Below are 71,782 nucleotides of genomic sequence, written 5' to 3' on the forward strand. Positions count from 1 at the left end.
GTGTTTTTTTTTTTTTTTTTTATGTGACCGGTAAGGGGATCGGAACCCTTGGCTTGGTGTCGTCCGCACAGCGCTCAGCCAGTGAGCACACCAGCCATCCCTATATAGGATCCGAACCCGTGGCCTCGGCGCTCCCACGCTCCCAGCGCCGCACTCTCCCAAGTGAGCCACGGGGTTGGCCCCAGAGTGTTTGTTTTTACATAGGGTCCCTGCTCCCTTCATCATTCTGTTTGTCTTAAAGGGGACATGCCTTTCCTTGGGTAGCTACGTTCGTCAGGGGTAGTCTCCCAGGGGGAGGGGGAACTCCGGTATGCACAGGGAGGTGGGGATAGGGCTATGTCCAACATTTACCCTACAAATGTGAATAAAAAGACCCATTCCTGTCTTGGTTGAGACATCCTCTTGTATCTCAAACTTTTTTTTTTTTTTTTTTTACCACAACCCACAGTAAGAAATAACTTTACATCGAACATGGTATATACATTCCTAAATGTATATAAACATGAAACAAAATCTTCATGAAACATCAGTACCACATGTGATATTTTCTAATCTATTTCATTAAAAAGAAAAGCTGGTCATAATTTATTAAACTGATTTTACAACCAACTGCAGTTTGAAAAGCTCTACCTTACTACAGTGCTTCTCCAGGACCAGAATATACCCAAGGCTGAGACATGTTAATACAAGCAGTTTCCAAATAAGGATCAGAATCTTTCCTAACAACGCTCATGTATTACTTAGTTATTTGAAACTTGAAACATTTCCCATAAAACAATCTGAAAGGTAGTTGGGAAGGGAAGTAAAATTTACTGAGTGCTATGGTTTGAACATGTCCCCTCAAAGTCCATGTGTTAGATAGAAATTTAATCCCCAATGCAACAGTGTTGAGAGGTAGAGTGCTCTGCCCTCATGGATGGATTAATGCCATTATCTTGGGAGTAGGTTCCTAATAAAAGGATAAGTTTGTCCCCTTACTCCCCCCTCCCTCCCCCCCATGCAAGGGCAATTGGCTCTTTTGCCCTTCCACCTTCAGCCATTGGATGACACTGCAGTAAAGGCCTCATCAGATGCTGGCCCCTCAATCTAGGACTTCTCACTCAGGCTCTAGAACTGTAATAAATAAATATCTGTTCTTTATAAATTACCCAGTCTTGGGTATTCAGTTAGAGCTGCACAAAACAGACTAAGACACTGAGTATCTATTACATACATTATTTCTCAACAATGATCCTGGGAAGAAGAAAATATTATTCCATTATGTAGATAGAAAATGGGAAGCTCAGAGAAGTTAACTGGCACTTAAACCCAGGTCTTTGGCTCTAAAACTGTGCTCTTTCTAGCATACCGCAGCATTTCCTTGTGTTTATAAGGATAGCTTCCTCCAACCGTCTACTCCAACAAAATAAAACAAAAAACTCTATTCATCCCAAATTTAGCAGGATGCTATAGACCTAATTACCATTTCTGGGGATAATCTATGTAAAGATTATCCTTAATTATAACTTGGGTCTCAAAAACACATTTTCCACAGTGATAACAAGTTTCTTAACAATGAATTAACTCCACAGTTTACCCCTAAAATAAGCCATAGCAATGGGAACAGTATTCTCAGTGACTTCAGAGGCAGTAAGGAGACAGAGGAGATGGGGATAGTTTGAGATGTCCCAGCAGTAGCAGAGAAAATATAGGCATTTCCAGTTTAAAGGAGGTGGCAGTGTTTGGCTCTTTTGCCCTGAGTGATCTGCCTTATTTCTACATTTATTCAGCTCTCTTAAATCCTTCTCCCACTACTCCCAAGGAAAATTTGGAAATGAAATATCCTGAAAGAACAATCTCTCCTTTTGCTCAGCGAAAATAACTTCACTGCTAAAACTCAGGTATGAACTACCATTTCTGATACAAATGTCTGCAGCAGAAACCGCCATACATTTCTACACCTAAAAATGGCAGTTAAATGGGTGTGTGACCGCTTTCTGAGGGACCAGTCTGAACATTGCCGTCACAAACCCATTTCTAGGCCTGATAAAGTAGCCCGCCAAAAAGAACAGCAAAAAGCACATGCAGTCCCTCTCCCTGTTGGGGCAGCTTGCTGCTAGCTCTCCACAGGTGAGGGGAATCCCAGCTTCAAGCTTCCAACCCTGACTAGTGGCTCATCTGGGAGTAAAGGGTCATGTACTTACATCTGTGTGCCTAAAAACTTATGATCAGCAGTGTCTGCAGAGCTTTGGCCCCAGGAAGAATGAAAACTGGAAGCAATCATGCTTTCTCCTCTCTTTTCTACCCTGCTCCTAAAGGAGATAAGGGTGACTTTTGCTCTCCTCAACTTTTCTTACCTATTTATTACATTTTTTCTGACTCTATTTTCTAAGTCTCAGCACTCTCATGCTATAAAGTACAAGCAAACAAACATTTTGTTAATGAAACCCCAAAAGTCTGTTTGCTCGCAGCTCAATAGCCAATAATTGAGAGACAAGTGTTGGTGTAAGGAAAGGTAGCCTTCAATCAGGAAGCCAGCAGCCTGGGGGAAATGGTGGACTCATGTCTCAAAGACCATCTCCACTTTTCCCAGACTTGCCAAAGGGCTTTATAGGGATAGTTGATAGGGGGCTGATTCATGGTAATCTAAGCACAGATGTGCAGGCATAATCATCAAATTGCAGATAAACAAAGAACTTCTTGGGTGGGAGCTGATTCATGGTGACCATCCTCCATGAAGTCAAGTCATGGATTCAGTTCCTGTTAACTTCAAAAAGACCTAGTTAAGTAAGCGAGTAAAGAATGGCCACCTGGGTTAATAATTTCTTCTATAATTATTCTGTGTACAGTGTGAGCAATCATGTGAACAAGAATCATTGTATTCTAATGTCCAGCTGCAAGCTATGCAGTTCAGGTTATAAGACTAAGAAAAAAACTTTTTAATTTAGAAGTTTAACAAAATGGAGTTACTTCTGTTCAGGCTGTTACAATTTTATTAGTGTTTTATTTGCATTTTTGGAGAAGATATACAGTTTCAGAAGAAACACTGATTTTTCTCAAACAATAGAAAAAGGTTTTTTTAAAAAAAGAATCTATTATCATAGAAGAAGAAAACAAGTCTCTTCAGCAAGCACTGGGCCAATTCAGATTGAAGGAACCAGTGAGGCAGAAGTTACTTGTAGGACTTAAGTTCAGATTAATCCACAAATGTCTTCTTTTCTAGTTCTGTAACACTCCAAATGGACCATCTCAGCTTAAAACTGGTAACAAGCTCACAAGCAGCCTCCAGGGTCCCATCCAGTTTGAACACGATAGCTCACTCTCCAGGAGGCTGCATCTGCTTACAGAACTCATCAAACTGCTGCTGCTCCAGTTCTGTCATGACTCTGTTAAGGGCATATATCTGAATGGGAGAAAGAGATATGTTAGCAACAGAAGCAGCTGCTCAATGTCTCTCTCCACACACAATGGGCTGTGTCATCTGTAAATGCAGAACTGCACCAGTAATGGTGATGCTGGAATAGTGATTTGGGAACAGGAAAGGTGGATATTAATTCCACTGGGGAATCAGGAAAGAAGCACTGAGGCAGGTGGCTTGGTTTGGTCTTTAAGAGATCATAGGATTTCAACAGGTAGAGATTGGGGATGGGACATGATAGGTGATGGGGGGGAAAGTATGCCTAAATAAATATGATGGAAAAGTATAGGATCAGTTCTGGAAGCTGTAAACATGCCAATATGAAGAATATTATAGACCGGGGACTGGGTAGCTGGAGAAAGCAAGAAAAGAATGTTGGGCCCTTAACCACCATGCCAAGGAATCTGGACTTTATCTGTTGGACTCTGGAGAGCCAGCAAAGATAAGTGTGCAGGGGAGCAACTTGATTATATCTGTACTTTGGGAAAGATAACTGGAGGTTATGTGAGTGATGGAGTGTGGAGAGGAGAGATTATAAACCACTTAGGAGGCATCTGTTACAACAGTCCAGGGAGGAGATAGGGGGAATATGGCCTAGGGCAGGCAGTGGGGATGGGAAGAAGACTGCAAGAGACATTCTAAGGTGAAAGGCAGGGTATCTACACTTCATTCCTCACCTTTATCCTCACAGTAATTAATCTATCCATTAAAGAACAGAAACAGAACGTACAACGTACCAATTTGTAGGGAAAAAATGAAGGGGTGTGTGCGTGCACTCACGCGTGTGTGTAGAAGATATAACTTGATTAACTGAAAAGAAGACAAGAAAGGGGAAGAAATGAAACTGAGTAGTGGAACAAAGAGAAAATACAAAATAAGAGCAGAAATTAATAGCAATAGCAACCAAACATACCATAGAGAGGATCATCAAAACTGCAAGATGGTTCTTTGGAAATACTAAAAAAAAACCCTGCAAACCTCTGACATGACTGATCAAGAAAAGGGAGTAGGGACAAACAAGCATTACTAGGAACCAGAAAGAACGCATAACTACTGACATAACGGAGATGAAAACAAAACAGTATGAACTCTGTGCCAATACATTTGAAAATTTAAATTCCTAGAAAAAAGTAAAATGATCAAAACAAATTAAAAAGCTTGAATGATCCTATTGTCTTTAAGGAAAATGGAATTCCATACTAAGGAAAACAGTTGCAAACACCACCACAAAGGATTCTCGAACAACATAAAGCTGATGGTGAAAATGGTAAATTTTATGTTATATATATTTTAAAATAAAATATTTTAAATAAAAATAATAAATGTGAATGGTTAAGAAAATGCTGAGGACAGCCAGTCACAGAATACAGTAACATATAAAAGCTCAGACACAGGCAAAACTAGACAATATACTGTTATGCTACAAAATACTATTTAGGGGTATACACAGAGGTAGAAAATTAATATAGAACAGCAAAGGAATTATTAGCATAAAATTAAGCAAAGGGGGTACTGCAAGTGGGAAAGATCAGGTGTATGACCAGAATGGGACATGGAGATTCCCAAGTTATAGCTCATGTTCTATTTCTTCATTTGGGTAGTAGATACAAGGGTGTTTGTTTTAGTTATCTTCTTTAAGTTGTACACACACATTATATATACTTTAAACACATACACGTTTTTTAAAAAACCTTTCCTTTATTCATTCAATAACTAATGAGCATTTGTAATCTGCACATAACTGTGCTAGGGACTGAGAGTGACATTAAATAGCTTCTTGGAGACTTCCAGATCAAGGAGGGAGGATGGTAGGAGAAAGGAGAAAATAAAATAAGCAGAGAAAGAAGAAACTCAAAATGGGCGTCCAAGTCAAGGAATGAAATTCTTTCAGTCAAGACAGAAAGGGTTCCTGGCATTGCCAAGTGCTGCTTCAACTGCCAAATGTGCCTTCCATTCCCATTCATCCCTCACATCTCTCCTTCATATCTAACTTTCTGGAACGTGGCATCTTCGCAGACATGGAAACTGTGTCTCTTCCTCCCCCCAAGGGGTCTGGTCCCATTCCCATGTTAGGAGATTACATTCCTGGCGATACAGATAAGGAAAACAACAAGGTGGCTGTAGGGCAAAGCAAAAAGCAGCAAAGGTCAGAAGATCTGTCAGACCACAGTCCTGCCCCTCACCAAATAGTAACGTTACTTCATTTCAAAGTGAGGATAATACCTCCTACCTCACAGGGTCATATATTTCTTATATTCCTACCTTATTCCAGGAAGAGTTTACAAAGGTTAAAATGGGAATAACAGTAACACCTGCTCGAAGCCTGGTGTGAGGATTACATGTAGTCATGCATGTGCAGACTTGGCCCGGGCCTGGCACATCTTAAGAGCTCAACAGGTGCCAGCTGCCGCTAGAGTGCAAATCCAGCATCACATCTTGGCAAATCAACATGAACAGGATCAGTTCAATTCAGAGTCCACACAAGAAAAGCAAGCCAACTGTTAGAAGCACAAAGATTCCTGATCATAATTGCTGCTGTTTATCCTATGCTATCTCTGTGCCAGGCACTGTGCTAAGGTACTTTACATATAATATTTTTATCCCTTAAAACAGTCTCATGTGGTAGATGTTATCATCCTCATTTTCCCAAGAAGGAATTAAGGAACTGAGGTTCAGAGAGGTTAAGTATCTTGTCCAAGTACACATGAGGAGAACTGGGATTTAAGGAGGAGCTGGGATTTGAAGTCAGACAAATAAATTTAACCTGTGGACCCGCATAGGCAGGTTGTCAATAGGACATGAACAATGTCCTCAACATCTATCTTGATAGTATGCACAGAGGACAGTTTCATAGGGCCTTTTTTTTTTAATACTATCAATATTCATATTAGGTTGAGCCATACATAGGGCTACTTTTTATAGCAACCCTCAAACTGTACACCAAAGCACAACGTAGTAAAATCATCTGGGGGCCTGGATCCAGGTGGGGATAGGAAGGTAAAGGAAAGGGGAGAGCCACTTGTTAGAACTCAGAACCACAGCTCTCAGATGAACTTCCTTAATCCAAAGGTAATTTCAGTTTTCTGATTAACTTCAAACACTTTATTAAGTTTACTTATGTTTACTGTCTGCCACCCTCCACTGGAATGCAAGCTCCATGAAAGAAGGGACTCTGCTTTGTCCAATCATATGTCTCCAGTTCCTAGAACAATGCCTGGCAGGTAGGAGCAGCTCAATATTTGTTTAACAAATGGATCAAATTAAGAACAAATGAAAGTCTGATAACATCAGGTGTTAGAAAAGATATGAGGAATGAGAACTCTCTTACACTGCTAGTGGGGGTGCAAATTTGTACAATCCCTTTGAAGGTAATTTGGCAATGTCTAGTAAACTTGAAAATGTACCCAGTAATTCTTCTAAACACCCTACAGAAATTCTAGCACAGCTGCCAAAGGAGATATCTAAAAGTTTTTCACTACAGCAGTGTTTGCAATAGAGGAGGGAAAAAAAAACCCCACAAAGATATAACTTAAGGGTCCATCACTGGAGGAATGAGCATATACACTAAAGTGCATTCATAAGTCAGACTACTGCAAATGATGAGAATAAACTAGACTCTTATATTAACATAAATAGCTCTGAAAACAATGTAAAACAAATGCAAAACAAAACATGAAATTTTATTAATGTAAAAATTAAAAACAAAAGAATACTGTATATTATTTAAGGGTATCTATTAATATATTTGAATGTAAAGTTACAAAAAAATAATGGTTGCCTATAGAGAGGGGAAAAGGTTGTAAGAGAGGAAATGAACAAAGGGGACTTCAAATTTATATTTGATTTTTATTTACCTTATTTTAAAAAGACTTCAGGCATATATGACAAAATGCTAGCCACTACCAATCTGGAGTGCTGAGTACCCAGGTGTTTGTTATAATAGTCCTTTTTTTTTTTTTTTTTTTTTTAAAGATGACCAGTAAGGGGATCTTAACCCTTGACTTGGTGTTGTCAGCACCACACTCTCCCAAGTGAGCCAACCAGCCATCCCTATATGGGATCCGAACCCGTGGCCTTGTTGTTACCAGCACCACACTCTCCCAAGTGAGCCACAGGCCAGCCCTTAATTTTCTGTATTTTTAAATTTCTCAAAAAACAAACAAAACAAACAGAAAGAGGAAAAAGAGACCAGCAAGTGTTTTTTCTGATATTACATGCTAAAATAATATACGTCTGGATGTGGTTCAACAACGGCAGTGTAAACAATTTAAAGCTTTTTATTCTCAAATTGATTTTAGGTGTTGAGAGAACAAAGGAACACACCGGTGGGTTTAAGGCTTGGGCCTTTACCTGACTACCAGTAGAGTAGCTATTTTCCGCACCAAAACCAGAACGCCTGTGCTGGGGTGTCTGACCCCTCCCCTTACATATCACTTCTTTTTCTCCCTTCTATCTTCCCTCAGGTCCCTACCACCAAAGCTCTGCGCCAGGAGTCATCTGAAGACGTGGTACTTGGGGTTCTGACACTAACCTGGCATGTGCCTCTGGGCTGCCCGCTTCACCCTTCAGGACTCGATGACCTCTCTAAACCTGGGAGAACACCTCTTGACTGGAGGCAAGTGGGGCTCCCCCTCACAGCTCTCCTTTCTAGTCCGGGCATTTCTCTATTGCAGATCATCTCCAGCCGACTACAGATAAACAGAGCCCCCCTCCTTAATCTCACCTCGGCTCTCTGTCTTTGCTTCAGCTCCTGCTGGGCTGATTTCTGCTTAGCTTTCTCAACTCTGCTGACAGGTTCTTTAACTTTGGATTTTTCTTTACGTGCAGGTGGATCCATGGCTTGGCTTCTGAATACTTCTTAGCTCTGACTTGGATGGTACAGAAAGAGGCAGATCTTTCATTTAAAAAAAAGAACGGCCAGTCATTCGCCTAACTCATCCTTTAGCTCCGCCTCTTCTTTGACAGGCGAGGCAGAAAGAGTGGCCAGGGAGCTGGCTTTGAAGTGAGACCTAAGTCTCACCGCCACGACCTCGCTGGGCGTCCCTCGGCAAGTCTCCCCAACCCCTCTGAGTGCCAGTTTACTGTCTGCAAAATGCACAACAGTCCCTCCCCCGGCCTCCCTCCAAGAGCTGCTGTGTGAGGATCGAACGAGAAGGCCCATGTGAAGCCGCTTCACACACCGCAGCGCGCCATACCCGGCGTGGGACCGTTATCATCAGGACACTGCGGCCCCGAGGGGCAGGACAGCCGACGTCTCCGGCCTCCGAGCCAGGGCTTCCCACCACTGCCCGGCCCGACAGCTTCCGAGCCAACCCTGCCGCGGGGTACCCCGCCCGCTGCCGCCCCTCCCGAGGCCAGCTGGCCGGTCCCCACGGCCGGCCCTCCGCCTCCCGACCCCGCCCCGGCCCGCCCGGCCCTGGGGACGGCTCCCACCTCCCGCCTTCTCCGCTCTCCCCGAGCAAAATGGCGACGGGAGGCCCAGAGCCGCCGACCCAGAGGCTGGGGAGTCGGCGCCTTTCCCTACCCGGCCTCGGGACTGTGGGGCCTCCGCCGCGTCGCAGACAAGACCCCACGCGGGAGAAAATCCTCGCCTCTTCCCCGGGGATGGACGAGAGCTCGAGCCCGCCGCCCCTCGAGCGGGGCGGGGCGGGGCGGGGCGGGGCCAGGCCGGAGGGGGGGGCGGGGCACGGAGGGGTCGCGCGTGCGCACAGAGGAGGGCTGGACCGATGGTTCGGGGGCGGGGCCGGAGCCGGGGAGGGGTCACGGCTAACAAAAAGCTTTTCCCGGGAATATTTTCTGGGACAGCTGCTAGGGTTTGAAGGATGAGATCTGAATCCTGGGATTAAAATTGCTCAGAATTGGAATTCTGAGCCTCAATTTCTTAACCCGAAAAGTGGGGATTGGGGATTGCCACCTTAATTCACAAGCTTGAGGAGGATGAAGTGAGATCCTGTTTGCCACGGTGCTCTGATAAAGGAAATCTTGACAGAAGTACAAATAGCCAGTTTAAACATAGAGAAACGTTCAAATTCCACTGATAATCGAGGAGATGTAAATTAAAATAGCTGCTGTCATCTTCCATTTATTAGATTAGCAAGAACTGACAAAAAAGAGAAATAATAATAATGATAGCTCCCTCTCTTTGGGGTTTATATTCCAGGCAACGTTCTCAGAGCTTCACATTTATTAACACTTATTTCTCATAGTAAGTACTTATAATATATACATGTACAGTAGTAAACTATTATCTTCTTTTTACGGATAAGGGAACAGAGGCACTGAAAAGATAAGTGACTTGTCCAAGGTCACGCAGCTAGTAAGTACCGGCGCAAGTATTTCAGTCAGAATTCGCAGGACAGTGATCTATCCAAAGGAAAACATGTTCAGGACCACTACCTTTGTTCCTCCGTCACATTGGCAAGAAGTGAAACAAATGATAGTTGCGAAGCAAAACAGTGAACACGTAGACCGGATGGACACTGGTACACTTCCAAAGTACAAATTGTTACATTTCTGGAGGCCCATTAGCACTGGATATCGAAAGCCTTACAAATGAGCAGAACCACACAAAAAGGCAAATACTGGATGATTCCATTCAAATGAGGCATCTAGAGTATCAAACTCTAAGGAACAGAATGTAGAATGGTGGTTACCAAGATCTGGAAGGAGGGGAAAAAGTGGAGTTGTTCAGTGAGTATAGAGTTTCAGTTTTGCAAGATGAAAAAGTTCTGGAGAGCTGTTGCACAACAATGTTAATACCATACTGTATACTTAAAAATAGTTAGATGGTAAATTTTATGGTTTTTACCATGATAAATAAAAACGAGTAAAATTTTTGTCTAAGCAACTCCACTTCTAAGAAGCTATCCTAAGTTAATAATCAGAGATAGCACTATTTCTAAGAGGAAAAAAGTGGAAACAACCGAAATTTTTATAATAGAGGTTGATTAAATAAATGATGGAATAGTTACAATGGAATTCTCTGTAGCCATTAAAATGACAAAAATATTTATTGACATAATAAAATGTTTTTAGTATGTTAAATGAAAATGAAAAGAGGTATGTACAGTCTAATCAAATGTTTGTTTTATAGTTGAAAAAATGTTATATTCACATGGAAAAGAGAGAAGATGAAAACACACCAAATGTTAATCCAGATAACTTTAAGAGTAGGGGTTATTTTTATCTTCTTTGTGCTTTTCTGTATTTTCCAAAATTTCTACAGTGAATATTTATACTTTAGCAATCAGAAGAAACTACAATAAATGTTATTTTAAAAATTCTATATAAATGCTAATAGGATTATTATTAATAAAAGTAATGAGTCTATTTCAGAAATCTTGTCTTAATATTGGCATTTTACATTTGTGTCATATTGTACAATTTATAAAATTTAAAGGCTGGTCAGAGTGTGGTGTTGATAACAAGGTCAAGGGTTTGGGTCCCTTTACCAGCCAGCCACCTCAAAAAAAAAAAAAAAAAAAGTTCATATAAGCTCTGGACTAGATTACAGCTGGAGACATGGCAGGGCCTTTGGAAAGCTTCAAAAAGCCAGCTAAAACAGACCAGATACTGGACAGGGAATGAAAAAGTGCAAAAGCCAAACTGGAAGATGGAACACAGTGGTGCTACTGAGCCACTGATAAAAGCGCAGAAGGTGTGATGAGTTGGCTTAGGAAAGGGTGAAGAAGAAAGTAAGTTAGGGGTGTGTGTGTGTGTGTGTGTGTGTGTGTGAGAGAGAGAGAGAGAGAGAGAGAGAGAGAGAGAGAGAGAGAGAGAGAGAGATTATTGTTAGAGAGATTACAGGACTGGAGATATTGGTTTCTCCATCAGGAAGGTGCAGGTTGGAGCCAGGAGGGTTGAACATTGAGGCTGGACACCACCTATTAAAGTCCCTTCACTATTCTTCCTTGGTGAGTCTATGATTTCCCTCTCTGTTGTGGCCATCAGTGGACTCTTGGCCAGGCTCACAGAATTCTCTGCTTGGTTGAATTACTAGTCAGAGTTTACAGTAATAGAACTATGGAATGTTTTGGCAGTTGAAGTATATACTGTACTAAAATTATATTCACTGTATTGAATGACTTTTTTCTTGCGTCAAAAATTGTTTTTTATTTGCTTGATTATCTACGCATCTATTGTTAATTCTTTCAGAAACTCTGCATGAGAACTATAAAATACCTCTTGATCTGCTCCCATCAGCCAGGTAATCTATCAGTGTCTTTTTAAACCTTTCTTGGTGACATCCCTCCTTAGACCCATCCTCCTCTTGCTCCGAATCGTCTTAGCCTTGGTGCACAGCTCTTGTCCTGGGATTTCCCCTAACCACATTCTGGGGATTTTCTTCCAGCTCTCCTATGCCAAATTACCTGCACCCTAAATCGTATGTCTTTCCTTTTTTAGTTTATTCTCTCATTTTGGAGAAGTACATGCTCCAGTAACTCACCAGAAGGAGTTTATGGAAAGGAAATTTTTGAGTCCTTGCTTGTTTGAAAATGGCTTTATTTTCTCTCACATTTGACTGACCGATTTCCAGGTTGGAAATCATTTTCTTTTTTTCTTCTGGTGGTTGGCCAGTGTGGAGATCTGAACCCTTCACCTTGGTGTTACCAGCCAGCATCACAGTCTCCCAAGTGGGGAAATCATTTTCACTCAGAATTTTAAAGGTAATGACCTATTGTCATATAGCTTCTCATGTGCCTAGATTCTTCAGAAGTCTGATTATTCTGATTTCTGTTTCTTCCTATGTAAATTTCATTTGTTCTTTTGTTTCTGAAAGCTTTTAAGTTATTTTCCCCCTTTATCATTGATGTTCTGAACTTTCATAATGTGTCCTGTAAGCCTTTTTCATTCATTGTGCTAGGTACTTGGTGGCCCCTTTAAATCAGGAAACATGGTCTTCATTTCTGGGAAATATTCTCTGTGATCAATTTCCTTATTTTTTAACTTTTTCTCTCTCATTTTTCATTTCTTGGTTTTGTTTATTCTACTTATAAGAGATTTTCCTGAACTGTATTCTCTGGTTCTACTAACGACTTTAAAAATTTCTACTGTAAAAATTTTAATTTCCAAGAGTTTTTCCTTGTTTCCAAACTTTCCTTTTTGCTAGCTTCTTGCTCTTCTGTTGTCGATTCAGGATCTCTTACTTCATATTTCTCAGGGTAGTAATTGTAATTTTCTGCTATTTTCTTCTGCTTCCTAGATTGTCTCTATTGTTTATTTTGGTCTCTGGCTTTCAAGTTGGAACCTTTTCTCAGATAATATCTACCATTTACTGGGTGTCAACCACTGTTCTAAACATTTTGCATATTTTAACTAATTTAATCCTTACAACAACCCAACGAGGTAGAGCCATACCCTGGTCTCAGCCATCCCAAGCCTGGATTAGATTTCTGTTTTTATTCTTCCATTTGCTTTCCTTCATTCAAAAATGTACTGACATCTTCATTTTACAGTTATTTCCTGTCCCTTCTCCTTGTCCCTATAGGCTTTTCCTTTTTTATTCCAAGATTATCATTTTAGGGGGATTTCGGGATGTAGCAGAGATGAGTATTTGTGTTTAATGAACTTTGTTTAAAAACTGGAAGTCCAGTGCTCTGTCTCCCTTTTAAAAGCAGAGCATAGTTTGATATTTATATTTTGATCTGTGGTTAATAAATAAAAGATTATAGGCTTCTCCGTACTGTTTTCCATAATGGCTATATTGATTTACAGTCCCACCCACAGTGAGTAAGTTCCCCTTTCTCTGCATCCTTGCCAGCATTTGTTATTTTCTGTCTTTTTGATAATAGCCAGGCTAACTGGGGTGAGATATGTCATTGTGGTTTTGATTTGTATTTTTCTGATGATTAGTGATATTGAGCATTTTTTCATATACCTGTTGGCCATTTGTATGTCTTCTTTTGAAAACTGTCTATTCAGTTCCTTTGCCCATTTTTAAATCAGATTATTGGGTTTTTTTTACTATTGTTTGCATTCTTTGTATATTCTGGATATTAATCCCTTAAGAAGAGTCTCTCATTATTGGGAAGCTATCAAGCTCACTGTAGCAGATAAAAGTTTTCCAGTATTCTAATTTTCACTCAAAAGAATGAATTTTCTCTTTGGCAACAAATACTATCAGTTTGGGTTTTTTTTGTTGTCATTTTTTTTGAAATGACAGGTGCATTTCATTCATTTTGGTAAAACAGCCTAGCAAATCCCAAAGTCTGAGAAATCATAGTTTATCTGCTATACTTTCAGGTAAGAACGGTGCTCTGTGAGTAAAGTGACTACTTTAGCTCACAACTCTGTCCCTTAAGAGCTTTTCCTCAAGATGATCATCATACTTTGATATGCTTATGCGTCCTTCCCATTTTGTCCTATAGAATATTGAAAAGATATATATCCAAGGGTTGAGATTTAATAAAATTAGTAACTTTTACTGCAGTTTGATGCCACTCATTGATTTGGATTAAGGTGCCAGCCGTTTTACCCATCATTGCTTTGGCAGTGTCCTAGAAAACATCAACAGAGTGAAAAAGGCAAATGATATGTTAATTTTATTATGAACATAGTTTTGACCTGAGTGTTGGACCTCCTGAAAGGGTCTCAGGGACTTCCACAGTTCATGGACCACACATTGAGAACTGCTGCTCTAGAGAAAGTCAGATAACGTCTATCAAGAATGTTCATTCAAAACAGCTCTTTCTCTTCTGGTCCCCGGCACTTTGCGAGCCGCAGTTACTGTGCAGACATGGCCAAGTCCAAGATCCACACCATACACAACCAACCCTGGGGATGGCACAGAAATGGTATTAAGAAACCTTAATCACAAAGATATGAATCTCTTAAGGGGTAGGTAGACCCCAAGTTCCTGAGGAACATGCGCTTTGCTAAGAAGCACAATAAGACAGGCCTGAAGAAAATGTAGGCCAATAAGGCCAAGGCCACGAGTGCATGTGCTGAGGATATCAAGACCCTTGTAAAGTCCAAGGAGGTCAAGTCCAAGATCCCAAAGGGCTCCAACCGCAAGCTTGACCGACCTGCTTACATCACCCACTTCAAGCTTGGAAAGCATGCTCATGCCCTCATTGCCAAGGGTCTCAGGCTCTGCCAGACAAAGGCCAAGGCCAAGGCTCAAACCAAGGCCCAGGACATGGCTTCAGCTGCAGCTCCAGCTCCAGCTTCAGTTCCAGCTCCAGCTCAGGCTCCCAAAGGTACCCAGGCCCCCAAAGGTGCCACACTCCCACGAAGGCTCCAGAGTGGAGACCTCTGTCTGCCAATATGAGGACAGAAGGACTAGTGCAACCTCTGGGTTGTTGTCTACATGGGGCTGGTATCCTCTTGTGCTGTTTGTACGAATAAACCCGTGGCAGGAAAAGATAAAAAAAAAAAAAAAAAAAAAAAAAAAAAAGAATGTTCAGAACAGCACTGTTTGTCAAAGCAAAAGTCCAGAAACAACCCACATTTCTATCAACAAGGGACCAGACAAGCTGTCGGTATATTTATACAATGGTCTGTTATACAACAGTGCAGTGAACGTACTAAAGCTCTATGAAGTGACCTGGATAAATTTCAGTTTCTCCCTGAAAAGCAGAGTGTGAGACAAGCCCTTTGCTGTAAGAGTTTATTTAGGAGGTGATTCCAGGAAGCAGAAATAAGGAAGAAGCAAAAAGGAAGAAAAGCCAATAAAATGTGCATTATTGAGCTACTTGTGACTGTGGGCTACTGTGTTGAACGCCGCTGGGAACTCTGTGAGGAATCATGTAGAATACAGCTCTGTACTGTTCCTCTCAAGGTGTGAGGCTGGAGCATTTTCCACTGACTCCCACCACTGTTGGTTGATGCCCCTGGGGCATTAACTGGTGAACTCCTGGGCTGTCCACAGGCTGAATAGCCTTCTAAAACTTTGTAGAAAGTCCTGAGACAGATCAGCAAAGAGATGCTGTGGCCTCTGAGGTGGCATGCTGGCAGCTTACCTGCAAGTCTCAGCTGCACTAAAACTGGGTGGGTTGAGGGGAATGGTGTGGGCCACCACAGGTGTCTGCTCGACTCAGAAACTAATGGGGAGAGAAAAAAGGAGATCACAGGGAATCATGTACAATGGACCCCATCTTTATAAAGGTCAAAATACATGGAAATACATTAATGCATTGTTAATACAATTATAGACATTATGAAAGCAAGACAGGCAGGAAAGAGCTTATCACATGTTGGGGGACAGTAAGCAAGTTTGCTTGTCAGAAAGCACAAGTCGGTATAGCTGGAGATAAAGGTAGTGAGTTAAAGAACATGGCTAATTGGTGGCTGTCATTAAAACCAATCTTCCAATTTATGCTGATCTGAAAAGTCAAGGGGAGCAAGCTTTTTAGAAAGGCTATGACGGGATCAAGGGAATTACTGTTAGCAGTAGGCAGTGGAGGAAAAGGGAGCCCAGGGGCAGCGATCCCTTAAACCGGGTGGCACTCAGTAGTGCCCTCGCTTTTAGGGAGCCTCCTGTTTGCTCTTTTTCTTTATCAGGGGCAGACAGGCAGGGTGTGGCTTGTTGGTTTGTACGGACAGCTAGAAGAGAGTCTATGGAGCAGAGACCTGGCTTCAGTCTTTGAACTTTAAAAGAAAATATGAACTTTCCCATGCCCACCCCACCCAGAGCCCTTCCTCATGCTCCTGCCTGATCTCCCTGCATGGGGGAAGGAGTGTTCTCAGCTTGGAGACTCCAGCTCTGTCTTCGAGGGACAAGGGTCTCTGATTTCAAAGGTGGTGAGTTCTCTGCCCTCTCCCTGCTCTTCATTCTTTTTAGTCCTTTATCTTTCTCAGGATCCTCACATTTGCTAGTGAAATAATCCCCTTTCTCCTCACTTACAAGAACATTTAAAAAAATTTATTTATATTTAATTTTTTTTTTGGCGGCCGGTACAGGGGTCCAAACCTTACAAGAACATTTTAAAGGGCAAAGTTTAACTGTTACCTAAGGAACACAAAAGGGGATAAGTGACAAGATAGCTGGACGAGTTTTGTTGAACAACTCATTTAATTATTATTTTCATCATTATTAATATTAAAGCTAATATTTATTTAACCCTTACTGTTTTCTGGGTCCTGTGCTGTGTACTTTCAGACTGATCATTTGTAGATTTGCAGAGTCTTCTTAAATGTTTGGGATTATCAAGGGAATGTCTGTTGTCATCTTTTTTTCTAATTTAGGAGTTTAACAATTAAACTGTTTCAAATTTAAAATGTAAATGACTGCCTGGATGAAAATATTTCCAACATGTGTAGTGGAACAAAGATGGTTACTATATGACGAATTTTACAAGCCACTTAGGGACAAATACCACAATAGAAAAATGAACAAAGTACAAAGACAAGTAATTGATAAAGTCCAAGTAACAAATGGGTAATCAGGCCAGTTAGCACAATTGCTTAGAGCATGGTGCTGATAACACCAAGGTCTGGGGTTCGATCTCTGTACCGGCCAGAAAAAAAAAAAAAAAGTGATCAAAGAAATACAAATTAAAATGACACACCACACACCATCGGAGTTTTTAAAAAGAGATGCCATATTATTACTCATCAAATTGATGAAGATTTTAAAAATAGTATAATATCCAGTGATGGCAAGATTGTGAGAAAACAAGCAATTTTATATATGCTGGTAAATTGATATGACTTTTCTGGAGGGCAACTTGGCAGTACAAATTAAAAGTCCTCCCATTTTAAAGATGGGAAACTCAAGTCTTAAGAGTTTAGTAACTTGCTTAAAGTTACAAAGTCACACAGCTAGTTAGGGATCAAGTCGGACTAGCACTAACCCTTCTGATGCCAGCCCTCAATCCACTATCACTGGTAGCAATGTGTATAATAGCAATATATTGGAAATCAACCTAAATCTCATACAATATGGGAGTATTTTAAAAATTCTCACATATCCATGATGGAGCACTGAAGTCATTAAAAGAATTTTTGATGACATTGGAAATGTGCATAATGTAGTGCTTGAAGAAAATATCAGGTATCAAAACAGTTTATCAAGTATGACCTTACATTTTTTCTTTTTACACCCAGACATAGACACACTGGAAGTTGTATTTTTTTAAAAAGTTATATACATGTATAAAAAAAGATTCAAAGAAACATTATATCTGGGTAGAGGAATTACAGATGATTTAAATTTTTTTATCCTTTTTTTTTTTTTTTTGTAATTTCCAGATTTCCTTACAATAAGTAGAATGGATAAAACCCCAAATTGTGGCACATACATTGAACTTGAGGAAGTGAAATCATACTGTATATTTACTAGGGGGAATTCCTTTATAAAGAAATTCCATGGCAATTGCTCTGTAAAGTGAGGAAGTCGTTTGCCCATTTTGTTACTCATAACACAGGGCTATGCATTCATTCCTTCGTTCGTCTATTTTTCCATGTTCCTTATTCTATCTGCTTCCAGAAAGGGTCCTGGCAGTTTGCTTGCTTGGCACCCTGATGTGTATATGATTGCCTTTCCTATTTTAAGTGTAAAAGAGGAAAATAAAACCTACTTTTCAACAAATACCTACTTTGTTATCAGTGCTGAAGACAATATATGTATGTCGTCAGTACTGAAGATAATATAGAGAGAGTACTTACCAATGCAATAAATGGGAGCTATTATTAATATAGAACAATATTATAATTAAAAATATATGTACGTTAATTCAGTCGTACACTAATATAACGTTGGTTGCTATAATATTGGTATAATATTTGTTAGATAAGAACATCTCTTAGAGGAAGGGACCATCCTAGACGGCTAGATCAGAAGAATAAATCCTGGAGATCAGTATGGTGACCAGATGGTTCTTACACCCACACAAAACACAAGGCAGAACTTGTCAATTTTCCACTCAAAGCTCTGAGGAAGAGAGCTCCCTGCTGAGGAGCTGAGGCTGCAGCTTCGGCTTAGAACCCGTGGGGACTTCCAGCTCTGCTTCTTTGAATCCTGGGCTGTGTGTGTCTTTGCCCAAAGTAAACCATTTCTTCTCCTTCCTTTCCTGATCACCCCTGTCGTTCTTCCAACATATGTTTTCTGATAACCAAATTGGTACATGTTCAAGGTAGAAAAAAATGGAAAATATAAAGGAAAATATACAAGGAAAACCATAAGGATCACCTTTAATCCCTCCCCCAGAAGTAGCTACTATTTAATATCTATGTTTTTGCCTTTTTCCTAAGCATTGCCTCCCCCAGATAATATCATACTATACAAAGTTTTCAAAAACATTGTTTGGGATGTAGTGAAAAATTCCCACTGCCCTTAAAGATTGTTCCACCAGGTGATTATGAAATGCTGCATAGTATCCCATTGTAAGGACGTACCATAATTAGTTAACCATTCCCATTTTAATGAACTTTTAGGTTGTTTTCAATTTTTCCTTTTTATAAATAATTTTGTGGTGAACATCCTCACCATCAAATCCTTATGCACATTTTTACTTATTTCCTTTGGATTCTTTCTGGAGGGGAAATTACTAGATTAAAACTTCTGCATATTTGTAAATCGTTTGATACGTGTTGCTGAATTGTCTTTGTGAAAGTTGTTTAGCAATGGACAAGAGAGTTAGTTTTCCCATGTGTGTGATGATTCTAGATTTTCCTAATCTTTGATAGTTTGAAGGAAGACAAATGATATCTAACTGTGGCCTTAACTTACATTTCGTTGATGACTAGAGAATGAACACCCTATTTCTGATATCATTCTCTCTTAGGTTGAGTCTGTTCCCACTGTTGCTTTCCATTAATCACTGGCTTGGTGATGTGCTTCAGGAAGACTCCCGTCCTGAAGCCACCTCAGTTGCCCTCATTACATAGAGTGACAATCTGATGAAGGACTTCATTTGATTTTATTTCCAGCATCTGATGCAAATCATTCTACATGTATTTTCTTTGATTCTCCCTATAGCCCTATCTACGAGGTAGGTACTATTATTAATTTCATGGCATGTATGAGTGAGAGGAGGTTTGGAGAAGTAAACTAACCTGTCTAAGGCCACCACAAAGGACCAGGGTTTGAACCCAGGTTGACTCTAGAGACCACCTTCCTAACCCCTTCACAAATTGACTGAATCTAGGGCCATCCTGGGTTCACTTGGGAGAGCGTGGTGCTGACAACACCAAGTCAAGGGTTAAGATCCCCTTACTGGTCATCTTTAGAAAACAAAACAAAACAAAAACTACAAAAAAACCCACAAATTGACTGAATCTAGGATTATAGGCCCAATTAAATCAAATATGCCCAATAAGGTCTCCTCTTATTTGATTTCAGGCATCCTTGGTTCAGCTTGGAGCTCTGTGTCACTCTGGGCATGTCTACCCGGGGTGTGTTTCAAAATCACTAGGAGGTTGAGGGGTTTGGGGATTGGGGGTAATTCTAGAGGATCCTGGGCCCTGTCTACTTCCACTTCAACCATAATTTATAAAGTAGAGAGTGTTTCACATTTACTTAACTTCTCTTGAGTTTCTGAATAGCTGATAACCTGTAGGAAAGTGAGTACAACAGAGGCAACCCCCCCCCCAAAAAAAACCAATGTCCTAATATAATCCTAACATCACCATGGCCTAGTATTATGTATCGTTTGCAACATGGTGGGATTAGAGGGGTGTGTTGTATGCACCATGATTAAAAAATAAAAGCAAACCTAAACCAATGTGATTTTTGTCATAAGAAAAACAGAATTGATTTTCAAAACAAGAATGTATTTGACACTTAAGTTCGTCTTCAGTTTTTCAACCTCCCGTCAACACCCCTCCAAGTCCCATCATTGCCCTATTCCATGACCATTAGAGACCGGGCCTGCTGACTTCTGCAAAAACCTACTCTTTGGAAAGGATTTAAAACCTTAGAGAGAATTTAAGAGACAAGTTCTCTCATCCTAAAGTGTTTACATTTTAAACTTTATCCTCTCTTGTGGCATGAGAGATTCTGTTTCCTGCTAAAGGAATTTCAGGCAGTAGCAAGTAGGTGAAGAATGAGTTTTACAGTAGGGAATCCTTTGGGGTCTCCCTGTGGTTAAGGCACACAGTGATCTGCACCTCCCAGGGAAATTGTCCTCTTTTAGTTTAGTCATAATAACTACACATTTATTAAGCACTTGTTCTGCCAGGCATGTGTAGGCAGTGCTTTACGTGTGTTATCACCTTAAACTCTCACACTCACCTGTGAAGGTTCTCCCCTTTATAGATTAAGAATCTGAGGCCCAGACCTGTTATGCAACTTTCCCAGGGACACAGAACTAGTAAATGGGTACAGCTATGACTGGAACCCAGGTCTTTCAAACTCCAGACTGTGGGTTTGTAGCATTAGAATCTTCATGATGAAATGGAGGGACCTCAATACCACGGTTTATTATCTGTCAAGATTTAAACTTGAAAAGCTGGCAGGGAAGAGGTCCAGGCCACACTGTGGGTGAAGACTGGCTTGAAACAGGCACTTCCCAAGCCTGGCCCTGGACACTAGCTGCAAAAAGAGGCCAGGACTCTGGTGTTTACTTGGGGAGTTCAGGGTGTAAGTTCTCTTGCTCTCCCAGACTCCTTATGCCTTCTAAATCATGCACAGCATCTCGCCCTGGGGGTCCTCACGCATCTCTTCCCCATCATCCTCCTCAATCATGGCATTGTAGACTTAGCCAGGATGCCAGCCTCCATGTGAGTGCTTGCCTCCTGCAGGCCTCACAGTAATCCCGCAAAGAGACACTGCTACTGGACCTATTTTAAAGATGAAGAAACAGAGTCTCAGAGAAGTTGTCACAACGTTACAAGGAGGTAAGCAGCAGAGCTGGGCTTGGAAGCCACTCTGTGTGATTCTAGAGCTTAGGAGATGCCACCTCTGGTGGGGCCCCAGCTCCTAGGTTATACCCTCTGTCACATGGAGCTCACCAGCCCTCTTCTGTGTCTCCCTGTGTCTGTCTTCCCAGTTCAGATGGAGATGGCACGTTCCTCTGGCTCCTGGCTGTCCAGCTGCCTCCTCGCTCTTGTCTTCCTCCAGCTGCTGTCACACGTGTTGGGTAGGAGTTTCTGAACCTCTTTTCCTGCCAGGGATATCTGACGATGGCGTCCCCAGAATAAGGAGCTTGGCCAGAGACCTTATTGCTGTTTGGGTTTTGTTCTTCCCCGAGTCCTTTCCAATGCCCTTCCCAGGCAGGCTCTGTTCTTCGCCGGGGATATCCTCTCCCTCAGTCCTTCCCTAGCTCTCTCTCCCCATCACTCCCTCCCGGATCTCAGTCCCTTCTTTGTCCGCACGCAGGGGGTGCCAGCCAGTTCCACCTGGCGCCGCTGGGGGGCACGGCGGCGCTTCTCTGCCCGCTCTCCCTCTGGCCCGGGGCGGTGCCCACGGAGGTGAGGTGGCTGCGGGCCCCACACTCGCAGCCCTCCCAGGCCGTTCACGTGTTCCGTGATGGGAAGGACCGGGATGAAGGTCTGACGCCGGAATACAAAGGGAGGACGACCCTGGTGAGAGACGCCCGAGAGGGAAGTGTCACACTGCAGATCCGCGACGTGCGCCTGGAAGACCAAGGGCCGTACCGATGTCAGATCCAGATTGGAAACTTGAGTCGAGAGAGCACCGTGACCCTGCAGGTTGCAGGTTAGGATGGCTTTGAGGTGCCCGCGGTCATTTGCGGCAATTGGATGAGCTCCGTCAGGAGACGCAGGGCTCTGTCCTTCCATAACTAGACTTTTCTTTCATCTGCAATGCAGTTTTTACTTGCCCGATGGCTCAGTCTTACCAGCCAGGTCCATTGATCTCAGCTGAAGCTGGGACTCTGGCCCAGGCGGTGCTGATGAGGAAGTAACCGTCTTGAAAACACTGTACAGTGCCGGTCCTGGTTAAATACAATCAGTAACCTGTAGGACTTGGTGGCTCAGGCAATAGCTTTTCCTCTCTGGGTCATCTTTCTTTGCTCCATTATCAAGGAACTCATAACGGTGGCTGTAAGGAAATGTCCTCAAGGCCCAGAATCCCAAGCTGTGACAAGGATTTACTTAATACGTCCTCTCCTGGGGTTCCTGAGTACTCAAAGGTTGAGGAAGGTAGAGATAGTGTTTCTCAAACTAACTTCAATATTTTAAAAAATCATTCTACCAAAAACCAAACTAAACCAAACCAATGTGTTTGCATTTGCTAGAATGACACCAGCTCCACACGGTCACCCTCTGATAATCTTTTGGTCATAACTTAGAGTTGCACACCAAAAAGAGGGGGAGAATCAATTACGTACTTTAAAACACGCAGTAACTGATAGAGAAACTCTTTCCAAACATGGAGTCCCCTGGAGTGAAAAGTAATATTTATTTATTTATTTAATTAAATTAAATTTTTTTTTTTTTTTAGTTCTGAAACCTGGGAATAAACCAGGAAAAGTAATTTTTAAAAGGAGACTGGGGTGCTCAAAAGAATCTGAATCATGTGATGCAGTCTCTAGATTTTGAAAGGTATTAGGATAAAGCTAGAGACTGTCTTATCCCATTGAGAGGACCATGGGGGTGGGGAGAGGGCAGACATTGAAGTTCCACCAATAGCTGCCCCTGATCATCAGAGGAAGCTATTGAAGGGATAGGGCTTGACTAGGTCTAAGCCCTTGCTATGGCCCTGCCAGTCTGTTTCTGGGCTGGTTCAGCCAGACAAGCTCTTCTCTCTGGTTCTAAGCTCTGATCCTGACATCTACATGAAGGGCTGTGAAGCTGGATGGATCCAGCTGGTGTGCAGGTCAGTGGGATGTTCCCAAAGCCTTGGGCCAAGTGGAGAGAACCTAAAGGCAGGGAACTTCTATCCCTGTCAGAAGCCCACTCCCTGGACGAAGTTGGGCTCTTCCAAATAGAAGTGTCCAGCAAAGTCAGGGACAGCACTCTGGGGAATGTGTCCTGTACCATCTGCAATGTGGACCTTGGCCAAGAGAAGACCATAGCCATGATCATAGTAGGGAGAAAAGCTGGGGAGAAAAACAGGATTGAAGCACATGGTGATTCCAGAGAAAAACTCTTACCCTAGTGGAAACTTTATAAAGAATTTTCAAATTTTTTAAATTCTAAGAATAAAGCATGTATATTGTAAAAAACTTGAGAAAATACAGAATATTTTAAAGAAACCAAAAGATGTCCTATAATCTTATACATTGGAGAGGACCACTGCTAGCATTTGGTATATTTTTTTTCAAGATCATACGGTACTTCTATTTTTAGCTTTTTGAGGAATCTTCATACTGTTTTCCATAATGGCTGTACTAATTTTACATTCTCACCAACAGTTTACATTCCTTTCTTTGCATCCTCACCAGTAGTTTTTACTTTTTGTCTTTTTGATAAAAGTCATTCTAACTGAAGTGAGATGATATCTCATTGTGGTTTTGATTTGCATTTCCCTAATGGTTAGTGATGTTGAGCACTTTTTCATATACCTGTTGGCCATTTGTATGTCTTCTTTTGAGAAATGTCTATTCGGCTCATTTGCCCGTTTTTAAATCAGGTTATTTGGTTTTTTGTTGTTGAGTTGTTTGAGTTTCTTGTATATTCTGTATATTAATCCCATGTCAGATGCATAGTTTGAAAATATTATCTCCCATTCTGCAGGTTGTCTATGCAATCTTTTGATTGTTTTCTTTGCTGTGCAGAAGATTTTTAGTTTAATATAATCTCATTTGTCTGTTTTTGCTTTTGTTGCCTGTGCATTTGAGGTCTTCATAAAGTCTTTGCCTAGACCAATAGCCTGATGTGTTTCCCCTATGTTTTCTTCTAGCAGTTTCATAATTTGGGGCCTTACATTTAAGTCTTTAATTCATTTCGAGTTGATTTAATTCATTTGAGTGAGAGATAAGGGTCTAGTTTCATTCTTCTACATGTGGACATCCAGTTTTCCCAAAACCATTTATGAAAGAGACTGTCCTTTCCCCCAATGAATATTCTTGGCATCTTTGTAGAAAATCACTTGGCGTAAATACATGGCTTTATTTCTGCATTCTATGTTCTGTTCCATTGGTCCAAGTGTCTGTTTTATGCCAGTACCATGCTGTTTTGGTTACTGCAACTTTGTACTATATTTTGAAGTCAGGTAGTGTGGTGCCTCCAGCTTTGTCTTCTTTGCTCAGGATTGCTTTGGCTATTCGGGGTCTTTTGTGGTTCCATATGAATTTGAAGATTGTTTTTTCTATTTCTGTGAGGGAATATCATTGATATTTTGACAGAGATTGCATTGAATCTGTAGATCACTTTTGGTAGTATGGTCATTTTCACAATATTAATTCTTCCAATCCATAAACATGGGATGTGTGTCCTCTTCAACTTCTTTCATCAGTGTTTCATAGTTTTCCTTCCAGAGATCTTTAACCTCCTTGGTTAAATTTATTCCTAGGTATTTTGGGTTATTTTTTTGGTAGTTATTATAAATGGGATTGCTTTCTTGATTTCTTTTTCATTTGCTCCATCTATTATTGGTGTATAGAAATACTACTGATTTTTGTATGTTGTTTTGTACTCTGAAACTTTGTTGAATTTGTTGATCAGTTCTAAGAGATTTTTGGTGTAGCTTTTAGGGTTTTCTTTTTTTTAAGGTTTTTATTTTTAAAAAAATTTTATTGAATCATAATTGATTATACATATTTTTGGGGTTCAATGTAGACAAATGTTGATCAAATCAATATTACTAGCATATATATTGTTACAAATCGTGCTTATTCTTTATGCCCCTTGTCCAATCTCTCCCTATCCTCCTTTCCCTCTCCCTCCCCCCTCTGATAACCCTAGATTTATTCTCTCTTTCTGAAGAGTAATGGTTACTCTGTTGATTTGTTGCCTAGATGATCTGTCCAATGCTGAGAGGTGTGCTCAGGCTCCCCATTATTATCATACAGCAGGTGCTTCTTCTGTCACTCTGAAATGGGCTTTGTGGGGAGAGACATCCTCTTCTTTTCTTTGGTCTCTATTGGTGACTCTCCTTGTGTCAATGCCCTCCAGTGGCTGGCAGACCATCTGCATGGTGGTTTTGGCGTCTAGCCTCTTTCATGGCAGCCGTGGTTATTGTAGTGGCCCTCCCACAGGGAGGTGATGTTTTTGGCATGCTCCTTACGTAGTTGATGTTGGCAATGGCAGTGTGTCTAATTGCAGGAGGGGGTCCAGTCCCCGCTCCAGACCTCAAGACTCTGGGCAGGCCCTGTGATGCTGGTGGTGTGCCTCGTCATCCCCCCTTTCTGGCTTGATAGCCCAGAGGACTTCTGGTCCTTCTAGGTGTTATAGGTGTTCTTTGGTGAAATTAGACCTTTTCTTGTTAATATCAAACTTTGTCTCTGGTTGTGGGTACTCTGTTTTTTCTTTCAGTTCTGTGTTGGGTTATTTGCTGTTCCCACCACTTAACTCTGCACTGAAACTAATTCGTTGTCCTTTGCTTACTTCTAAAGTGGGAGAACTTCCTGTGGGAACCAGTACTTGAGCTCAGTGGTTGAGCTAAATTGTTGCTTTGCTGTTGATTCCCTGGGGAAGGCTTTTTGTGCAGCTTAGGTTTTAATAGTTGACTTTATAGGACTTCTGGAATTAGTGAAATCCAAGGCACCTGGGTTGTGTAGAAACACTGGTCTGGGCTTGAGTCTTTTCATCAAACTGCACCCTGTGCAATTCTATATTCCTGATCAGTTTCCTCTGAGTGGTCCTGTGCTGATTTGGGGGCAGATCAGCTCTTCTTGCTGTGTCCCAGTGTTCTCCCGATGAGCCTGTTTCCTCTACCACTTGTGCTGTAAACACTTCTCATGGGATGGGCCATGCGCTGGTCCCTTGCAATGACTCACCGGCCTCTGAATGGCTCCTTTTTTTTCAGTTGTTGTGGCTCCTCTCTCCTATGTGGGTCCACGGGAACCAATTAGTGGTCTTGCTGGCTTGGGGGCCACCAAGGCCCTCTTCTCCCCTGCCACCTCCATGCAACTTCATTGGAAGGGCATAGCTGCAGCTTTTGCTGGCTCCTGCTCCATGAGCTCAGCAGCTCCAGCCTGGAAGCAGCCAGGACTCGAAATGGTCAGAGAGATTTTTCTTTCTCTTATTGTGGCTTCTCTGGCATTCATGCACTCCACAGGTCTCTCTTCCTCGTCCCCTGAGCTCTAGTGGCCCCAGCTTGGCTGTCATTGCTTTTTAATAGCTGTAAATTAGTTGATTTGTCTATTCTGCCATCTTGACCAGAAGTCCTAGGGTTTTCTATATATAAGATTATGTTGTCTGCAGACAGGGACAATTTGACTTCCTCCTTTCCAATTTGGATTCCTTTTATTTCTTTCTCTTGCCTAATTGCCCTAGCTAGGACTATTAGTACTATGTTGAATATAAGTGGAGAGAGCAGGCATCTTGTTATGTTCCTGTTCTTAGAGGAAAAACTTTCAGCTTTTCCCCATTTGGTATGATATTAGCTGTGAGCTTGTTGTATATCACCTTTATTGTGTTGAGGTATGTTCCTTCCACACCTAATTCGTTGAGGGTTTTTGTCATGAAGGATGTTGAAATTTATCAAATGCTTTTTCTGCATCAATGAAGATGATCATATGGTTTTTGTCCTTCAGTCTTTTGATGTGATGTATCACATTTATTGATTTGGGTATGTTGAACCATCATTGCTTCCTGGGATAAATCCTGCTTGATCATGGTAAATGATCTTTTTAATGTTTCTTTTTCTGTTGTATCTTTGTCTGGTTTTGGTATCAGGGTAATGCTGACCTCATAGAATTCCCTTCTCTTCAATTTTCTGGAAGAGTTTGAAAAAAATTGGTATTAATTCTTCTTTAAATGTTTGGTGTAATTCAGTAGTGAAGCCATTAGGTCTGGACCTTTTCTTTAATGGGAGACTTTACTGATTCAATCTCTTTACTTATAATTGGTTTGCTCAGGTTTTCTATTTCTTTTTGGTTCAATCTTGGTAGATTGTATGGGTCCAGGAATTTATCCAGTTCCTCTAGGCTTTTTAATTTGTTGACATATAGTTGTTCATAATAGTCTCTAACGATCCTTAGTATTTCTGTGGTATCCATTGTAGTGTCTCTTTTTTTATTTCTGATTTTATGTATTTGAGTTTTTCTTTTTTCTTGCTTAGTCTAGCTAATGGCTTGTCAGTTTTGTTTCTCTTCTCACAAAAGTCAACATTCTGTTTTGTCAATCTTTTGTATTTTTTTTTTTTTTTGGTCTCAATTTCATTTATTTCTGCTCTGCTCTTTATTATTCCTTTTCTTCTGCTAATTTTGGGTTTGGTTTGTTCTTGCTTATTTAGTTCCTTAAGATTCATTGTTAGGTTGTTTATCTGAAATCTTGCCTAGTGCTACACAGTGGTTGAGCTTAGACTCACACCCACCTCTGGCTCTCAACCACTTCTGCTCATAGCCCTCTTCTGCTCTTTTTTTTCCTTTTATATGAGGGTACTTCAGAAAGTTCATGGAAAAATAGAATTTAAAGATAATACAAATCTTTCCATGAACTTTTTATAGTACCCTTGATTTTCTTCTTTCTTTTCTCCTTTCTGTCCTGCCTAGGCTCTAAGCCTACTGCTGTGGAGCCATAGAAATGGTTGTGCACCTGCTGATAGTGCACAGGGCAAGGAGGTTGCTGACTGGTGTTCCAATGCAGAGTGAGGGTTTTTAGGAGGCAGGTGAGTGTTCTTGAGAAGACTACATGTGTTTAGTGAGGAGAGTACCTTCCATTCTCTGAAGTCCCTGGATTATTTTTCCATTGAATTATAGGGCAGGATGAGATTGCGGTTAAGAAGCTGAGTTTAAACCATTGTCTTCAGGCAGGACCATCTAAAGTAATCCTGAGAGATGAACATTTCACTTATCTTTAAACTCATTCAAGATTTGAGTTACCAAGAGAAGCAAAGAGCCTCACAAATCTTGTCTGGAGGTCTCTCCTAGAGGTGATGGAGACAGTTGGGATGTGCCTGAACCATCTGCCACCTGAAGCATGAGAGAAACTCATAGACATCTCCCTGAGGGTGATCATTGGTGGTTTCTGTTTCAGCCCCATCTCCGGGGAGGGTCTCATCCTTAGCAGTGGCTCTTGCTGTGATTGTGCCTGTCCTGGGGCTTCTCAACGTGGCATGCATTTTCCTCATCTGGAGGCAAAGAAAATCAAAAGGTAACTAAGTGGTAAGGGAGCCCAGGACTACAGGAAGTGGGACTCTGACTGCTCTGGGAAAAGGCTGGAAGGAAGTAGATGTAGACATGATGCCTATCCATAGGTTGGAGACCCTGCAAGTTGGCTGGGAGGAAATGGTAGAGCTGTGCCCTAGGAACTCATAGTGCGGAGGGAATTAAATAAACTGCCCCTGGCAGAGCTGTGAATTCTCATCCTTTGAGAAATTAGAAAATAACTGACCATGCCAGCCTTCTAATTAGCTAATCAATTAATTAGAGTCTTCTAATCAAGAAATCTAATTGTACCCATTGGACAAAACCCTCATAAAAATGGTCACATTTCGTAGGATCTCAGAGGTGCAAAGGACTTTGAAAGTCACATAATCCAAAATTCATCCCTCCACGTGACGGGCTGAAGACCCTCTAATCCCTTCAAATGGTCACACACCTATAGTGACAAGGAGTCAGTCCTATTCAGGCAGCTTGGGCCATGTTTGGACAACTATGACTGTTAGGAAAAGCCCTTATCTTAAAGCTGAGCTGACATCACTCTGTCTCTTCTAGAAAAGCTTCTCTATGAACAGGTGATGGAGGTAGGTAAGTGTCCTGGGCTGGGTGTGGGGGAGATGTTTCTCTGTTTTGTTCATTTCTGTACCTCCAGTGCCCACTAATCTAAATTCTGTACCTGGAAATTCCATCATCTGCTGTTCTCAGTGGTAGTGGTGGTGATGGTGTCTACTGTTGCTTCCAGTTTTTACTGCCTCTTACTTGTAATAGTTTGCCTTCTAGTATGTTTGGTGATTTTTGTCTGTGAGCTCATTCTGTGGGAGTCATGTAGGTTGAACATGGGGGAAACTTTTATTCATTCAACAAATAATTACCTACTAAATGCCCTGGACTGTACTAGATTCTGGGGATACAATGGTGAGTAAAAGCAGGCACAGCCTTCGCCCCGCTGAAACTCAGTCTAGTCGGGAGATTATGGGAATTAAATAATTATGCAAAAAAACTGTGCACAAATGCCATGAAAGAAAGTTCCCACAAGAAGACCATGACCAGGAGAAACCAATCAAGCTTGAAGGTTCAGGCTGTGATGTTTGAAGGAATGGAAGTCATGAGTGAAGAGGGAATGGAAAACTCCATAGCTTGAGAAAGAAGCATAGTCAGGGGAAAGCAGCAGTCATTTGAGGGGCTGAAAAGGTGTGGAAGCAAGGGAATAGGTGACAGGGGATGAAGCTGGGGAGTTAGGCAGGGGCTAGGCCATGGGAGGCCTTGTAGATCATGATAAGGATTTTAGTTTTTCTCCTAAGAGCAGTGGTAAAGCAGAGAACGGGGATATCCTGATCAGAATTATGGTTTGAAAAACTCTGGATGCAGTGCTGAGAAGAGGCCAGAGGGGGTAAGACAGGATGTGGTGGACAATCTGGGCTGCCATTTCTGTTATCCAGATGAGAGATAATGAAGGGCTGGGTCAGGGAGGTAGAGGTGGATATAGACAGAGGTAGACAGGTTCAAGAGCAGGTAAAATCATGGGAATCAGGGACCCTCAAGGTAACAGCAAAGAATCTCATTTTCTTTTCCTTTCCTTCCTCTAGAAAATCTTCTCTCAGACCATGCAAAAGAAAAAGGTAATTATATGTAAAGAGTAAGGGGTAGGGAACAAATAACATATTCTTTCTCCTTTTGCATAAATGCAGACAGCCTGTTATTATATTATATATGTATATATGTACCCTCCATTAATATTATCGGAATTTAGTTTCCAGTGTCAAGGGGCTGTAGAGTTGGTGGCAGTGGGTGAGGGGATGCCTGTGGTCAAAATTCACAGGTCTCGACTATCACGAGCTCCCTTCAGCAGCCTTTCCACCAATCATTTAAAAAGGAAGTCTACGTATTATTTAGAAGTATATTAATATGGTCACATGTGATGTATGAGACTCTCAAGAATTCACACAACTTCTGCATTGAGAGGTGGTGTGACACAGCCGAAGGATTACAGGCTCTGGAGTCGGCAACACCTGACTCAGAACACTGGTCTGCCACTTACTGGCCCTGGATAAGTCACTTTACTGTTATGAGCTTTCATTTCCTCATCTGTAAAGTGGGGATAATAAGTTCCCTTATCTGATTGTTTTCAGTATTAAAAGAGACAACCTTTAAAAAAAATCTATCACAGTGCCTGGAACTTCCTTCCCTTACTGCCATTTGGTCTTTATGAATTAAATGTTTGCTGGGGGCCACTGAGGGTCAAAGTAAGACACCCTTTTGAAGTAGAACTTGGAAGACAAGCCACTGGGCCAGATGGCTCCAAGTTCAATGATTTTGGCATCTCTTCTCTTCCTCCTTACATTTGCTCCCAACTTGTCGACACTCTGGCCTGTCTGCCCAGGAGCAAAGGGAGTGGTATGGTGTAATGGTGAGGGCCTTCGACTCAGGAGTCACACAGACCTGGCTTTGAACCTTGCCTCCTTGCCACTTACTAGCTGGGTGGTAAACTAGTATTGAAGACCTTGGGCAAACTTCATATCCTTGTAAACCATGGACCACCCCTCTGTAAAATGTGGAAAATAATTCTATGCACCTCATGTCATTGAGAGGATTCAGTGCCTACCTCTGTATAAGAACAGGACACAGTAAATGAAAGCTATTAGCAGTGGAAATGGTGACAGTAAACCATAAGCTCCTTAGGAGCCGGGTCCTACACAGCTCCATTGCTCCAATGCCTAATGCTGAACACAGGCCCAGCCCTCAGCACAGGGGCTGGCAGTGGACTCAGATGTATAACTTCAATTCTCTGGCAGGGCCAATGCTAGATAGGGAAAAATGTAGGCCAGATGGCCTCTCCACAGAAGCCACAAGTACTCCCCCTCGAAGCATATGAAGCATACACATATGCCCCCAAACCTTCTGGGACCTTCCAATTTGTGAAATTTGTAGCATGTAGCATCAGCAGAGTTACTGTAGAGAATAATAAAGCCATGTCAACCAGTCAGTGCCAGGCCTTTAGCTAGTTTACACCTTAGATTTCATAAACAGCAGGCTATAAAAGGGCAGCAAGACATATACTCATGCACCACAGTTACAAACACACAGAAACACCCACACAAACAGCAGAAATGAAACCAGACAGACACAAAGGAAAGGAAGAGGATGGAGGAACCAAAGTCCTGGGCAGGCTGGATCATCGGGAAAGTGGCACCAGTACCATCGGATTCCAGAGTCTGACTTCTGGGATGTGGGACTGGATTAAGGACTGATAGTGGGAGGTGGAGTGATGAGCCTTCGAGGGCCCCCGATAAAAGGGCAGGATGTGATCACTCACTTCTCTCTCTCTCTCTCTCTCTCTCTCATTTTTAGGAAGACTCCACAAAGCCCTCAGTAAGTCCTCTCGTCATCTGTGGCATGAACTTCCTTCTGCTGACATCTTTGCCTTAGGATGAGTGTCTCAATGTCACTTCCTGGAGCAGAAGGGAGGGGCAAGGGTAATTCAGGCCACGGGGACTGGGGATTTCTTGGCTCTCAAAGGCCTCTTTTCTCAAGTATTCCCTGCTCCTCTTTCCCGCACAACTGTTACCTAGTCTCTAAAAGAGAAATGTTTTACCAGGAAGAAACGTACCTCCCATAGGTGAAGCCACCCGGAAGTCCCTTTTATCACCCAGGCATGAAATTCCCTTAGGTGAGGTCCAAGGTGCATGGATCCTCGTTAAACTGAATGTGCTGGAGCAGAGCTTCCCTACCACTTCATGTATGAAAACCTCTTTTTAACATTAAAAAATAATCTGCAGACATGAAACATATCTATTTTATTTTATATTGAGAAAATGTTCATGATAAAATCTAATCAACTCAGTGATAGTTTTAAATGAAGTTTTACTGTTCTCCTACAGTATCTACATACATTCATATTGTCATCACCTATAAGTGTGGGATGTATTATTTATTTGGTCTGCAGGTAAAGTTTGGCTTAGGTAGGAATTTGTGACCCTCTGCAGTATCTCTGGGGACCCATGGCCCACAGCTGGGAGCTATCGCCGTTGCAAACACTCCTGTGTGGGGAAGTTGCAGGGTATGGCTATTGAGCATCTGCTCTAGGAATGTGGTTGGGATGGGACTACAGCATTATGGGAATGTAGAAGCCCTTGTTCTCATTGTTGAAATGTTTTTATTCCTTAGAGAAACTCCGGAGTGAACTGAGTAAGTTTCCTATGTTCTTATAACTTCCATCCAACTTATCTCCTGTTTGGATCTTCCCAGTGATAGCTCATCCCTCTTGTTTCTTCTTTCACAGAGTTGAAAAGAGCTGCAGCAAACTCAGGTGTGATGCACTGTCCCCATATTTGACCCTTACTCAATGGGAGTCCTCGATTTCTCCATTGCTTTAACAATCAATCCCCTTTTATGTCCTTCAGGCTGGAGAAGAGCCCGGCTGCATTTTGGTAAGTTACACCAATCAAATTGATCCACGTGTCAGAGTTCATCCTTTTTAAGGCTTTGTAACCTTAGAATTTGCTCCATTCCTTTGGAATACAGACTATAATAGTTTTATTTTTATCACATCTGTTTATCTGCTTATCAAAATTTTTAAAATCTTTGTGATTTTTTGGGGTCACATTTAGATTGGAAAATAATCCCCTCTTTCAGAGCACTGATAAATATCAGGTTTGATCTTCTATGGGTTTTCTATGATTTTTGAGATTTTTCTTAAGTTTATTGGGTATTTCTACTTCTTCTTTGTGACTTTGCTACTGTCCTCTTTGGGCTACTTTTTGATTTGTGAGGATTCTTTGTATATTAACTCTCTCTAAAGTATATTAACTAAAGTATATTAACTCTGTCATATATGTCACAGATTATTTTTCATGTGTATTTTAATTCCCTTATAGTATTTTCTTGACACATGAAGTCAAATTTATTGACCTTCTCCTGTGTAGATTTTTCTGTGCTTTCAGGTTTGGGAAGTCCTTCCTATCCCACAATCAGATGAATAGGCACTGCTCCTGTCTCTTTCTACAAATCTTGCACATTCTTCTTTCTCTGCAGAGCAATTTCCTCATAGGGGGAGGGTGGTGATAAAGATTCTCAGAGAAGGGAATGGGTTGGGCAGATGCTCCAACAATATAGGCTACAAAAAGGTTTTCTAGTTTTAGTCTAAAAGATTTGCACAACTCTCCTTCAAATTATTCCTAAATAGTTTGCATTTTTTGCTGCTGCTTGAACGGGATCTGTTATTGTCACTGCTCTGGGGTCCTTATCAATTTTCCAGGCTCTTCATTCCCTTCCTGTTCACACTATCTCCCTTCAGGCAGGGTACAATAGAATCGATGAGATGGCCACTTGAGAGAACACCAGGTCACCTTGACTGGCGTTCTGGTAACTCATAAACCCTCCAGTCTCACATTCACAGTCTGGCTTAATCTCAGCACATCAACCAATCATGGATTTAACTTCAAGAAGACCCCATTTCTCATATTTGAGAAAGGAGGGAGACTCCCTGTGACCCTCATAATCCACAATTTTAAGGAAGAATCCTTAAAATTATAATTTAAAATGATAATAAGCAATAACTTTAGGTAACAACGTAAGTATCACACAGGGTAGGAACGAGGCACTATCTCATGTATTAGCTCTTCAGGTCTGCATGACAGCTCTACAACATGGGTCCTGTTATTATTCTCGTTTTACAGATGAGGAAACTAAGGTTTAGAGATGAATAACAAGCCCAAGGTTACATAATTAGCGTGTGGCAGAGCTGGCACTCAGACATCCTATGTGACTGCAAAGTCTAACATCAAAGCCTATGTTTATGATCGTACATTAGACTCCTTTGGAACATGGAAGACAAATGTAGTATTTCCTCAGGATTAAGGCAGCTTCACAGACAGATGAAGAAGAACTTTTCCATCTTTTACTTTGTATCCTACCAGGAAACCTGTTCTTTGAAAGACAGTATTCTTTCATTCCGGTACATATAGTGGGGGATCCATGAAACTAAAATGAGCCAAGGACAGTGATTGCAGATCTAGAGATTATTTTTCCCTCTAAAACTCCCAAAGACCCCTTAAGACCCACCCTTCCCAAACCTCAACTCTCTGTGACTCTCTGTAGTGGTGGTGACCCTGGACCCCGACACGGCACATCCCAAACTCATCCTGTCTGAGGACCGGAGATGTGTGAGGCTTGGAGACAGAAAGCAGCCTGTGTCCGACAACCCCCAGAGATTTGATTTTGTCGTCAGCGTCTTAGGCTCCGAGTACTTCACGGCTGGCTGTCACTACTGGGAGGTGTACGTGGGAGACAAGACCAAGTGGATCCTTGGGGTGTGTAGTGAGTCAGTGACCAGGAAGGGGAAGGTCACTGCCTCACCCGCCAATGGACACTGGCTTGTGCGACAGACTCATGGGAGTGAGTATGAAGCTCTCACGTCCCCACAGACCTCTTTCCGCCTGAAAGAGCCTCCCCGTTGTGTGGGAATTTTCCTGGACTACGAAGCAGGAGTCATCTCCTTCTACAATGTGACCAACAAGTCCCACATCTTTACTTTCACCCACAGTTTCTCTGGCCCCCTTCGCCCTTTCTTTGAACCTTGTCTTCATGATGGAGGGAAAAACACAGCACCTCTAATTATTTGTTCAGAACTACAGAAATCAGAGGAGTCAGTTGTCTCCAAGCCAGAAGGAAAAGGCCGAGCTAATGGAGATGTGTCCCTGAAGGTGAACCCTTCCTTCCTACCCCTGCAGGCCCCAGAGCTCGGGGATATGATCCTGTCTTGGCCCTCTGACCTTGGCTCAGCCCTTCAGGGGCTCACGGCTCCTTCTTTTTAGGGACATGCCTCATTACTTGCTCCCATGACTGTCCAGCCCAGCACCCTGGGTATCAGTCTCCAGGCCCAACACCTGATTCTGGAACGTCTCTTCTGCTTAACCCAAATCCAGACCCTTTTGTGGTTTCTATTCATACTGCTTTTCTTCCAGGGCTCACTTCTGAATCCTGCCTTTCTTCTAGGGACTTGAAGTTCCCATTGCTTTGGAAGAAGAATTCCTGAAAACCACATGAACGATCAGTTTAGGTTTAGGTGGGGCTGTTGAATGTATGTCATTGAGATACAGTGCAGGTTCAGGGGAAAGAGTTCTCTACTTGAGGGGATATTTAGAAGAACTTCTCTCTGCCTCATCCTGCACTCGGGCTTTTAGCTGTGAAGTTATGGTCCCCACCCCTGACTTCTTACTATCCCATCAAGGTTGCTTTTCTCTCTTTCTCTCTTTCAGTTCAGGCCTTCTAAAAGTAAACATATTTTGGATCACACACACTTCCTTCTTTCACTAGTAATGGGGGTGGGAGTGGGGGTAAAATATGCCATCCTTTTCCATTTTCTGGATGCTGTTTACTGTATAGTTTGGTGACATCAGAGCTAATGTACATGTTTGCAAAAGCTAATTTACCTATTGATGATAATGAGGTACAGGGACTTTAAATGCAGTAGCCATAATCCTGAAAAGCCTTAGGAGCACAATCAGGGAGCTGGGAAGCACAGCTGTAAACAGAGCAGCTCAACTGTGTGTGGCCTTGGAAAGATGAGTCAGTCTGTTGTGTTGGCCCCTTTGAATGCCTTCCTGAGATTCAGACAGGCTGAGCTAGAAAAAGTGGCATTTTAAATCACCAGTATAGAAGCTTTTTTCCACAAGACCATTATACTGGAAGACTTGACTATTTGTGTAGCAAACAGAGAGTACTGGTTTCAAATAAAAAGTTGGTAGACCAGGCGTGAGGATAAAATAATGAACCTGATTTTTGGGTGTGGATTGCAGAAAGAAGCCTAGTCACTTTCAAGTCACACCACATATGTGATCTGGCCTATTTGTGGGGATATTGGCTATCAGCTTGCATATGGGTACACATTTCTACCCAACAGGAATTGGATCTTTCCATCTGTCAGAAGTTCTCTCTGTTAGTGACTGTATTAGTCAGGATTCTCCAGAGAAACAGAACCAATAGGATGTCTGTCTGTCTATATGTCTATCTAGATATTGATTATAAGGAATTGGCTCACATGATTATGGAGGCTGGCATGTCCCAAGATCTGCAGGGTGAGACAGCAAGCTGGAGTCCCAGGAAAGGTGAGGTGTAGTGCCAGTCAGAAAGCTGGCAGGCTAGAGACCTAGGGAGAGCTGATGTTTTAGTTCGAGTCTGAAGGCAGGAAAAAAGTGGGGGAGGGCCAGCTTTTTTGTTCTATCCAGGCCTTCAAGTGATTGGATGATCCCCACCCACATTTGGGAGGGCCATCTGCTTTATTTAGTCTACTGATTTAAATGTTAATCTCATCCAAAAATATCCTCACAGAAACACCCAGAATAATGTTTGACCAAATATCTGGGCATCTTGTGGCCCAGTCAATTTGATACATAAAATTAACCATCATAGTGCCCAAGTGGAATTTTATGTTTGCTTTTGTACAGTTCTTAAATAAAAGTTTGGTATTTGTTGTTTGGCATGCTGTGATTTTCATTTTGAATGAGATGTTGTGGGGAAAGGCTTTGGGTTGGTAAGAGAAAAGCACATTATGAGATTGGTTTCCAAACAGCTCTGAGTCCATTCAAGCAAGCTTTAACCACAGTTCACAATAAAGCTCTAATTTTATCCTGATTTGGCCCTCTACTATTTTATTTTTATCAATTTATAAGCTAATAGTGTACCTCAGGTATTTATATTTCACTCACCCATATTCAGTTTCAAACATACTTTCCTGAATATCCCAATCTTAAAACTAACTCACATTGTTCACCCTGGCCACACCTAATGAGAGAACTCACCAGCAGGGAAGAGAACTGACATTTGTGGAAGCAGAGCTGTGCGCGCGCGTGTGTGTGTGTGTGTGTGTGTGTGTGTGTGTGTGTGTGTAGAAACCTCATTTAATCCTTAGCTACATATCTATATCTATCTATATAGCTATATATAAGCCCATTTAATCCTTACAACAATTCTGCCAGGGATTTTATAGGGGAGGAAACTGGTACTCCTAATGGCTAGGCAATAGAGCTGGGTTTACAAACCTGGTCTATCTAGCCCTGAAGTCAATGCTCTTTGTTCTTTGCACTGAAATACCGTTCAGATACGAGAAGCCTGTAGTTAGCCTACATATTCGATTAGCCTCTATTAAAAAAAAAAAAAAACAACAACCCGGAAAAGAAAATCTGAATCCTGGACACTGTGGTGGTCTTGTCGTGCCTGGATTGATGAACGACTGTAAGTTTAGCTAGGGATGCATGGAGGACCAGGAAAAATCCCCACACAGGGCGTTGGCAGGCCTGGAGGTTGTTCCTTGGACAGGGGACATTTAGCTTCCCTCACCAAGGGGACTGGGTTACTTTATCTTTAAACTCCCTTCCAGTTCTACACTCCTTTGATTTTTAAATTATAAACCTTGACTGAGATCTGGACACTAGGTTTCCCTGGATGTCAAGGGTCACCAACTCAAAGTAGAGAAACTGAGTTCGTGACCCCTGGAGGTCACGTACGTTAGCTATGCGTATTCTGTAACTTCCCTGCACCTTGGGCTCGATCGCTGCAGCGCAGGAGGAAATCCGACGACCTTAGAGGGGAACCCAGTCTCCTCATCTCCTTTCTGAACTTGGCAAGTGTTTTCTCCGAGCCTGCAATCTTCCTCAGGACTACAACTCCCAGCATGCCAACCCCGACGCCAAAGCTTATTGGCGATCCCGCCTGTGTCTCTTGCGTTGTGGCAGCTACTGTACCCAATAGGAAGGAAGGGCCGTCCCCAGAAGCCAATCCTGGAGAGGCAGGGCGTATACCTCTCCTGGGTTCCGTCTCCGGCTCCTTCCCTAGCCTGCCGAGGCGGTGCTGTCTCGGACCGAGCGGCGGGAGAGAGGTGGGTCCGGGTTGGGCCCGGGGTCGTGGGGGGAAGCGGACACGACTTCGCGGGGAATTCTGAGCACGACTCCTTCCCTCCCACCGAGGAGGTGGAGGCTGCTGCTTTGCTCCACGGACCCAGTGGGGAGCAGAGGGGCCCTGTGGTCCCTCTGTCCCGACCCCTGTCCCCGTCCCCTGGCCCGCGCGATGAGGCTGCTGTCCCCACCCTTAACCCCCAGCCCTTCTCCTGTTGGCCTTTGAGTATTGCAACCCCCCTGCCACTGATCTTACCTTTGGGGTTAGCCGCTCATCCTCTCCCAATCTCACCGGCATCTCTGAACCCTGCACCTATTCTCCAGAACCCTGTACCCTTGGACTCCGCCATCAGCTTCTCCTCGCCCCGCAACACACAACCCAGCCTCTTGGGCCTTGGTCCTGTGACACCTCTGATTGCAACCTTTGCCCCTTCTCTCGGACCATCCCCTCGGACCCTCTATCTCCTTTGGTCCCCTCTCTCTGACCCGTTATATAACTCCCCTGTGCAAGTCCCTGTTCTTCAACACCTTGATCCTGGTCTTTCCGAGTTCCTCTCTTCCCTCCCTCCTCCCAGCCCTTGACTTGGCCTTCATCATTTGTAATCACAGCCCCATATTCTAGGCTCTTAGATCTGGCCCCTTCTCCACTACCTCAATCCCTTCCACCCTTGCTCCTCCCTGTGCTGCTGAACCTCTAGGAAGACAAGCCCGATAGGCCCCTTTCTCCCACAAATCTCTGAAACGCGATATGAAATTGTCTCTGTACTTTGGCTGTACTCTTCTCAGGTAGTGGGCTCCCTATCTCTGCAAGTCCCAGCTCAAATATTACCTCTTCCGTGAAGCTGCTCATCCCTGATCTTGTCAGGGAGATATGCCTGTATCATCTGAACTCCCATGGCACTGTTTTTCTTTCTTTCCTTTCCTTTCCTCCTTTTCTCCCTCCAATATAGTGGAATGGTTAAAAGCACCGGCTTTGGAGTGATGGGCATAGGTCCCAGTTCAGCCACTTATTTGCTGTGTGCTCTTGGGCAAGTTACTTAATTTCTCTGAGCCTCAGTTTCCTCATCTCTAAAATAAGGATAATAATTGTAAAAGTGAAATGATTTATATATAGTGCTTAGTCCAGGGCCTAGCACTTAATATGAGCTTAAAAAATGTTAACTATTATTAGTTCCTAAGTAACATGGCAGGTGCTGTGCTAGACACTGAGTGGGTACGAAGGTGACTAAGGCACAGTTTCTGTCCTTGTCCCCCAGAACTTAACCTTCTGCACTGTATGGCAGTTTCTGGAGTGCATGGTCTATTTCACGACACTGTCTCATAAACTGTTTGAGGGTGATAATCATAATCCTACATCTTTCTGCTCTTACAATAATCCAGCACTCAGCCCTGGGAAGAGCCAGAGGGTGGTAAATTATAGGTTCTCAGAATAGCAGTTTTGGAAGTGAGTGGAGGCCGTGTAGCTCATTGCATGGATAGAAATGCTGGAGCCCTAGGTGGGGTGGGTAGGGGTGAGGAGTTAATTCACATTCATTCACTCATTCATTCAAAAGACATTTGAGCACCTAGCCTTGAGCTGCAGAAGGTGATTACTAAGATGACCCAGTTCCTTACTTAAAGTTGCTTATGAAGTACTAGTGGAGAAAGACATGTAAACAGGTAATAGCAAATCACTGTAAAAGCAAGCACAAGATTCTGTGGGCGCATAAAGGAGAAAGTGGGCAGGAATCAGGAGATTGCTGAGGAACAGTGGGTGAGAATAGGCTCAAGTAAGCATGAAATCGGTTCTAGAGACAGGACTGGCCTTCCTTTATTCAACTCATTCAACAAATATTTATTAAGGATCTACTGTATATGCCTGCCACTACTCTAGGAGTTTGAGTTACATTAGTGAATAAATCAAAACAAAGACCCCAGTTCTTATGGAATTTATGTTTTAGCAAGGGAGGCAGACAATAAATAATAGACATAAATAAATAGAATGTCAGATGGTGAGATGTGCTGTAGGGCAGGGGGACTGGGAGTGTGGGAGGGTCTGTAATTTTTAAAAGGATGGTCAGGGAGCAGTGAATTTAAGTATCAAGGAATGAATAGTTTCTGGTGTTTACTTGCATTTTTGAAAGTGAAGCAAGCCTATTTTCATATTGCTTATCTAAATTCTCCAAGAAACACTAACAGAGATTGGTAAACTACAACTTGCCTCCTGTTGTTTTAAATAAAGTTTTATTGGAACACAGCCACACATTCCTTTATGTCTCGTTTATGGCTGCTCTCTTGATGTAATGACAGAGGTGAGTAGTTACAACAGAGATCCTATGGTCTTAAATATTTACTAAATAATTACTATCTGGCCCTTTACAGAAAATGTTTGCTTATTTATGCTCCTTAAAGAATTGAGGTCCTTTCTGTATCTCATGTTTTGGAAGATTATGTAGTCTTGTACTATTTTTAAATTAAAACATTTTTTTCTTTCCTCTCAAGATTATTTAAAGGATCTTTTTCATTCTTGTATTGTTCACAGGTCTAGGACACAGTGTCTTCGGCAATTTTTTTTTTTTTTGGTGTATTTTATTTTATTTTTTATTGAACCATAATTGGTTGTACATATCTGTGGGGTACAGCATTGAGTATCAATACCTGTGTGCAATGTGTGATGCTTGAATCAGGATAATTACTATATTTATCATTACACAATTTATTCATTTTTCATGGCCCTTTACCAATTTCTCACTTTCCCCCCTTTCTCTTCCCCTTTTCCCTCCTCTCGTGTCTGTAGTTCCATTCTCTCCTTTTGAAAGTCTTCAACAATTGTAACAGCAGCTGTCATTTGCTGAATAACCAGTACATGTCACACACTCTGCTGAGTGTATTATGGCATTTTCTCTAATACAAAGTCCTGCAGTGTAGGTAGGTATCACGATTTTAGTGATGAGGGAGTCGAGGCTCAGAGTGGTTGAATAATTTACAGAGAGTTATAAAGACAGTATGTGTTATTGTAATCCAACCCTAAATGTAGTCATTGCCCATTTCTTTGCTCTGTTTCTTTTTTCTAAAAATACTTGCTGACTGGAAGGAATTATCAATCCTTCATTTTCTGTCATCAGTGTCCTATCATAGCTTGTGTTTCCCTCCCTCATCCCTTTGTTCATGTCACTCTGGACAGCGTCAGCACCAGCGCACTCTGCCTTTTGAAATGTTATTGTTTCTTCAAGGCCCAGAGGAAACACCACCACTCTCATCCTACGGAAGTACTTCTTTTTTCTTCCCCTCCTCTGTCCTTGGCTGTAGGAACCCAAAGGAGTCTATGCAGCTTAGCTAGCATTTACTGATGTTTGCATAAGCAGGCCCTGTGCTGGGGGGCTAAACACTGTATGTGTTTAGCTATGTGTGTGTGTTGGGGGGGGTGGAATGTGGTTTGTGTATCTGTGTCTGTGTGTATCCTTGTGTGTTTGTGGTATGTGAGTGTGTTGCAGTGTGTGTGTGGCTGTGTGTGGTGTGAGAGTATGGTTGTGTGTGTGTGGTGTGTGAGTGTGTAGCCTTGTATGTGGCTATATGTACATGTGTGTGTGGCTGTGTGCATGTGACTGTGTGTGATGTGTGTGCGTGTATGACCATGTGGTGTATGTATGGCTGTGTGTGACTGGTGTGCATGTGTGGTATGAGAGTGTGGCTGAGTGTGTTTGTGGTGTGTGAGTATGGTGCATGTCATGTGATAATGTGGCTGTGTGTGGTGTGAGTGTGTGTATGTGTGGCTTTGTATGTAGCTTTGTGTGGTGTCTGAGAGTGTGGTGGAAGTGGGCGCTAGCCAATCAGAACAGACACAGCCCAGGCCCTGCAGTAGGTCTTGGAGGTCCCAGATGTTAACCTTTAGTTGCTAGATTATATGGTGAGGTCTGGAGGGAGAGGTGGGTGGCAGAACACTTAAGAGGATTAAAAACTGGGCCTTATGAACAACTAGGAGAGCCTTAAGAATTAGAGGTTCTGTTCATTTTGGAAAGAGGCAAAGAGGTGGATACTCTTAAGGAAGATTTTTCAAAAAAGATTAAATATACAAGGAATTTCAGTTAAGTTACAGTTATGCAGGAAAATTGAACTCATCCCCAAATGGAAACTCCATTACTTGCACATGAATGATAGTCTAGATTGTCACAGTTTAGTGGCATTAAGAAGAGTGACATTATACAGATTGCACAAATATCATCTGTTAGTGGTAGACAAAGCTGGTGCCTTCTGTTTACTCTGGTGGGTAGCTTTATATATCCGTCAACGTTTGTCACTGGAAAGTTAGTAAGTAAAGGCATTCTATCCAAGTATTCCAGTTAATTGAGGTTATTCTGATGGATGGTTGCAGGGGAAGGTGTACACCCCTTCAGCCAGAACAAAACATTCCCTGTGGTCTGGCCTGACCCAAGAAATAAAGGTGTTGGCCGTTTGTGTTCATTCTCAGGGTTCAGAGATGGGCAGTGAGGAGGAGCAGAGTCCAGAACCACACGTGCCTGAGGAAGGGGAAGGGGGTAAGCCTTGGAGAGTGGATGACTCAGAGGGTTCCCGGATCCCACCTGGGGAGAAGGAGCCTGGGCAGGAGAGCCTGTTGGAGGGGCCACAAGAAACCCATCCAAAAAAGCCATGGCAGAAAGTCACTGCCCCAGCTGAAGAGCCAGGGGACCCCATTGCTCATCCAAGGCCAGAGGCAGAGGAGAAGCCCTTTATATGTGTCCAGTGTGGCAAAACTTTCAATAACACCTCCAACCTGAGAACCCACCAGCGGATCCACACAGGCGAGAAGCCTTACAAGTGTTCTGAATGTGGCAAGAGCTTCTCTAGAAGCTCTAACCGCATCCGGCATGAGCGGATCCACCTGGAAGAGAAGCACTACAAATGTCCCAAATGTCAGGAGAGTTTTCGGCGGCGCTCAGACCTCACTACGCACCAGCAAGATCACCTGGGCAAGCGGCCTTACCGCTGTGACATCTGTGGCAAGAGCTTCAGCCAGAGTGCCGCGCTGGCCGTGCATCATCGCACCCACCTGGAGCCAGCACCCTACATCTGCTGTGAGTGCGGGAAGAGCTTCAGTAACAGCTCCAGCTTTGGCGTGCACCACCGCACCCACACAGGCGAGAGGCCTTATGAGTGTGCCGAATGTGGGCGGACCTTCAGTGATATCTCCAACTTTGGAGCACACCAGAGGACCCACAGAGGGGAGAAACCCTACCGGTGCACACTGTGTGGGAAACATTTCTCCCGAAGCTCAAATCTCATCCGTCACCAGAAAACACACTTGGGTGAGCAGGCTGGGAAAGATTCCAGCTGAAGAAGAGCTTTATTTAGAGAGCAAGGGAGAGAGAGTGAGCGATCCCAACCTAGTGGAGGAAGATCTTTAGGATCTGCTGCTGCCACCTTGACCTCAAACCTTTCATCCCACTTTGGAGAATGGTTTCCTATTGCCTCTGAAGCCAGGACCTTAAGGAAGTCCTGAGAAGGGACTCTGAGTAAAAATCCTTGCTTATTACCAGGCCAATTTCTTGACTTGGAAAGTCAGAGGACCCAGTCTTGGCTCACCTACTTGGGGTGAAAGAGAAATAGGGTAGGCTCAGAACATGCTCATGTCATTAGGGTAGCAGTCCCCTGGCCTTTGAGGGAGTACCTGTGATAGGTATCACTGTCTGTAGGTTCTCCACATTGTCTCCGACCTGCTGTGCCCCAACTCTGCTTCTAGATCTCTGGGCTGGGAGGACCAGCCTTCCCAATGGAAGGGGCCTCCTTGGTCTGGAGAAGAGATCTGAGGTTTGCTCTAAGGAATGAAAAGGAAGCCCTCAGGGTGCCATGATCCAGGGACCTTCACACTCCATGTTTGTTTCTTGTTACCTGCACCCCGACCTTCCTCTGTTTTCCCCAGAGTGATTAGCAGTAAAACCCTTCAATGAAAAGGACCTGTGTACTTATTTGGGGAAATGGGGAATTCTGGAAGGGAGTTGAATTCCAAGAAAGACAGATGGGTGGCTGCTCTGAATAGCAAAGGAAAGCCAGCTAAGTCTCTGGAGACTTTGAGGAGGAGGGGGAAAGGAAAGGAACTAATGTTAATTGAGGATCCACTGCTCGCTCTTGATTTTATTGGTCACATTTACATTCTTTATCACACTTAGTTGTCATGGCAACCATCAAGGGAATAAAATGAGGAAACAGAAGTGAGAAGTGAGAAAAGGTGCAGTCACTTGCTGTGAGGTCACACAGCAGATATATGGTAGAGCCAGAGTTCAAACTTGGGCTTCCCTGACTCTGAGCTGATGCTCTTTTCACTATAGTCCCCTGTTGGCTTCTGCAGGAGAAGCTGCTTGGGAGGCTGGCCTGGACACAGGAGCCAGTATGGCCTCTTGATATGGCCCTGGGCCATTTGCTCTGTGGGAAGTCAGCACCAAGCATGAGAAGTTTTTCAACTTTATTGACTGGTTTTTCTGTGCCTAGGTACAATGGCAGTGGCAGGGAGTAGGGGCTGAGGGGTGAGATAAGATAAGAGAAATCTTAAAATCCGTAATGAGAATCTTTGCCTTTAGTAGCAATGGTTTAGTTCCCAAGGCTGGGACAGCTTGGCAGGGATCATGGCTGGCTTCCTGTCCTCTTGTTGAGGCCTGGCTCCACATGGCAGATTTCAGTGTTTCTTACATGGAAGTTTAGTGTTCACCCAGCTTTCCTCTAACAAATACAAAAGATTCCTCTCTACCTCTCTTGCCAATCTGGGGCCCTGCTCTTCCAGAGTTAGGGGCCGTCTTCTTTTGTAGTCAGTTGGCAGAATGTGATTCTGGCACAACACTTGGAACTGACCCTACCCATGACCTCACCAATCAGATAGGAACCCTGCTGCCTGCCCAGAAAGAGAAATGCCAGGAAATTTACACTCATTAATTCTCACAACAACCCTATGAAGTAGAATTACCTGCATTGGTCATACGTGGAAACAGACTGACAAGAGAAAGTGATTTTCTCAAGATTACAGAGCAAGTAAGTGGCAGGGCCAGGAACTGAACATACTTCTGCCCAAATCTAAAGCCTGTATATTTCCCAGCTATAAAAGACGTTTCAAATGATCCCCTTACATTTGTGGGTCGCTTTACAGTTTACAAAGCACTTTTATTTCACACACATTTTCCTGCTTCTTGAAAATGTCCACACAAAATATTTTAAGCATAGTAACCCAAACTTGCACATGTGAATTTGGCACATACCCCAGTATAAAAGTTGCCATCTATCAAACACCTATTGAGTGCCAGTTATTGTACAGCTATTATCTCTGATCTCCATACTATCCATACTAAGGTAGCAGTGTCCCCATTTTCAAAATAAGAAAATTCTATGAGGTTAAATGACCTGACCTATTGGCAGAGCTGGGATTTAAATCAGGTATGTCTGATCCCAAGGCCAGACTCTTCATTATATCCACTCTCAAGCTAGGTCTACTGGTCCCCTCTCAGCCTGGAAAGCTTGGTATGATTATCCTTCCAGACCTGGAGGCTTAGTGACAACTGCTGTGACTGTGGTCTCTGCTGCTAGTCAGGCCCAGGACAGATGTACTAGGCACCTGCTTTGATCTTGGGACATGAACCCCTGGCCAATCTTATTTGCTCTTTGTTGACCTAGTTCATGCTGTGTTTTCTGTGTAAGTCCATGCTTTCAAATCCCAACTAGTCTATCCACTCTGACTTTTTTTTTGTTAACTTCCTTTATTTTCTCCTTCATCTTTCTCTTTCTTCCTTTCTCCCTCCTTCCCTTTGTCCTTTCTTCCTTTCCCCTATTTTCCTCCTTCCCCTCCTTTCCCTAGTTTTTTTTTTTTTTTAAGATGACCGGTAAGGGGATCTTAACCCTTGACTTGGTGTTATCAGCACCACGCTCTCCCAAGTGAGCAAACTGGCCATCCCTATATAGGGATCCAAAACCATGGCCTTGTGTTATCAGCACCGCACTCTCCCATGTGAGCCATGGGCCAGCCCTCCTTCCTTTTCCTAGTAAGTGGGAATACTGGTATTGAAGACAATGTGGTCGCTGTGTTCTCTAGTGCAGAAGATTGGCACATAATCCCAGAATTACAATGCAGGATGATAGGTTTCATTATAGTTGTACCCAGGGTGCTGTAGGAGCCCAGGGGAGGTCCTTAACCTGGCTCGTACTGGACATTGGGGCCCACAAGTGAATAAGACATAGTCCTTCCTGCAAGGTACTAAGAGGAAGAGAAACTCCTGTGAACAAAGTGCCAGGTGAACACGGGTGGGAATGGCTAACTCTTCAGAGGGGAGGGGGGAGCTGAGAGGATGATTGAATTTGGGCTTGAAGAATGAGTAGGTGTTTACTAGGTAAGGGAAAGGGGAAGCCTATTTCAGATGGAAGGGAAGGCTTAGTGTTTCAGGGAACAGTACGATGTTTATGTAGTTAGAGTGTCCTGTGTGAGGAGGCTGGAAATATACATGGACCAGATTGTGAAGTGTGTTGGATACCAGGCTAAGAAATTTTAGATTGTGGACAACAGAGAATTTTAAAGCAGGGGAATAGCATGATCACATTCACCCTTTGGGAAGAACACTCAGGCTAGCGTGGAGGAGGAACTAAAGGGGGTCAAGTGATCTGGGAACATGCTATTTTTGTAGCCTGGTGCCAGCTGGGGCTGTCCTAGTCCACAGAGAGCTTTGTATGAATGCCTCACAGCCCTGACAATTCCACAGAATGGGAAAACCCAAATCCTCCACAAAATTTCTGCAGATTCCTGGGATTTGTGACCTCATGGTTTGTTCTTGCCTGAGATTCCTGTGATTTGTACAAGACTTTTCTCTTTTGTCTACATTATCCCTATCACAGAACTCAGCACCTTCAGCTTCCCCAAGAAATTCTGTCACATAGCATTTTGTAAGCTTGGAATCCCTTTCAGAGATTGGTAATCTTAGGGAGAGGTCACATCCCATTGTGTCACTAGCTACCTCTCCTCTCTCCTCCCTCCTCCCATCTTTACCTTTATCCCTTCCCTCCTGGATTGCCATAACAAGACCATGGTGCATCTTACTATAGATTGTGTCGTACTACTGCCATAGATCTTTTTTTCCCCTCTACACATTTTAACATCTCCAAAATTGGAATGTGTCTTACAATTGATGATATTTTAGAGTAAATGAAATATCACATTATAAGAAAGAGATGAGATAGTGATGTCAGTAAGATGGTGCAATAGGAAGTCCCAGCCCACATTTCCCCAGAGTCACTAACTTAATGACAATCTGCAGACCAAAATATCTTTATGAGAACTCTAGAAACCAACTAAGAAGTTTCAATATCCCAGGAGTAATAGTCCATTTCTGTTGCTTATAACAAAATACATGGTACTGGGTGATTTATAAAGAAAACAAAATTTATTGCTTACAGTTTCTGAGGCTGGTAAGTCCAAAGTCCAAGGAGCACATCAGGTGGTGGTGACAGTGACCCAGGGGGTCTCACATTGCAAGATGGTGGAGGCAGAGGGAGCAGAGAGAGACAAACTTTCCTCTTTCTTAAGGCCCTCAGACTCACAAGCTTGACGACCATTATTAATCCATTCACTACACGATCCTATAATCCAATCATCTCTTCAAGGCTCCACCTTTCAGTTACCATAATAGGATTTCCCACCCTTTTAATAGTCACAGTGGGGGCTAAGTTTCTAATACATAAAACTTGAGGGATACAACTCAGGCTTCAGTGAGTTTTGGAGGGACATAATTCAATCCACTACACCAGGAAGCACAAAGCCAAGAACTACATTGAAACGAGTAAGAAGAGCCTTTTTACTTTACCCATGATTGGTCCTCTCTCAAGCCAGCACAAGTTAGCTTGGATCACAGATCCTCCCTTGGAGGAAAATGAAGAGTGGAACATGTATCCAATATTCTGGCTTTTCAGAGGGCTGTCCAAAGACTAGTTCCTTTCTTACCTAACTTGGAATGCTAATGGAACTGGGATAGTTTGGATGCCTGGGGACCAATGAAAGCAAGGGGAAGAGGGTGGCTTTCTGCAGCAACAGAGGGCCCACAATGCTATAGACAAAGGCTGGCATACTCAGCATGAATGAGAGAAGGCTCCCAACTGTGACTCCTCCCTTGGGAGGGAGGGAGAAGAGTAGAGCATGAGTTTGCCAGCCCACCTTTTTGAAGAGCTGCCCAAGGGACAGGTATTTGTTTTCCCTGATTTGGGGTACTGACATGGAGCCAGCATAATTGAATGCCTTGGGGCTACTGAGCACAAAGAAGAGCAGGCAGAAGGCTTGCTGCGTAGTACCAGAAAACTTGCAATACCACAGACAGACACTGGAGGGAATAAGAGATAATGAGCTCCTGGGAAAAAAAAAAAAAAGGCAAACTGCTCTAATTAGGAAATCGCAAGCACAAGCCCAGAGAAGTCATATCCCCCCCAAAAGGATTTAGAGGCCCCCCAAATCTAGCTGTGCTGATTATTGAAGGTCTTCTCCTGAATGAAGCCCGTTTGTTAAAAACGATGCACGAATAAAATGAGAATATCAGTAGAGATAGAAACTATAAAAAGAACCTGTCAGAAATTCTGAAAGTGTAGTGAGAAATTAGTTAATGGACACAAAAAACGATTATGTTTTGTAATGGTGAAAATGCTAATTATCCTTTTTTGATCATTACATATTGTACACAAGTGTTGAAAGTCAACTCTACTCCACAAATATGTATAATCAATTATGTTTCAATTAATAAAAGAAATTCTGAAACTGAAGAATACAATAACTAAATTGAAAAATTCACTAGAGGGGCTCAACAGCAGACTTAATCAAGCAGAAGATAAACTCAGAAGAGTCTAACTTGAAGACACGTTATTTGAAATTATTGAGTCACAGGAACAAAAACAAAAAAAAAAAATGAAAAGTGAAGAAATCCTAAGGAACTTATGGGAACCATCAAGAGGACCAATACACACATTATGGGAGTTCCAGAAAGAGGAGGAGAAAGAAAAGGGAAGAGAGCTTATTTGAAGAAATAATGATCAAAAACCTAAATCTGAGGGAAGTGAATATCTAAATCCAAGAATCTCAAAGAACTTCAACTAAGATGAACCAGAGATCTATGCTGAGAAACATTACAGTCAAAGACAAAGAGAGAATCTTGAAAGCAGCAAGAGAAAAGTGAATAATCACATACAGTGGAGCTCACATAAGATTATCAGAGAATTTCCTGGCAGAAACCTTACAGGCCAAGAAGAGTGTGATGATATATTCAAAGTGCTGCAAGAGAAAGAAAGAAAAACTCTACCAACCAAGATTACTATTTCTTGCAAAAAGTCCTTCAAAAGGGAAGGTGAAATAAAGACTTTCCAATATAAACAAAAGCTGAGGGAATTCATCACAACTAGGCCTGCATTATAAGAAATTCTAAAGAGAGTCCACAAATTGAAACAAAAGGATGCCAGACAACAACACAAAGGCATACAAAAATATATAATTCACTGGTAAGGGTAAATACAAGGCAACCTTAGAGAGTTCATGACAAAATGGAATTAAGAGATAAAAATTTTAAAAATGAACTTTATTTCTCAACATAAACTACATCAAGTCTAAGACACTTTTGTAACTGATGATGCCAGCCATTTAGTCCATCCCTAAAGAACTGAGGGTCCTGGGAATTTAACTATATTAATGCAGTCCTTTTTTACATTATTAACTGAAGAAAAATGGGTGCCCTTTAAAGATTTTTTAAGGTTAGGAAACAAAAAGAAGTCAGAAGGAGCCAAATCATGTTTGTAAGTTGGATGCCTAATGATTTACCATCAGAATTCTTCCAAAAATTGCCCTTGTTTGATGAGAGGAACGAGCAGAAGCTTTGTCATAGTGGAGAAGGACTCTCTGGTGAAGATTTTCTGGTGTTTTCCTAGAGCTCAAGCCATAAATAATAAAGTGGCAATAGTAAGTCCTTCCCTAACAGTAGTTACTTTAAATGTAAATGGATTAATCTCCACATTCAAAAGACATAGTGGGCTGAGTGGATTAAAAAAACAAGAGTTCTGGTTTCTGGTTCCACATGTAAGGAGCTAGGAAGTCACCACTCTATCCTAACAAGTAAAAGCTGAACAAACTGAAAAATAAACAACTGTTCTTAGAACCATAAAAGAAGTGAGGTCACAGGACAAACTATTGTCCCCAAAATTGGAGAGATAAACTGATAGATACAGAGAATCACAACATATGAGAACAGAAACTTCCATAGGAACTAGTGCCAGGGTAGGAAAATCTAAACTGAAATTTATGAATTTCTGGAAGCTGAGTGTGGACAAGTCTGACAGTTAATAACTCCAGGAGACCTCATCATATGGGAGCCCCTACTTGTGAGTCTAACCTCCAGGAGCTCAACCAGGTTCTCACAATAGACATTGGAGAAATATTCCTTTGTGCTTTCAGCAGAGGGAGGGGAAAAAACCATTTAGAGATACATTAGGGTACTCTGTTCTTAGCAAGATCTGCCCTAAAGAGAAACTAGGTAACCAAAGTCTAACTTGCTGGGCTTTTGCCAAAGCCTAGCTGATGTCAGGGAAGGGAAATACCCAACTCCAGCCAGCTCTAGTCTTCTATATGAGAGAAGGGAGATACCCAATCACAGTCACTCACACTTAATGTGAGAAACTAGAAGCTTTCCTTCTGAGATCAGGTACTATGCAAAAATTTCCCCTCTCATGCTACTTCTCAAAATCAAGTCCTAGCTAATGCAGTAAGACATGAAAATGAAATAAAAAGTATACTGGGATGAAAGAAAGTAAACTTTGTTTTGCAAATGACATAATTGTGTATATAGAAAAAACAAGCAATTATAGCAAGGTTGCAGGATACAAAGTTAATATACAAAAGTTAATCACATTCTTGTATAGCAATAATGAATGAATGGAATTTGAAATTAAAAACACAATTCCACTTACACTAGCATCATCCCCAAATTGAAATACTTTGGTATAAATCTAACAAAATATGTACAAGATCTACATGAGGAAAGCCACAAAACTCTGTTGAAAGAAATCAAAGAACTAAATAAATGGAGAAATAGTCCATGTTCATGGATAGGAAGACTCAATATTGTCAAGATGTCAGTTCTTTCCAACTTGATCTATATATAGATTGAATACAACCCCAATCCAAATCCCAGAAAATTATTTTGTAGATATTGACAACTGATTCTGAAGTTTATTTGGAGGGGTGAAAGATTCAATACAGTCATCACAATATTGAAAGATAAGAATAAAGTTGAGGACTGACACTAACTGAATTCAAGACTTACTATACAGCTACAATAATCAAGACAGTGTGTTTTGTGAAAAGATAGACAAATAGTTGAATGGAACAGAACACAGAGTCCCAAAATACACCCACATAAATATAGTCAACTGATTTTTGATAAGTAGATAAGACAATACAAGTACAATGAAGCAAAGGTAGTCTTTCAACAAATGATGCTGGAACTACTAGATATCTACATGCAAAATAATAATAATAATAATTATACATACATACATATATATATATATATACATATATATATATATATATATATATGAATCTAGACACAGACCTTACATGCCTCACAAAAATTAACATAAAATGGGTCATAGACCTAAATGTAAAACACAAAATTGTAAAACTCCTAGAAGATAATATAGAAGAAAATCTAGGTCAGGGCCAGCCTGTGGCTCACTTGAGAGAGTGTGGTGCGGAGAACACCAAGGCCCCGGGTTCGGATCCTATATAGGGATGGCCCGTTGGCTCACTAGGTGAGTGTGGTGCTGACAACACCAAGTCAAGGGTTAAGATCCCCTTACCGGTCATCTTTTAAAAAAAAAAAGAAAGAAAAGAATATCTAGGTGACGTTGGGTATAATAATGACTTTTTAATACAACACCAAAGGCACAATTCATGAAAGAAATAATAAGCTGGACTTCATTAACATTAACATTAAGGGCCAGCCTGTGGCTCACTCGGGAGAGTGTGGTGCTGATAACACCAAGGCCACGGGTTTGGATCCTATACAGGGATGGCCGGTTAGCTCACTGGGTGAGCGTGGTGCTGACAACACCAAGTCAAGGGTTAAGATCCCCTTACCAGTCATCTTTTTAAAAACAAACAAACAAACAAACAAACAAAAAACATTAGCATTAAAACTTCTGTTCTGCGAAAGACAAGATCAAGAAAGTGAGAAGACCAAACACAGACTGGGAGGAAATATTTGCAAGTGACTCATCTGTTGAAGGACTTTATCCAAAATATAAAGACATCTTTGTAAAAAGACTAAAAAATATGAAAATAGACAACCTGACTAAAAAATGGGCAAAATACCTGAACAGACACCTCACCAAAAATTTACAGATGGCAAGTAGACATATGAAAAGATGCTCCACATCATATGCTATTAGGGAATTGCAAATTGAAACAACAATGCGAAACATACACATATACACAAACAACAAAAGAAAAAAGAAAAGAAACAATAGCACCACCAACAATGCAATGCCATTACATACCTATTAGAATGGCTAAAGCCCAGAGCACTGACAACAACAAATTCTGGGAAGAATGTGGAGCAACAGGAACTCTCATTTCTTATAGGAAGCCAATCTGAAAAGACTACATACTTGATAAGGATTGAGTTGTGTTTCCCAAGTTTTGTATGAGAAGCTTGATCCCCAATGTCACTGTTAGGAGAGTGGGAAATCCTATTACGGTAATTGAAAGGTGGAGCCTGGAAGCAGTGATTGGATTGTGAGAACTATGCCTAATGAATGGATCCATTCACTAGGTAAAAAGTTGATAGATTAATGGTGGTCATAGACATGGCTCTGAAGGCTTTAAAAGGAGCCAGCTGAGGAGGTTAACTCTTTTTCTGCTCTGCCATTTTATGTCATGTGAGACTCCTGGATTGCTGCAAAGACACCAGTAAAGAAGACCCTCACCAGATGTGTTCCCTGGACTTTGGACTTCCCAGCCTCCAAAACTGTAAGCAATAAATTTCATTTTCTTACAAATTACTCAGTTCTAGGTATCTTATTATAAGCAACAGAAATAGTCTAATACAATACTGTATGATTCCAACTATATGATATTTGGAAAAAGGCAAAACTAAGGAGACAGTAGAAAGAACAGTAGTTTCCAGGGGTTGGGGTGGAGAAAGAGATGAATAGGTGGAATACAGGGGATATTTATTTATTTGGTGGCTGGCTGATACTGGAATCCAAACCCTTTACCTTGGTGATCATAGAGGATTTTTATTTTTATTTATTTTTATTTTTTTATTCACTCATCAAGTAGTTTTTTTATTTTTATTTTTGATTTTATTTATTTTTTTGTTTGTTTTTAATTTTTATTGACTCAAAATTGATTATACATATTTTGGGGGTTCAACATTGAGATACATTGATCAAATTGATATTACTAGAATATATATTGTTACAAATTGTAATTATTCTTTATGCCCCTTGTCCAATCCCTCCCAATCCCCCTCTCCCTCTACCCTCCCTCCACCTCACCCTAGATTTCTTCTCTCCTTCTGAGAGAATAATGGTTACTCTGTTGATTTGATGCCCAAATGATCTCTCCAATTCTGAGAGGTGTGATCAGGTCCCCTAATACTATCATACAGCAGATGTCTCTTCCGTCACTATGAAATGGGCTCTATGGAGACAGACATCCTCCTCCTTTCTTTATCTCTGCTGCTGACTCTCCTTGTGTCAATTCATTCCAGTGGCTGATGGACCATCTGCGCGGTGGTTGTGGCTAGATGCCTTCGCGACAGCCATGATTATTGTGGTGGCTGTGGTGGGCCACTCACATGGAGACGTTTTTGGTCTGCTCTGTGGTGCTGGCAGTGTGCCTGGTTGTGGAGAGTGCCTGATCCCCAGTTCCATGCCCCGGGACCCTGAGTGGGTCCTGAGGTGCTGGCATGGTGTGCCTGGTTGTGGGAGGGAGGGTCCGGTCCACTTCTCCTTGCCCTGGATCCCCAGGCAGGCCCCAAGGTGCTGGCAAGGTGTGCCCAGTTGTGTGTGGGGGGGTCCAGTCCCTGGATCCATACCCTGGGTCCCCGAGTGGGCCCCAAGGTGCTGGCACAGCGTGCCAGGTTGTGGGAGGGAGGTCCAGTCCCATTCTCCGTGCCCTGGGTCCCAGGGAAGGCCATGAGGAGCTGGCATGAGGTGTCTTGTTGTAGGAGGGGGGTCTGGTCCCTGGCTCCATACCTCAGGTCCCTGGGTGGTCCCCGGGGCACTGGTGTAGGGTGCCTGGTTGTGGGGGGGATCCAGTCCCCTTCTCCATGCCCCAGGTCCCTGGGAGGGCCCTAAGGTGCTGGCATGGTGTGCCTGGTTGTGGGAAGAGGGTCTGGTCCCCTTCTCCATGCCTCAGGCCCCTGGGCAGGGCCCTGATGTGCTGTCCCAGTGTGCCTTGTTAGGAAGGCTGGTCCCCAGATCCTTACCCTGGGACCCTAGGTGGGCCCCAAGGCACTGGCTCAATGTGCCTGGTTGTGGGATGGGGGTCAGGTCCCCGACTCCATACCCTGGGTCCCGGGGCAGGCCCTGAGGCACTGGCTTGTGTGTGTGCCTAGTTGTGGGAGGGGGGTCCAGTCCCTGGCTCCATACCCCAGGTGTCAGGGTGGGCCCCAAGGTACTGGTACAGGGTGCCTGGTTGTGGGAGGTGGGTCTGGTCCCCTTCTCCATGCCCCACGTCCCAACATGGGGTCCAAGGCACTGGCACCGTGTGCCTGGTTGTGGGAGGGGGGTCCGGTCTCCAACTCCATACCCCAGGTCCTGGGGTGGGCCCCAAGGCACTGGCGTGGGGTCATATTGGAGTTTTAGAGCAGTGAAAATACTACATATGATACACTAATGGTGGATACATGTCATAATACATTTGTCCAAATCTGTAGAAGGTACAACACCAAGAGTGAATCCTAATGTAAACTAAGGACTTTGGATGATAATGATGTATCTATGTAGGTTCATCAGTTGTAACAAATGTACCCCTCTGGTGGGGGATATTGATGATGGAAGAGGTTATACAAGTGTGGGAACAGGGGGTATAGGGAATATCTTTGTACCTTCCTCTCAATTTTGTGTGAACCTAAAATTGCTCTAAAAAATAAAGTCTTAAAAAAGATGCAACTATATGCTGTCTACAAGAGAATCACTATAGATATAAAGACACACATTAGCTGAAATAGAAAGTATGAAAAAGATATTCCACACAAATGGTTTACCGAAAGAAAGCAGAGTAAGCCACACTTATACAAAGAAAAAATATATGCTTTAATTCAAATCTATTACAAGAGACAAAGTAGGATCTTATATAATGATAAAAGGGTCAACTCACCAGGAATTATAAAATAATAAATATGTATGGCATCTAACTGTAGAGCACCCAAATATATGAAACAAACATTGACAGAAATGAAGGGAGAAATAAAGAGTAATACAATGATAGTTCCATCCCACTTTCAGTAACAGAACAACCAAACAGAAGATTACTAAGGAGCAAGGACACTGGAACCACATTATAGAGCAATGGGACCTAATACATATATACAGAACACTCCATGCAGCTCTAGTGTACACATTCTTTTCAAGTTCAAATGGAACATTCTCAAGGATAGATCATATGTAAGGCCACAAAACAAGTCTTAATAAATTTAAAGAGATTGAAATCATTCTAAGCATCTTTTCTGGTCACAATAGAATAAAACTAGAAATCAGGAGCAAAAGGACAACTGGAAAATTCTCAGACACGTGGAAATTAAACAACATACTCTTGAACAACCAGTGAGCCAAAGAAGAAATCACAAGTAAAATTAGAAAATATCTTTTGACTAAATGCAACTTTGAATGATAAAAAAAAAAAAAAATTCAACTTTGAATGATAAAAAAAAAAAAAGAAAATATCTTTTGACAAATGAAAACGAAAACACAACATACCAAAATGTATAGGATGCAGCAAAATAAGCACTAAGAGAAAACGATATAGCAGTAAACACATACATTAAAAAAAGATCTCAAATCAACAACCTAACTTTACATCTCAAGGAGCTAGAAAAGGACATACTAAGCCCAAAGTTAGCAGAAGGAAGGTAGAAATAAATGAAATAGAGAATAGACAAACAAAAAAACAAATACTAAGAGTTAGATTTTTGAACAGATCAATGAAATTGAGAAACCCTGAGCTACATTAACTAAGAAAAAAAGACTTAAATAATTAAAATCACAAATGAAAGAGGGGAAAAATAAAAATTAATTAAAAAGTAAAATAAAAAAATAAAAAAGTATAAATGAAAGAGGAGACATTACAACTGATGCCATGGAAATAAGATAGGTCATAGAATCTACTATGGAAAATTATGTACCAACACATTGGCTAACCTAGAGGATATGAATAAATTTCTGGAAAAATATAACCTACCAAGATGAATAAATCATGAAGAAACAGAAAGAATAAACAGACCAAGGAGATTGATTCATTACTCAAAAAGCCCCCAACAAAGAAAAGCCTCAAGACCAGATGACTTCACTAGGGAATTCTGTCAAACATTTAAAGAAAAATTAACACCAATACTCCTCAAATTATTCCAACAAACTGAAGAGGAGGGAACACTTCCAAACTCATTTTATGAGGCCAGCATTACCCCAATTACAATGCCGAACAAAGATACTACAAGAAAGGAAAGCTACAGACCAATATCCCTGATGAATATGGATGCAAAAACCCCCAAGAAAATGCTAGCAAACTGAATTCAGCAGCACGTTAAAAAGATTATACACCGTCACCAACTGGGATTTATCCCTCCGATGCAAGGATGGTTCAACATACATAAATCAATAAACGTAATATATCACATTAATAGAATGAAGGACAAAAATCATATGATCATCTTAATTGATGCAGAAAATGCATTTGACAAAATTCAACACCTTTTCATGATAAAAACATTCAACAAACTAGGAATAGAAAGAAATTACTTCAACAAAGTAAAGGCCATATATGAAAAGCCCATATCTAACATCATGCTCAGTGGTGAAAAACTGAAAGCTTTCTAAGATCAGGATCAAGGCAAGGATTCTCTCTCTCTTCACTTTTATTCAGTGTAGTAGTGGAGTCCTAGTCAGAGCAAGGGGGCAAGAAAACAAACAAACAAAACACAGAAGGCATCCAAATTGGAAAGGAAGAAGTAAAATCATCTCTGTTCACAGATGACATGACTTTATATGTAGAAAACCCTAAAGATTCCACATACACACAAAAAGCCTGTTAGAAATTATAAACATATTCTCCAAAGTTTCAGGATACAAAGTGTTTCTATATACTAACAATGAGCAATCTGAAGAAAAAAATAAGAAAACAATCCTATTTCCGAAAGCATCAAAAAGAATAAAATACTTAGGAATAAACTTAACTTAGGAGGCAAAAGATTTGTACACTGAAAACTATAAAACATTGCTGAAAGACATTAAAGAAGGCACAAATAAATGGAAAGACATCCTGTGTTCATGAATGGGAAGACTTAATATTGGTAAAATGTCCATACTACCCAAAGTGATTTACAAATTCAATGCAATTCCTGTCAAAATTCCATGTCGTTCTTCACAGAAATAGAAAAAAAAATCTAAAATTCATATGGAACCACAAAAAACCTTGAATAGCCAAAGTAATCTTAAGCAAAAAGAACAAAACCGGAGGCATCATTCTACTGAATTCAAAATATATTATAAAGGTACAGTAATCAAAACAGAATGGTACTGATATAAAGACAGTCATATAGACCAATGGAACCAAATAGTAGGCCCAGAAATAAACCATCACATATATGTCAAACAATCTTTGACAGGGTGTCAAGGATACACATGGAAAAAGGATAGTCTCTTCAAATCACTGTTATGGAAAATCTGGATATTCACATGCAAAAGAATGAAGTTAGGACCTTTACTTAACACCATGTTAAAAGAAAAAAACAAACTCAAAATGGATTAAAAACCTAAACATAAGGCCCGAAACTATAAAACTCCTAAAAGAAAACATAAGGGGAAAACTTTGTGACATTGGATTTGGGAATGATTTCTTGTATATCATACTGAAAGCACAGGCAGCAAAAGCAAAAATAGACAAATAAGACTACATCAAACTTAAAAACTTCTGTGCAGCAAAGGAAGCAATCAACAGAGTGAAAAGGCAACCTATGCAATGGGAGAAAGTATTTGCAAACCATATATTAAGGGATTATTATCCAGACTATACAGAGAGCTCTTACAACTCAACAGTACCAAAAAACAACCTGATTGAAAAAATGAGAAAAGGACTTGAATAACATTTCTGTATAGAAGATAAACAAATGGCCAACAATCATATGAAAGGATGCTCAGCATTATTAATCAACAGGGAAATTCAATCAAAACCATAATGAGATATCACCTTACACCCATTAGGATGGTTATTATCAAAAAACCAAAATAAATGTTGATGAGAATGTGGATCCATTAGAACACTTGTGCACAGTGGGTGTTCCTTAAAAACTTAAAAATAGAACCACGATATGATCCAGCAATCCTACTTGTGGTTTTATGTCCAAAAGAACTGAAAACAAGATCTTGAAGAGCTATTTCCACACCTATTGCCATGGACTGAATGTGTGTGTCACCCCCCCTCCAAATTTTTATGTTGAAATCCTAACCCCCAATGTAAGGTGGGGCCTTTGGAAGGAAGTTAAGTTGTGAGGGTGGAGCCCTCATGAATGGAATTAATGTCCTTATAAAAGGGATCCCAGAGAACTCTCTTCTGTTCCTTCTGCCATGTCAGGATACAATCAGGAAGAGGGCCCTTGAGGGCCTTCATCAGAACCCAGCCACGCTGGCACCCTGACCTAATACTTTCAGCCTTCAGAATAGTGAGAAATAAATTCTGTTGTTTTTAAGCCACTCAGTCACTGGTACTTTGTTACAACATCCCAAATGGACTCAAACACCCGTTTTCATTACAGCAGCACTCACAATGGCAAAGATATGGAAGCAATCTAAATGTCCATCGATGGATGAATGGGTAAAGAAAACGTGGTGTAAACATACAATGGAGAACTATTCAGCCATTAAAAAGAAAGCTACATAAGCTACAACATAGATAAAACTTGAGGACATTAGGGTAAGTGAAATAAGCCAATCACAAAAAGACAAATACTGCATGATTCCACTTGTATGAGGTATCTAATGTAAACAAACTTGTAGAAATAGAAAGTAGAATGGTACTTGTCAGTGTCTTTGGGGAGGGGGAATTGGGGGGTTGTTATTCAATGGGTGCATATAGAGTTTTAGACATGTAAAATGAAAACACTCTAAAGATCTTTTGTATAACAGTGTGTGTATAGTTAACAATACTGTAAGGTACACTTAAAAACTAAGAGGGTAAATTTATTTTATGTATTTTTTTTTTTACCACAATAAAAAAATGAAAAGAAAGAGATGAGGTAAGGCAAGAATTGGCTTGACTGTTTATGCCCTAAAACAAGCAGATTTGGAAATAAAGAGATTATGGGGATTTAGGGGGCCCAAACAGCAAAATTAAGACTGCTCAAAAACTTTCAAAAAGTGTCCTTTAAACTTCTCAGTTATGTAAAGGGAAATAAGTCTGTGGCAAAGATTAGACCAAGGATGTTGCCTTTCCACCCAAGCCTATTGTTTCAATTGTCCTCCAGACAGCAACCATCACACTGAAGGGAAGAGGAATGAGATAGATAATGTAAAAAAATTAGAAATGTTCTTCACTGCCTAAATAAAGACTATTTAAAAAAGATATATCCCTAACAAACTACAGTTAAAGCTCCAGATGATTTCAAATTGTCAGGGAGGTGAGAGAGAGAGAGAGAGAGAGAGAGAGAGAGAGAGAGAGAGAGAGAGAGAGAAAATTGCATGCCAACATTTTAAATTTGTTTTGGGATAAATATGTAGATACGGTGAGCTTTAGACATTCATAAGAAAAACAAAAAAACTATAAATGTGAGTCTGGATAAGTTAGGGGAAACCTCCAGAAGTATGAAGTATAAAAATAAAATACAGTTTTCAAACCAGCTATAGATGAAAGATTAAATACAGAAAAACCTATTTCTAATGTAAAGGAAGAAGAAAAAAACCAGAAAAATGAACTTCCACTCTGGTAATTCAGAGGACTAAAGACCTTCTCCAATAAAATACATACAACTGCTACACAAAACACAGCAAATACCCATTCAAATGTATTACCAACTTTCAAGAAAGTAAGAGAAATTCCTAGAGGCCAAAAAACAAAGAGGAAACTGCAAGCCAAGTGACAAATTGGCACTGACACTTTGGATGTTCTGAGCACATTTACTGATCTTATAACCCAGTGGTGTGAATCTTAATGAAGAAAATACAATGACAAGAAGATGGGGACTTGGGTCTATGTTGGGTGAAGATCTGTAACTGAGTCCCCTGGACAAAGACAGTACCCTCAATGTGCTACACTCTTAGTGAAAAAGTGAGTTAGGAGAAAAAAAAAAGCCCATTTTTCTTGATTTCATGGGCTTGTCCTGAATAGTGTTGATCTGGGCACTTTGATGAAAAGATTGGAAGAGGGTAAGGCATTTTAAGTTCCGTAATTATTCAAGATGAAGGGAAGCAATATTAATTTTTGAGTTTAAGTATGTGATAGAGTTTGGATATGTTGTCCTCTTAAGTTTATGTCAAATCTGATCCCCAATGTGGCAGTTTTGGGAGCTGTTTGGGTCATGGGGGGCAGATCCCTCATGAATAGATTAATGCCTTCCCGGGGGAGCCGGGGAACGGGCAGTAGTGAGTTCTTCTTCTGTTAGTTCCCACGAGAGCTGGCCTGGCACCTTCTCTCTCTCTCTCTCTCCCCCTTTCACCACGTGATCTTGCACCTTGGTTGCCTGCCACTTTCCACCATGATTAGAAACAGCCTGAGGCCTGCACTAAATGCAGCTGTCCCAGAATCATGAGTTAAATAAACCTCTTTTCTTTATCAATTACCCAGTCTCAGGTATTCTATTCTAGCAACACAAAAATGGACTAATACAGTATGCCTGTGAAAATATCAAGGGTATCTACTACAGCAATAAAAACATTGAATTCCAATTAGCAGAGGAGAGAACCTTGATTAACAAAACCTAATCAATCTCAAAGAAATGTAGGAAAAATAGAAATATTTGTCCAAATAAATGTAAAATGAAATAAAGTCATCAGTTGAAAGACAAAGATTTTTCAGGTCAGTTAAAAAACCCTCAATCTAGTTATATGTCATTTACAAGAGATACACCTAAACTGTAAGGACATAGGTTGAAAGTAAAAGGACTTAAAAAAGATATCTCAGGCAATTACTAATCAAAAGAAATCTAGTTTGTAGCTATGCTAATGTCAGAAAGCATAGACTGTAAAAGAAAAAGCATTACTAGGGATAAAAAGGACCACATAATGATGAGTTACAATTCACCAGGAATATATAATTCTGAAGTTATAAGCACCTAACAACAAAGCCTCAAAAGTTAAGTGTGGTCTTGTTGCTTCCAGGTGGAAGCTCTAAGAATCAGTGTGTGCTTTGCCACATGCTCTCTTTTCCCATTACCATGGCAACCAGGACTGTTCCAGGTAGTATCTTCTCCATCAGCCTATGTCCCAGAGTAAGGACAATGATAATACTCCTAGCCAATTCATGATGGACATGGAGCACAAGCAAGCAATAAATCTTTGAAGAAATAAATTCTTTGTTTTTGACAGCTTTATTGAGGTATATCTGACATAGAATGAACTGCACATATTTAAGTGTACAATCTGATAAGTTTTGACATAGGTGTGCACCTGTAAAACCATCACCACAATCAAGATAATGAGCACATCCATCACCCCCAACGTTTTCTCCTGACCTTGTGATCCCTACCTTTCATCCCTCTTTACCCTCCACTTGTTCCAGGTGACCATTGAATTTGCTTTGGTCACTGTACATTAGCTTGCATTTTCTCGAATTTTATGTAAATGGAATCATACAGTATGTACTCTAGTTTTGATTTGCTTTCTTTCACTCAGCATAATTATTTTGAGATTCATGCATGCTGTAGTGTGTGTAGTTAATTTTTACTGAGTTGTAATCCATTATATGGCCATACATTTATATATTAATCCATTCATTTATTGATATTTTTATTGTGTCTAGTTTTTGGCTATTACAAATAAAGCTGCTATGAACATTTCTGTAGAAGTCTTTTTATGGCCATATGCTTTTATTTGTCTTGGGTAAATACCTAGGAATGGCTGGTATCTGCAGGGGATTTCCTGTGGATATCAAAATACGCAGATGCTCAAGTCTCTGATATAAAATGGCATAGTATTTGCATATAACCTATGCACATCCTCCCGTACACTTTAGATATTAATCTCTAGATTTCTTATAATACCTTTTAATACAATTTAAATGCTATGTAAATAGCTGTTATACTGTATTGTTTAATGAATAATGACAAAAAAGTCTGTACATCTTCAGTACAGATCCAATTTTTTTCTGAATATTTTTGATCCATGGTTGATTTAATCCACGGATTTGAAACCCATGGAACAAAGGCCAACTCTTTATGTGCTTATTTGCCATTCATATATCTTCTTTAGTGAAGTGTTTGTTTAAATATTTGCCCATTTTTATTGGGTTGTTTTCTTTTTCAACTCAAAACTTCTGGTCTTTCAGAGACACTGTTAAGAGAATGAAAAGGTAAGGGTGTGTGTATGAATATAAAGAATAGCATGAAGGAGGTCTTTGTGATGATAGACTCATTTTGTATCTTGTTTGTAGTGGTGGTCACACTAATATACACTTGTGGTAAAATGATACAGAACTATATATACACATTGTAACCATGTCATGTTCCTGGTTTTGATAGTGTTCCATAATTATGTAAGATATAACCATTGGGGTAAAGAGTGTACAGGGGCTCTCTGTACTATCTTTGCAACTACCTGTGAATATAAAATTATTTCAAAATTAAAAACTCTTAAAAAAGACAGGCCACAAACTTTCTAAAATAAGTGGTGTTTGGACAATTGATTATAAGGAAAAAACTAAAATGGATCTCTATCTTACAACAGACACAAAAATAAATTTCTAGAGTATTTAGGACCTATATACAAAAAGAAAAATTATTACACAAGACAATATAGAAGATTGTCTTTATGATTGTAGGATAGGAAAATATGTCTTAATTTGGTGAAAAAAGGAGAAACCATGATAACACCACCGAGGCCAAGGGTTCAGATCCCCATACTGGCCAGTCAGAAAAAAAAAAAAAAAAAAAAAAAAGACCAAAAGAAAGAAAAATCAATAAATTTGACTACATTAATATTAAGCCTTTCTATTCACATAAAAGAGTGAAAAAAAGCTACAAACTGAAATAATAATTGCAATACATAAAACTGAGTAAGAATTAGTATGTAGAATATATAGATAATTTATAAATCAGTAAGAAAACAATTAGCAAAATGAACAAAGAAATAAACAGTATTTTCACTCAAGAAAGCACAAATAACCCATAAACATATGAAAAAATGTTCAGTTTCATTTAAAATTAGAGAAATGTAGCTGAAACCACAGTAAAATTCAATTTCATAACCACCACATGTACAAGTTGGATAATACCAAATAGTAAATAGAATATGGAGTAACAGGAATATCAATATCAACAATCATACATTGGAAACTCCTGTAGTAAAATAATATGGCATTACCTTAAAAAGTTGACCGTGCATGTACCCTACAACCTAGCAATCCTACTGCTAGGTATAATACACCCTAGAGAAACTCTTGCGTGTGTACACCAAAAGACATGTAGAGGAAGGTTTATAGTGGCATTTTCCATAGTAGCAAAATGAGCAAACAAAAATAACAAAAGTAACTGGAGACAACCCAAATTTCCAATATTATGGTTTTGAGATTTATCTATGTTATCACATGAAGCTGTATTCTTTGATTTTTATTGCTCTATAGTATGTAGTATACTATTGTATGAATTTTATAGTATTCTTTTTAGGGGAATGCCACAAATTATTTATCATCATTAAAGGCACTAATGCCAGACTGTCTTACTAGTGAATTTTTATTAAACTTTCAAAGGAACAAATAATTCTTATACATGTTGTTCCAAAGGGAAGAAATAATCCAATTCATTTTTAAGAGGTTAATATTGATACCAAAAGCATTTAAGGGCAGTAGAATGGACAATCTCATTTATGAAAATGGATGCAAAAATTCTAAATAAAATATTATCCAATATTAAAATTAGAAATAATGTATTATAACCAACGTACAGCTTATCCCAGGAATGTAAGGATTTTTGAAAATTAGAAACTCTGTTAGTGCTTTTGACTTCCTAGCCTAGTCTCACTACTTCCTCCTAGGCAGTAGCATGGATGAAAAGAACAATCTCAGTAGTCAGCCACTACAGTTACTCTGATCCAGGCCAAATTATGTAGAGGATCAAGGGAATGAACATCTGGGTTCATCCAGACAACAAGGTTAATGATTTCAACACAGAGATAAAATAGATGTGCAACTGCATGATCTATGAATTATAAACTGACCTGACTGAATTTGACAAGAGAAACAACCATTCTATGGATCCAAAAGCCAGAAACTTTCTTGAATGTAAAGGCTCAAGATAATCTTTTGTTTTATGACATCATCCCCTTGTCTTCTGCATAAACCTCAGGTATCTCCCCAGACCTTTTCCCAAGGTAGAACTAACTTCTCTAATTCCATCTATTTCATTTGCATGTGGTGCTATTGACTTAGGAGATTACTATTGTATAATTATCAGTGTAATAAATAGATCCAAGCAAAGATCATCAATGGATACTAAATGGATACTAAAATCATTGGATGAAAGATTATTGCAGAACAGGAAATTCATATAGTTTCAAAGAGTCACTCCATAGGTTGCTTAATTACCAAGAGGAAAAGTTACCTTTATAATGGAGATCTGATGGACACCATCTTAACCAAGTGATCAAACTTACCATCACCAATGAGACAGACTGACATATGTGCCTCCTGATGTGATGTAATGGGAAGTTCACAACGTCACATATGTGGTATTTTTTGCCAAAATTGGTTAACCTGAATATAATTGGGGGGGAAGAGTGAGACAACTCCAGATTATGGGACGGTCTACAAACAACTTAGTTTGACTCTTCAAAAATATTAGTGTCATGAAAGACTATGTATATATATGTGTGTGTGTGTGTCTGAACACATGCATTTGTCTGTGTATACTGTTTTAGATTAAAGGTTAAGATTAAAGAATACTAAAAAGGCTTGACAACCAAATGCAATGTGAAATCCTTTGTGGGATTCTAGATCAAATAAGAAAAAAGTTATAAAGGAAACTTTGAGGACAATTGATGAGATTTTAACATGTATTATATTTAGATATAGTTATATTAATGTTAATTTTCTTGGATGTGATAATGGTATTTTGGATATGTAGAAAAATATTCTTGTTCTTAAAGAGGATGCATGTTGAAGTATTCAGGCATAAAGGGTCTTAGTTTCTAAAACTTTCCAGTGGTTCAGCAAAAAAAAAAAAAAAAAGAAAGAAAAAAATGTATTGATACTTACATAAATAAAATGTGACAAAATGTTAACAATTATTGAATCTAGGTGGTGGACAAACTATTAATTCATCATACTATAACTTCACCTTTCCTGGAAATTATTTTGCAAAATAAAAAGTTGAGAAAACAAAAACAAAAGCCTAAAAAATGCATCTTACTGCAACTGGAAAAAGGCAACAGTAGCAAGGGATAGAGTCTATGTTGTGCAGCCATTTCTGAGACTTTAATCCTACTTGATTAACTTCCCACTGTGTTAAAACCCTCACATTGATGGTCACAAAAATGAAAACACTCCATAACTTTTGCTTGTTACTCTTTTCTTTTCATAAATTCTGGCTGATCTGTATAGTTTCTCCTGAATTTGACTTAACTAATTTTATTTCTTCTATTAACCTTGATGCCTTTCCCTCTTCTTATTCATTAAATTCCCCCTTTCAGTTTCCTGCTTTGATCTATGCATCTTTTTAACAAATAGAATTCACATTAATAGATCAAAGGAGGAAAACTGTATGATCTTCTCCCTCAATGCAAGAAAATCAAGCAATAGAATTCAGTGCTCCACACCGGGGGTCCCAGGCAGGAATCGAGGGGAATCCCCCTCTGCCTGGAAGCAGGAAAGAGCATGCTAAAAGCACTACTTCCACACAGGTGGCTCACCACAGCCACTGCCATAGCCATAGCTGCTGCAAAAGTATCTCAATGACACAGAAGTAGCCACAGCTGCCATGCAGGCAGCCTGCCAGACACTTGATTGCATTGACACAAGGAGAGTCACCAGTGGAGACTGAAAAAAGAAGAGGACATCTCTCTCCTCAAAGCCCACTCCAGAGTAACAGAAGAAGCAACTGCTCTACCAGATGACCAGATATCAATGTAGAAATACTAGAAATACAAAAACCCAGAAAAATATGACACCACCAAAAGAATACAATAATTCTCTAATACCAGACTCTATAGGGCAGGAAACCCTTGAAATGACTGAAAAGGAATTCTGAGCAACAATCTTAAGGAAACTCACTGAGATACACTCACTTAGAAGATTCAGTTAGGCAACATAGTGAAAAAAGAAAAAAAGTCCAGGATATGAAGGAGAAATTTACAAAGAGATTAATACCTTAAAAAAGAATGTAGCAGAATTCATGGAACTGAAGGATTCACTCAATGAAATAAAAAGCACAACTGATAGCTTAAGCAATTGGCTAGAACACGCAGAAGAACGAATTTCTGATCTTGAAGATAGTCCTTTTGAAATAACCCGGGCAGACAAAAAAAAAAAAAAAAAAAAATGGGAAAAAAGAATTTTAAAAAATGGAGAAAATCTAAGAGAGCTAGCAGACAACCTTAAGTACACAAACATTTGAATCATGGGTGTTCCAGTACGGGAGGAGAAAGGAAAATGCATGGAAAACCTATTCAGCAAAATAATAACAAAAAACTTCTCAGGTATAGGGATCCCCAAAGATCCCCAAACAGATTTAATACTAAAAGATCTCCAAGACACATTATAGTCAATTTGGCAAAGCTCAAAGACAAAGAGAGAATCTTAGAAGCAAGAGAAAAGCATCAAGTCACCTATAAGAGAGCCCCTACCTGCGGGAGTTCACCACCACATGACCAGCCCTACAAGAAATCCTCAAGTAATTCCTGCATCTGGAATCTGAAAAATGATAATCACTACCACGAATACCCAAGAAAGAACAAAACCCATTGGTAGAACAAAAATGCAATGAGAAAGAGAAAGAAACTAAATCTTACACCACAAAAAACCATAATGACAATGTAATAAGGCCCCTGCTTTATTTCTGATTTTAGTAATTTTGGTCTTCTCTCTTTCTTGGCCAGTCTAGATAAAGTTTTGAAAATTTTGCTGATCTTTTTAAAGAATCAACTTTTGGTTTGGTTGATTTTCTCTATTGTTTTTTAATTTCCTATTTCATGTATTGCTGTTGTAATATTTTTTATTTCCTACTTACATTTGCTTGTGGTCTAGTTTGCTCTTCTTTTTCTATTTTCTTAAGGTAGAAGCTTATGTTACTGATTTGTGATTTTTCTTATTTTTAATATAGGTATTTACTAGTATAAATTTTCCTCTAAGCACAATATGAGCCTGGTATCCTATAAATTTTGATATGTTGTGCTTTGATTTTTATCTCAAAGTACTCTCATTTCTCTGTGATTTTTCTTTTTACCCACTGTTTACTTAGGAGAGTGTTGTTTAATTCCCACACATTTATGAATTTTCTAAATTTCCTTCTGTTATTGTGGTCAAAGAACACATTTTCTGTGATCTTAGTCTTTTTAAATGTATTAAGACTTGTTTTGTGGCCAAAAATAAAATTTTAAAAATATGTAAATTAGAAAAAATAAATAAAATTCAGTGCTCCTTAAAAAGTAAGAGAACTTTCTTAATATGAAAAAGTGTGTCTATAGCAAAACCTCCATCAAACCTCATACTTTAATGAGGTATACTTCTAAACTTCAGAAGCATTTCCTTTAACATTGTTAACTAAACGGGCCAATTAGATGGGGATACTTCTGTCACTGATAATGCTCAACATGATATTGGAGGTCCTGATCAATACAATAAGACTGGAAAAAGAAAAAGGGAAGTACAAGGATTGGAAAGGAAGAGATTTATTTGCAGATTATATGATAATTTATATAGAAAATAATGATAAGATTAGCTAAAATTTATTGAGCACTTAATATGTGCAGGTGCTGGTCAGTAAGCGTTACATGTATAATACCACTTGATCCTACTTAAAAAAAACAAACCCTAGAAGATAGGAACAATTATTATCCTCATCTTCCAGAGGGTGACACTAAGGCACAGAGAAGGTAAGAAATTCTGTCAAGATCAAACCTAAGCACTCTGATTCTAGGGTCTGAAGTTTTAACCACCATTCTATTTTATAATTTACTGTCATCAACACAATTTAGCAGCAAAGAAAGGTATGAGAAGTATTCAAGATCTAATGGAATAAAATTAATATGTCTTTAGCTTTAGAGGAGAAGGCATAGATAGCGGTGGTTGTCAACCTTGGCTGCATATTAGAATCATCCAGGGAACTTTAAAAACCCCTGATGTTCAACCTATACCGAGACCAATTATGCAAGAATTGGGTTGGAAAATAGATGGAAGGGCCTCAGTAGTTTTTAAAGAACAACTGGACTGAAATATCTTAAGAGGCTCAAGAATCCACTCAAATTGTAATAGCAGTTTCCTTTCTTGCAACCTGGGTGAGGTTGCAAGCCTCGACCAGATGAATTACAGAAGGATGTAATTTGAATCCAGGAGAGGGAAATGGACTAGCAGTCCTCTGTTGTCATGGTGACTACAAAACAGGATTACTGTACCCACATGTAGATCAGGCAGAATCATTCTGGAAGACTACAAAGCTCAGGTCCTATTTCCCAAAGTCAAATCTTTGATTGATAATGACTTTATTGTGTTAATAATTTGTCAAACCAGTAGCCTCAACTTGTTAGCCTTCTCAGCCTTCCTGAGAAGGTAACTATATCACAGCCGTGAATTGCTGAGCCTCAACTTGGTCCCCTGAGATGGTAACTCTATCATGGTTGTGAATTGTTGACCCAGTAATCCGAACTCCTTGGAAGTGCTGGAACTGCTTCCTCAGTGAGTAAGTAACTTTTCAAACCTGAAAAGGCTTAGAATTAAATACAGAGATGATCAATAAACCAAACCTATCCTGTTAATAATTTTGTGTTTAAAATAAGTTTGTGTGTGTATGTTTGGTACTCAAAGTGTAATTTAAAAATAACATGGCATATTGGAGAATCTGGTACATTAGCCTAATTTGTTAGATTAGACTTGTAAGGAGTATTAATTAAGTTTATAGATAGTTTTGCAATATTTGACAACTATACCTACTAGATTTTTATGCTTAATATATAATATATATATAACAAGTGTTTGTTGAGTACTTGGAAAGGATTTGCTTATAACGGATAGAAACTTGATTGGTCAGGCATACAAAGGGTGTAAAATAAAAAGAGAATATATAAAATTTACAAAAAAATCAGTTGAAAATGCTTAATGGAATTACATTTTATTAGTTTATAAGAGACTAACAGATCATTCTGAGTTATTTGAACTATAATGAAAGATCCCTGATATGGATTGTGTCCCTCAAGTTTTATGTATTAGTAGCTTGATCCCCACTGTGACTTTTAAGAGAGTGGGAAATCCTCAAAGTGGGGCCTTGAAGAGGTGATTAGATTGTAGGACCATGCCGTAGTGAATTGATTAATAATGGTGGTTTGGGGGCATGGTTCTGAGGGCTTTATAAGGAGAGTGCATGAGGAACAGTCTCTCTCTGCTCTGCCATTTTCTGTCATGTGAGACCCCAGGTCACTGTCACCAAGGCCTTCACCAAATGTGCTCCCTGGACTTTGGATTTCTCAGCCTCTGAAACTGTAAGCAATAAATTTCATTTTCTTATAAATCACCAAATTCCATCTGTTTTGTTATAAGCAACAGAAATGGACTAATACAGAAAATTGGTACCAGAGAAGTGGGGTGTTGCTTATAACAAATACTTGAAAATGTGGAAGCAGCTTTGGAACTGGGTGTTGAGGACAGTCTGGAGGAATTTGGAGGAACAGGCTAGAAAAAGCCTAGATGATGGTGAAAGGTTAGAAGACAAGAAAACCAGAAAATGTTTGGAATGATTTAGAGATTGGTTAAATAGTAGTGACCAGAATGCTGATAGAAATATGTACTGTAAAGGCCATTCTGAGGTATCAGATAGAAATGAGAAGGAACTTTTTGGAAACTGGTGTGAAGATCAACCTTGCTTTGAACTGGCAAGGAATTTGGCTGCATTGTGTCCATGCCCTAGGACTTTGTGGAAGTTGGAATTAAGAGTTGTGAACCAGAATATTTGGTGGAAGAAATTTCTAAGCAGCAAAACATTCAGGAAGCAGCATGGCCACTTGTAACAGCCTACACTGACTTATGGTGGCAAAGGCTTGACATAAAGCCAGAATTTGAAAGGAAAGCGGAGTGTAAAAATTTAGAAAATTTGCAGCCTGGCTATGTGGCAGAGAAGCAGAGAGCATTTTCAGGAGAACAATTCAATGGAGTAAGACTGTTGGCTAAGAAGATTAGTACAAAAGAAAAGGATTATCAAGAGAAGGGGAAAAAGGAATTGCATAAGGCTCTGGGGCCATCCCTTCCATTTCAGGCCCGAAGGCCTAGGGAGACAGGATGGTTTTTGAGAGCAGGCCTGAGGTACCCTCCGTGGGCTCGCTGCCTAGGACCACCTCCTCAGGAAGCTGCTTCCTGCACCCCTGCTATTCCAACCTTGGGTAAATTGGCCCCAGGTATGGCTAGACCCACAGCTTTGAAAGATACAAGCCGGAAGCCTTGGTGGTGTCCACATGGTGTTAGGTCTGCAGGCTTGCAGAATGCCAGAGCTATGAAGGCTTGGGAGCCTCCATCCCAATTTCAAAGGATGTATGGAAAAGTCTGGGAACCCAGGAAGAAATCTGTCATGGGGTGGAGTCACCATAGACAGCCTTCACTTGAGCAATGCGGAGCGGAAATGTGGGGTCAGAGTTGCAGCAGAGAAACTTCATCAGCGCCATGTCTAGAGGAGCCATGGGAGTGGAACCACCAGGGAGACCCCAGAATTGTGGAGCTACCAGCATGCAGCCCCAGCCTGGGATTGCTGAAGTGTGACCAGGAAAGCCATAGGAGTGGAGCTGCCTGA

The 71,782-nt window shown here is 40.8% G+C and overlaps 3 protein-coding genes and 1 pseudogene across 3 annotated transcripts; 3 read left to right on the forward strand and 1 right to left on the reverse strand.

Moving 5' to 3' along the window:
* Positions 1-2,963: 2,963 nt before the first annotated feature.
* On the reverse strand, positions 2,964-9,060 carry SVBP (small vasohibin binding protein). The gene is made up of 3 exons (XM_063106184.1): positions 8,922-9,060; positions 8,121-8,265; positions 2,964-3,382 (listed from the first exon to the last, which is right to left on the reverse strand). Exons 2-3 carry the CDS (start codon positions 8,232-8,234, stop codon positions 3,296-3,298), a joined length of 201 nt encoding a protein of 66 aa, XP_062962254.1. The 5' UTR covers positions 8,235-8,265; positions 8,922-9,060; the 3' UTR covers positions 2,964-3,295.
* A 5,072-nt stretch (positions 9,061-14,132) lies between these two features.
* Positions 14,133-14,666, forward strand: LOC134384114 (large ribosomal subunit protein eL29-like; annotated as a pseudogene).
* A 6,666-nt stretch (positions 14,667-21,332) lies between these two features.
* ERMAP (erythroblast membrane associated protein (Scianna blood group)) lies at positions 21,333-35,321 on the forward strand. Its single transcript, XM_063106949.1, has 10 exons — positions 21,333-21,418; positions 21,649-21,995; positions 28,385-28,501; positions 29,065-29,097; positions 30,096-30,128; positions 31,858-31,878; positions 32,674-32,694; positions 32,789-32,815; positions 32,910-32,936; positions 34,606-35,321. Exons 1-10 carry the CDS (start codon positions 21,333-21,335, stop codon positions 35,319-35,321), a joined length of 1,428 nt encoding a protein of 475 aa, XP_062963019.1.
* Positions 35,322-38,340: 3,019 nt separating this feature from the next.
* Positions 38,341-44,309, forward strand: ZNF691 (zinc finger protein 691). The gene is made up of 2 exons (XM_063106753.1): positions 38,341-38,383; positions 42,847-44,309. Exon 2 carries the CDS (start codon positions 42,856-42,858, stop codon positions 43,708-43,710), a length of 855 nt encoding a protein of 284 aa, XP_062962823.1. The 5' UTR covers positions 38,341-38,383; positions 42,847-42,855; the 3' UTR covers positions 43,711-44,309.
* The last annotated feature ends 27,473 nt before the right edge of the window (positions 44,310-71,782 follow it).

The sequence above is a fragment of the Cynocephalus volans genome, chromosome 8 (genome assembly GCF_027409185.1).
Source record: "Cynocephalus volans isolate mCynVol1 chromosome 8, mCynVol1.pri, whole genome shotgun sequence".
NCBI classification, from domain to species: Eukaryota; Metazoa; Chordata; class Mammalia; order Dermoptera; family Cynocephalidae; genus Cynocephalus; species Cynocephalus volans.

Excerpts from the sequence above, each read along its gene's own strand:
- SVBP (XM_063106184.1), bottom strand. The coding sequence starts at position 8,234 with ATGGATCCACCTGCACGTAAAGAAAAATCCAAAGTTAAAGAACCTGTC. Across the intron at positions 3,383-8,120 it reads AGCAAAGACAGAGAGCCGAG|ATATATGCCCTTAACAGAGT; the intron begins GTGAGATTAAGG and ends TCTCCCATTCAG.
- ERMAP (XM_063106949.1), top strand. The coding sequence starts at position 21,333 with ATGGAGATGGCACGTTCCTCTGGCTCCTGGCTGTCCAGCTGCCTCCTC. Across the intron at positions 21,996-28,384 it reads CGTGACCCTGCAGGTTGCAG|CCCCATCTCCGGGGAGGGTC; the intron begins GTTAGGATGGCT and ends TTTCTGTTTCAG. Across the intron at positions 30,129-31,857 it reads AGACCATGCAAAAGAAAAAG|GAAGACTCCACAAAGCCCTC; the intron begins GTAATTATATGT and ends TCTCATTTTTAG.
- ZNF691 (XM_063106753.1), top strand. The coding sequence starts at position 42,856 with ATGGGCAGTGAGGAGGAGCAGAGTCCAGAACCACACGTGCCTGAGGAA.